Source organism: Gigantopelta aegis, chromosome 1 (assembly GCF_016097555.1).
Source record: "Gigantopelta aegis isolate Gae_Host chromosome 1, Gae_host_genome, whole genome shotgun sequence".
NCBI lineage: Eukaryota > Metazoa > Mollusca > Gastropoda > Neomphalida > Peltospiridae > Gigantopelta > Gigantopelta aegis.
In genome coordinates this window covers 46,993,745-47,065,833 of record NC_054699.1, presented here as the reverse complement: position 1 = coordinate 47,065,833, position 72,089 = coordinate 46,993,745, and the positions used below count along the sequence as shown (strand labels likewise).

The following is a 72,089-nucleotide window of genomic DNA, read 5'->3' as shown; positions in this document are numbered from 1 at the left end:
ATAATTTTAACATATTAAACATTTAAACTTACAAGATTTTAACTTTTAATTTCACAAGTTTTAACAGTACGTTAAAAACTTATCATTTTTAAACTTCATAAGGTACATTTCATCACATTAATACGTTTAAACGTCACAAGATACATTTTAACTTATCAGTACATTTAATCTTCATAAGGTACATTTCATCACATTAATACGTTTAAACTTCACAAGATACATTTTAACTTATCAGTACATTTAATCTTCATAAGGTACATTTTAACATTAATACATTTAAACTTCACAAAATACATTTTAACTTATCAGTACATTTAATCTTCATAAGGTACATTTAATCTTCATAAGGTACATTTCATCACATTAAACTACGTTATAAACGTCACAAGGTACATTTTAACTTATCAGTACATTTAATCTTCATAAGGTACATTTATCACATTAATACATTTAAACTTCACAAAATACATTTTAACTTATCAGTACATTTAATCTTCATAAGGTACATTTTATCACATTAATACATTTAAACTTCACAAGATACATACAGATTATTCAGTAAAAAGCCTCGGACGTACGAACTATCACATTGTGATGTTCACTATAATTGAAAGGTCAACTGCAATAGATCAACAGCATTGGGAGATATGTTAATTACTAAGCGTAGGTTGATTTAAGATAGTGTTGCATTTATTATATTAATGAAACAAATATTCATGCTCATCGGTTTTGATATTGTAAAGGAGTCTTGATAAATTAAACAAATACATGTGTTCTTGTTGAGGAGACATCAGTTTAATGAGAATAATTGTTAAAGTTAGATCAATATTTGCAGTTAGTAAATGTAAAATGTACATATAACTCAAATCACTTATATTCTTTATACACAGACATAATATATGTAGTTGGTATTAAACAAATGACTGTTAGTATTGTGAAAAAGAAGTACGTAATAGTATATCGTACCGTTGCTGTTTCATTAGTCAAGTGTCTAGAGCTATACCAGAACTGTTACATCTAAATTTTGATAATGCTTTTCAAAATCTCAAAGGAACATTACAACGCTAGTAACTCTCAATAGTAAGTTGGGAAGTATACTGGTTATATTAATAAAAACAAATCTGAACTTTCGATAGAGGAAGTACATTCTGGTACATATAATATTTGTTTAAATAAACAAATAAAACCATTGGCATCACCCACTATCTACGGAGGAAAATCGACCCTCCATGCTCCCTCACCTCACTTGAAGCGAGGTCTGTGTCATACAAAGAGACAAAACACGAGGCTAGTGTGTTAAAATATACCCCATCTCAGTTTACCACGTCTACTATATCACACAAAGAGACAAAACACGAGAGGCTAGTGTGTTAAAATATACCCCATCTCAGTTTACCACGTCTGTTTGGTTTCACTTGAAGAAAGAACTATATCACACAAAGAGACAAAACACGAGAGGCTAGTGTGTTAAAATATACCCCATCTCAGTTTACCACGTCTGTTTGGTTTCACTTGAAGAAAGAACTATATCACACAAAGACAAAACACGAGAGAAAATATACCCCATCTCCATCTATATTTAAAACACGAGAGGCTAGTGTGTTAAAACCAACACACGAGACAACACGAGAGGCTAGTGTGTTAAAATATACCCCATCTCAGTTTACCACGTCTGTTTGGTTTCACTTGAAGAAAGAACTATATCACACAAAGAGACAAAACACGAGAGGCTAGTGTGTTAAAATATACCCCATCTCAGTTTACCACGTCTGTTTGGTTTCACTTGAAGAAAGAACTATATCACACAAAGAGACAAAACACGAGAGGCTAGTGTGTTAAAATATACCCCATCTCAGTTTACCACGTCTGTTTGGTTTCACTTGAAGAAAGAACTATATCACACAAAGAGACAAAAAAACACGAGAGGCTAGTGTGATGAAAGGTACCCCATCTCAGTTTACCACGTCTGTTTAGCTTCTAACATTATTGTGAAACGTTGAGTTAGTATGAATGAAAACAAGCTTCTGCCAAATAAATAATCACGACATTCAACATATAACTGACAAAATTAAGACGGATTTTGTTTCAACGAAATCTGAACATTAGAATAATTCTCTGCTTGATGGGTTCCATTCGTACTGCGCATGTGACGGGATCAATGATGAAGTTGAAGGTAAAGATGATGAACAAGACAAGAGACGTGTCAGTGGTCTCTTCCTCCCAGCAGCCGTTGCTACTGTAGTGGCAGAAAATGAAGTAAGCAAGTGTCGGGATCCACAGCAAGACGTAGCTGGCACTCAAGAACAAAAAACTCATCACCAGTCTCCGGTTTTCAATACTTTCAACAGGATTGTCAGAATGAACGGAACTTTGCCCAGATATCTTCCACAAGACAACAGCATAGATCACAGGAGTAGAGACTGCTAACGGAACAGCAATAACAAACTGATATGACAACAACTCTGAAACTGCTTTCGTGAAACTTTCACAGTAACTTTCTGTGTAATATGACGATTTCGTGATCTCCAAAGAAAAGTAAATTAACATGATCGAAGCTAGAGGTACTGGAATACATGTTATAGCACCATATATGATCCTGCGTCGGGTACCTTCGCTTGTTCTGAAATACAGCGGTTTGAACACTGCAATAACCTGGTCCAGGGCCAAACACATCAAAGAGAGGACCAAGGGCATTATGAAAAGACTAGTCCCTGTCGAACTAACATTGTCAAGGGGACACTTTAAATGGTCGAAGCGTTTCTGGTCTATGAGAGTGAGCTCATAGATGCTTATAGGCAGATCGCACAAAGCAAGGATGACGTCACAAATGAGAATACTTAACAACGAGAATCTCGATCTGAGATCGTTGTCGTCCAACTTTCTGACGATGTTAGCGACGAAACAACAAAGGGTCACACCAACCAGTGCGGTGATGACATTTATGCAGTTTAAGATATTATAAGTGTTAGAATACGTAAACGTCTGGGTTTCCAATACACTGGAGTTCACTGTTATAGTACTCACACTCACAGGCACTGTGGTGTTTATAGACATGGTTACCAGGATACGACACTTACATATACCACGATCGTCTTTTACAACTGACCGGCCTCAGTGGCGTCGTGGTTAGGCCATAGGTCTACAGGCTTGTAGGTACTGGCTGGAACCGACCGGTGATCCATAACTGGTTCAACAAAGGCCATGGTTTGTTCTATCCTGCCTGTGGGAAACGCAAAGAAAAGATCCCTTTCTGCCTGTCGTAAACGAGTAGCCTATGTGGCGACAGCGGGTTGACTCTAAAAAACAGTGTCAGAATGACCATATGTTTGACGTCCAATAGCCGATGTAAGATAAAAAAAATGGCTATATGCTCTAGTGGCGTCGTTAAATAAATAAACTTATTTACTCGGATTACAGCTTGAATTTTTTTGTTAATATTCAAGATAATGTCTAGCAGAGAAACTACACGAAAATATGCCCATTTTCATTTGAGTATTGTTGTTTTTATCTAGATGCTGAAGATTATATATATTATATTTATCACCTTTGATGTGTGTAACTTCTACCCATCGATATCTTAAGATCTCCTAAGAAAAGCACTCGACAAAATCAAACACAGAATCATACGTAGGGCTAGCAACCAATTTCAAAGAACGATACAGAAACCACACGGCATCCTTCCAACATAAAAACAAAAGAAATGAAACAGAGCTGTCAAAACACATATGGAACCTGAAGGACAATAACAAATCCTTCCGCATAAAGTGGAAGGTACTTCGCCCACCCTACAGTAACATAAATATGTCGGTGACCTATGCCTTTACGAAAAGTTTATCATAATATGTCGGAAACACCTGTGCAGCCTGAACAAACGCAATGAATTAGCAAGTCCATGCCACCACCGAAATAAATTCGTTCTCAAAAACATCAGTAACACCGATTTAATTACCTAACTGTACCAAACGCCAGCATCCTGAATTCTCAAAACTTTCTTGACTTCGCGATTAGTTGTCGTGAATTACGTCATACATCAACTGATGTTGTGACGTCATCAGTCGCAAACGTTTTTTCTTGTATTCGTTAATATTGCCTGAAGAGTGTTCTTTTACAAAACAGAGCTGTCTAAAACGACGAAGAACTACTGAAGTAATTTTTATTTTTTATTATATATATATATCTATATATATATATATATATTTTTTCTTTCTCTCTTTCTCTCTCTTCTCTAATCTCTCTCTCTCTATCTCTCTTGTCTCTCTCTCTCTCTGTCTCTCTCTCTCTCTCTCTCTCTCTCTCCGTTCTCTTAGTTATTGCAGACTATTATAGCTAGGCGATGTATTGTAACGACAATGGCTATCTGTGTATTGTATTCTCCAAGCTATACGTATGTCGGATATCAGCTTGGAGGTTTTTCCTATTATGAAATCTTCACGCACGGCTAGATTGAAAACTGAAATACCCAATGTCGACGTTGTTGCTATATTTCGTTTTAGTTAATTATTTCTCCTTTCTTTGTCTTCTTTTCTCCTCCTACCACCCGACTTCTCGTTTTGTTCCCTTTTCTTTCTCTGTGTTCCTCTGGTACTTTTGTTTTATTTTCTTGTTTCTTATTTCGTTGTTCTTCCTTTCTTTTTTGTGTCTTTTATCTTCCTTTCTTTTTTTTCTTTTTTTTTTTTTTTTGTTTTTGTTCTCTCTTTTATATTTTTCTTTTGTTGTCTGTGGATCAAATTAGAAAACAATCAATATAGATCGGTAACAAATTGCTCCAAAAATATGTACATCATATTAGAGTTACTTATATTTACACAACATCGCAACTACATGTATTTGTTAATTCATATTCGAGTGCAGTATTCATAAGTAGTACTAGATTGTAAACGTAATTCAATAATATACCACTTTTGAAAAAAGTACGTTGTAGTTTTAAGACGATGGAAAAAATACAATATAATCTGCAGTAAATTCCACATATTATTAAACAGGTTTCATTGTTTCATAAACCGTTTTTATAAGATATATACAGTTGTGATGTGTTGTGATAAAATATCCAAGTCACGTGATGATCATGTGTTTATTACTAGTTAATCCGATTCAACAAATTTTAGTTTCCTTAGCTATTTTTTGTTTTTTGTTTAACACATCACCAGAAAACAGCAATTGTTTGTTGTTGTTTTGTTTTGTTTTGTTTCTGTTTGTTTGTTTGTTTTTTTTACATACAGTCTGGCCAGGATAATTAGTTCAGTTCAGGTTTGTCCAGCGCCACATACAGTCCGAACGTCAGGATAATTAGTTCAGTCCATGTAAAGGTTGTCCAGCGCCACGTAAGTAGTGCAACGTCACGTAAAGGTGCGCCAGCACCACATAAGTTTTCTCAGCGCCACGTAAGGTTTTACGTTTTTTCAGCGCCATGTAAGGTTGTCTAGCGCCATGTAAGGTTGTTTAGCGGCACATAAGGTTGTCTAGCGCCACATAAGGTTTCTAGCGCCACGTAAGGTTGTCTAGCGCCACGTAAGGTTGTGCAGCGCCACATACGTTTTCTCAGCGCCACGTAAGGTTGTCTAACGCCACGTAAATTTGTCCAGCGCCACGTTTTGTTGATCACGCAAACTTGTGTCTGGTTGATTGACAGAGAAGACAGACACGTGCGTCCTGTGTTCTGAAATGAAACGAAAGACATATAGGTATTATTGGTGAATATTCCCGAGTCGTCCTCAACACAGTTACAGCACATTAATTGAAAATAAGCTATTGCATGACTGTAACAATTCAAATGGGGTATTCTGTAATGTTTATTATTTTATGATTGTTGTATTGAGCTACATGATCATTGTACACTTTGATTGGTATAGTATATGAAGTTAGGAAAGTGTAATATAGCAAGCCAGGGATAGCTGGAATCACAATTAAGATTGGTTTTATATAAAAAGAGGTATTGCGTGGCTAGTGAGGACGAAAGAAAGAACTGTTTTATTTAATGACGCACTCAACACATTTTATTTACGGTTATATGGCGTCAGACATATCGGTAAGAACCACACAGATATTGAGAGAGGAAAACAGCTGTCGCCACTTCATGGGCTACTCTTTTTCGGTAAGCAGCACGGGATCTTTTATATGCACCATCCCACAGACAGAGTAGTACATACCACGGCCTTTGATATACCAGTTGTGGTGCACTGGCTGGAACGAGAAACAGCCCAATGGGCCCACCGACGCGGGTCGATCCCAGACCGACCGCGCATCGAGCGAACGCTTTACCACTGGGATGCGTCCTGCCCCCTAGTGAGGACGAGTGCAGAGTATGGGCATGGGCTGATGTGTGGTGCATGCATGGTAAGCTTGGGTATGAGTAGTTTTGATGAATACAAGCAGGGTGCTTGGATGCATTGGTCACTCTGGTATAAGGGCGCGAGTCCAGACATTTATTGTACTTTATGTTTGAAATATTAACATTGAATGTTAAATAATTTAACATGTATGAATGGAATGAATGAATGTTTAACGACACCCCAGCACGATATTGAGAGAGGAAAACAGCTGTCGCCGCTTCATGGGCTACACTTTTTCGATTAGCAGCAAGGGTTCTTTTATATTCACCATCCCACAGACAGAGTAGTACATCGTAGACAGAAAAATACATCGGCTATTGGGTGTCAAACTATGGTAATGGAAACAAATAAAGTGATGATCAACATCAATATAAAAATTCAAGATTCAAATAAAAACAGTGTAAAGAACTGCAAAAATACAAATATCACAGATAGATACTGACTTTTACTCAAAATGTCAATTGTATCTCGAAGAAAACAAGGGGATTTGGGCTGTATTGGCCATTCTCAAAGAGAATGTTACACCCTTGCACCACGATGAGGTTACAGCACGCGCAGGGGTAATATGTATGAAGTCATGATATGATAAGTTGCAGTTTATCGAAGGTTATATATTTTGTGCATTGTGTGCGATAGGAATTTTTCACATAGATTAAAGGAATGTATTATTGTTTTGTTTTGTTTTGTTGTTGTTTTTTCGGGGGTGGGGGGGGGCGGGGGTGGGGGGGGGGGGAACATCGGTCGGGGCGGGGGGGGGGGGGGTTGGGGGTTAAAGTGTGGGTTTTTTAACGATAGTGAAAAATAAAATAATAATTGTATCAAAACCCGCTAATTAAAAGTGTATCCAAATCGCTGTCTACATCTGGCATTAACTCTCATTAACAATAACAAAGATCAGTGAGAAATGTTCTCCCTGTTACGGAACCCCAGAGATGATAGACGTGACATGATTATTGTTACATTCCCTCACAATACTATCATGTTCAATACACGGTTTGCTATTGTTATATTTTAATGTTATACGGTTTGCTATTGTTATATTTTAATGTTATTTTTGTGCTATAAACACAGGTTATGTTTACAATAAGTAATGCACCACATCTATATAATTCTAGAAATTGTGAAAAGATGACATAAAAAATCACCATGAAGTTCACTTTGGATGCACACTTACATAGTATATATTCGTTCTTACCTAACTGTTAATAGTTAGTGGTCGAATCATAGATATTAGGCTCATGATAAACAGTGGCAATGCCAGGATTTTGAATTGGGGACAACTTATATTAGGGGCGACCACACTGTCTGAGTCATGTTATGGGGCAACATGGTTTATAAAAGATGGTGAGGGGACAAATATGCGATTGTGAGCCCCATGCGCCCCTCTGGCTACGTCAGTGATGACAAATCAACGACTGGTAGAACATCGCAGTCGGTATTTAGAACAGGGTTTCCCAAATGATGGAGCGGCGACATCAGGAGGGTTAAATGTTTTCGCACATTCCTTGTTTGGAAGTACACTAGCACTGTGAGGGAACTTAATAATATTGTACCACGCTTTGGTGTCGGTCCCTTTGATTTTACCCGTGGTGTATACCATAGTTAGACCACGGGCGTGTCTCACCTAAATTTTAGCGATTGCTGAATGGCTGAAGAAAGTTACGCCTACAGGTCACATATAGTTCAGCAGGAAGTAAATTAGAACATTGTTTTAAAAAGTAACACTTTCACATTAGTAATAAAGTTACAATATAAATCTGTAAATATAAAATAATTATTTTCTTTAAAAAACCACAACCCAAAAACCACAAACAAAGTTTCGATTCATTTTCCATTACATTACTTTGTTAGTTGCAACATTTAAAAAGAGTTAGCAGCGCTAAAAAGAACGCCTATAGCAAGAGGTCATAGCACACCACCCACTTTTCCATGTTACACTGTTCAGAAGGCTTTAAATGTATTTTAACACCTAAAATTAAAAATGTTCTCGGGGAAGCATGCCCGGGTCCACAAATACATGTATTGTGATCCACAGACATTCGCCCCACCCCTCCTCCATTTTCAAATACACTCCGCGGGCCCCGTGTAAGTTTCGAAAAGCACACACACACACACACACACACACACACACACACACACACACACACACACTATTGAATATATATTCGTCTATTATAATTATATACATGACTCAAAGATGGTGGGTGCCCTCCCAACGTATGGGTATCACTCATGGGCGTCGATCGGTCGGGGACGGGGGACGCGTCCCCCTCACTTTTCAACGCAGGGGACAATCTATATAAATGTCCCCCCACGATTTTGTTTATCAAAAGCAACAACAACAACAACACCAACACCACCAACAACAGCAACAACAAAAAACAACACAAAAATTAAAAGTTTAACCACTAATGTACACACACACACACACACACACACACACACACACACACACACACACACACACACACACACGCACTAACACGTCCCTCCCCCCACTTTTAAAGCCGGATTGACGCCCATGGTATCACTCAATATAAAACCATGGCATGGCGTTTCAAAATTCTATATATATTATCTACATGGTAATTATCAAACTGAGCAAGATATTACGTTCTCCACTAAAAAAAAAAAAAAAAAAATAAATGCAATGTATTCACCTGCTAAACATTTCATTTGTTTTTCCCCCGGGCACTTCAAATTTTTAGGAGGGGTTAGCCTACGCAGCGCTCTCTCCTTGTATGCCTATCCGCGCCTGTAATGTCAGATGAATTAGTATTCCCGACATGTTTCCCCGTATAGGCTAATCGAAGCAAGTAGTCCAAAGGTGGTCCCAATAAATTGCAAAAACCCACACATTTGTTACGTCCCGATTCGGACTACGAAGCAAGGTGAAATGTACCCGCTAAAATTAAATTATAAAACTTCTTTGAGACCATGGTGACGTCATGAAGGCGTCGTAATGGAGACGTGGTACAAGCTAGTTACCTCATCCATCACTCGAGATTCGTCTAGTTAGACTACGGTTATTGCGGCCGTCGAGTGACGGGTGAAATAAATCTCGGGCTACGCCCTCGATCATTACACCCGTCACTCAACGGCTGCAATAACCGTGGTCTAACTAGACGAATCTCTCGGAAAAGGATGATGTAACTATAACTTGTAAGTGCATACAACAATAACAATTGCACGTCTGTCATCTAACGCCTATTCCACTTTTTTATTTGTAGCTTTCATAATTGAAACTATGATTACACTTTAATCGCTTAAGCACCTTATGGTTGTTGGGTTTTTTTTTTTTTTTTTTTTACATTTCTTTCAAACAGAATTATTGTATGTCGTACAATGAACCAGTTTTCATTAGAACCCTGTCTGTTCTATCATTTATAATTAAACTAAATGTCTTTCTCAAGCAACAAATAAAGTTATTAGTGTACATGATTGTGCCGTTACAGCGTCGCCCTATTATATGCATTACCTAATAAACATATGTCATGAGCATCAAACATAATATTAAATTGTGATAAACTTTGTACAATATCAATGGTTTTAATTATATACTCATTATGTATGCCGTCGGCTTAAGGAGATTTGTTACGTTCCAGATTATTAACTACAACATTAATTTCTAAAAAAAAAAAAAAATAAAAAAAAAATAAAATTCTGTTAGCAAAACATGTAAATATCTGTCAAATTAATTAGTTCCAGATCCAATCTTGCACAACAAAGAAAACATATAGGGTTGCTTATTGGAAGCCATGGCTGTCCAGATTGCATTATTGTTATTACTATGGCTATTGTTGTTATTGCTATGGCTATTCCAAATTGCCTTATTATAACTTTGACCGGCCTCGGTGGCGTCGTGGTTAGGCCATCGGTCTACAGGCTGGTAGGTACTGGGTTCGGATCCCAGTCGAGGCATGGGAATTTTTAATCCAGATACCGACTCCAAACCCTGAGTGAGTGCTCCGCAAGGCTCAATGGGTAGGTGTAAACCACTTGCACCGACCAGTGATCCATAACTGGTTCAACAAAAGCCATGGTTTGTGCTATCCTGCCTGTGGGAAGCGCAAATAAAAGATCCCTTGCTGCTAATCGGAAAGAGTAGCCCATGTAGTGGCGACAGCGGGTTTCCTCTCAAAATCTGTGTGGTCCTTAACCATATGTCTGACGGCATATAACCGTAAATAAAATGTGTTGAGTGCGTCTTTAAATAAAACATTTTTTTTAATTATAAGTTTTTACATATGCTTCATTATATTGATTCAAACGTTTATACCTTTTGTATTGATGTTTCAAAAACACGACGGCATTAATTATTTAAGTGTGCAATGTTTAGTTTAAAAACACGACGGCATTAATTATTTAATTGTGTGCAATGTTCGTAGTTTATGAAAACCAATTAATTGTTAGTGTTTCACCTCATTGATATTACATTAGTTTTTAAACACTAAGATATATGTTTGACTTGTGAAAGATTTACTTAACTATATTCATTTCCGTACATGTACGTTAAATGTTTTCATTCAAAATGCATTTCTCATATTGTTAAAAACGCATGTGCGTCTGAGAAGTAACAGTTATGGAGTCTACTTTTAGTCCGTTTTCAGAAGGTATTTCACATTTCCAAAGTCACAGACTCATGTTTCACTCAGTTGTAACTTTATCCAAATGTGTTTCACGTTTGTAGATTAAATAAACTTAGTGTTAATGTTCACGGGTTGAAACTAGGGTATGTCCCTTTAAAACTAAATCACAGCAATCAAGACACTGTGGATTTTTAATTGATGCCCCCAGCTGATACCCGGCCTGCCAACAACTAACTTTTAATTATTATATCAGCAGTTAACTGTTACAGTTTATCATGTTACACAATTCGCAAAGAGGTCTTACACTGGGTATGTGCCTAGAGAAATGCTATTGACGGGAAATAAATTCCCAAGGAACATTAAAACGTAACCATTTTAGCCGAGTCTTATAAAAGAAAACGGAAAAAGACAGACGAAAAGAGAGACCCAGATAGAGAAAAATACTCTGTGTTACTATTTTTAATCAGGAAAAGACCCTAGTAACTGTGTAAACTGGTTAGCTATTGACACCATATATATATATATATATATATATATATATATATATATATATATATATATATATATGTATGTGTGTGTGTGTGTGTGTGTGTGTGTGTGTGTGTGTGTGTGTATATTTATATGTATACGTATATACATATATGCACCTTGGCGCATGTTCGCGACATTTAAATTTCGCGAATGACCGTTAGCATCTGTAAACAAAAACTAAATGGCCAATATTGCCTATATCGGTCTGGGAAAACACACCTCATTTTCGGTAAAGCTTTGTTGCCTGTTACTCGATATCGAACAATTGTCTCTGGTACCGAGTAAACAGGATTGCCCACGTTGCATGTAACAGAAACACAACTCATGGCTATAGTTTTTAACAATTAATATACCGGTAACTTTAGCAGCCGAAACAACATTCCGAGTTCTGAGCGAGACGAAGCTAGACGTGTCTCCTTGCTCTCTCAACTTACCCTCCCACGTGGGTGGGTGGGTGAGTGGGTGGGTTTATCTCGAGTTACGGAATGCTGCTAGAGTATCGCATCGCGTACACCGGGTCACGGGCAACTGAAACTTTGGTGTATGGCAACGCGGTACTTCAGAAGAAAGGAAGAGGACCACGGAAGAGGAAACGTGCTCCAGGATCGGCACGGGGTGGGGTGGGGTTGGGGGTGGAGGGTGTCAAAACTGCCGGCAGTGGCTCCGTCTGCGTCGCCGCCCCAAGCCCAACCTGACAAGACTGCTCAGCTTGACGAGTCATCGACACTAGAGAGGAACTCAACACAGCCGTGTGCGAGACTCCACGTCCGGCGTCTCCCGTTCCTGCTTCTCTCTGTTCGTCTCCGTCGAGGCCCTCACCCCCGAGGGACTCCGTTGAGACGAACAAGACTGGTGTGGTTGTGAAACGGAAGGCCGCACTACCCCCGACTGACCAGCCAGCAGAACAGAACAGAACAGAACTTTATTTCACTCAAAGCCACCATCCGGTGGCATCAGAGGAGTACATTATATACATTATATATACATATACTTCGCCTCCTGGAGATTACATGTCAGCAAGATCAACAACCAGTTCTCCAAGTACTTGGTCGGAGATACCACCAACGTTGACTCACTGCCGGGCGGCATCCAAGAAGGAACCTTCAAGCGCTTCCAGGGCGGCACTGAGGTGGCGATTGTCGACACGGACCTATGTGATGGAACTATCTGCCTTTTGGTGACGTCGCACCAAGATGGTATTTATAGACAAGGGATCCTCTTCAGGGATATGGACAACACCGTCCACATAGTGTTGAAGATCATCGCTGGCGCCCATTATGTCGAACTAGCTAAAACCTGCTAAATCGCAGGTGGAGGAGACTTGTAGCACAATTCCACGGCAGACAGTTCATCTCATCACCTTAGGCGCCAACCTCAACGAACTTCGCCTCCAGGAAAGGGCTTAGTTGGACTTTTAAAGATTTTCGGCTCCCGTTCCAAAACTTATGTTTATTTTTTTTCATAAATAGTCCAACGCATTATATTTTTGACAGCCCGTCTAAATTGTTCAAATCACCAGAAACTTTGTAAGTTTATTTTTGGACTCAACGTTTTTCCAGACATGCAGATTTATTCTACATTTTTGGTTTAGGTCTCTGACCTTCAGCCAGCGTCGTTAAATAAAACATTTCTTTCTGACCTTCAGCCGAAACAATTGACGTTTATTCTCCAATGATATGAGAGAGAGAGAGAGAGAGAGAGAGAGAGAGAGAGAGAGAGAGAGAGAGAGAGAGCAACAAAACAAACAACCACAACTTAAGTAAGCGTGTTGTGTTCAGTAGCCTGCTATTTTTGCATTATTTTGAGTTTCATTCCGCAAACGTAAAGTTTTCCTTCATTGTTTACTAGTATATGGAAAATCAGACACCACCTGACCTGGAAAATGCGTGCGTATAAATTTCGCGACTTGGGCGAAGTATTTATCAATCCCCTTCTACTGCAGTAACGTCATAATATGTATGACGTCATATTTAGCAGTTACTTAGCAGTTCCTTTCTGAAGATGAGATGAAACATGTAAAAGGAGATTATTTCTTATAATTATTTTATGTCGAAAAAGTCCAAGCTAGGACCATGTTAAAACTTATAAAACGTAACTGAAAAGAGACGACGAAACGACGTCATTTTGATGCGCATTTACACAAAGCTAAGAATGGGGTAGCAGCATTAAATTATGACGTCGTTTTTCAAAATTGCGTCTTTCGTTGTACACGTGAACTCGTTATGATATACGTGAGTCATACCCGTTATATTTCCCTGCATATCTTGAACTATGTGAATATATGTATATATAGATAGATATATACAGTCGAGACAGGTCTAACGGTCACCTGTATATAACGGTCCCCTTTCCATAACGGCGACCATAAATCCCGCCCAATGCATTTCCTTCTTTATTTTACCTGTATATAACAGACACCTGTTCATTGCGGCCACTATTTTCTGACCAAATGAATGGTTCACCAAATATGTAAAAAAAAAGGGGGAGGGGGGTTACAATATGTATATATCAGGGCCGTAGCTAGCGTACATATTCAAAAATATAATGCTTAGGTGTACGTCTGTGTCAGATGTGAACAATGTACGCCTCGGCATTAACATACGGGTTCTATTTTGGTCTTCGGGTTACTTTCGGACTTCTTTTGGTGAGGAACGTTTTCGTTTACATATTTAAATACATCGTATTGAGATGTATCCTCGTGCCATCAGAGTATATGCCATATTTAAGGACTTAATTGACGTTTCCTTCTTCGGACAGTGAATATAGATTTCGTTATGTACAGCCCGAATATGAAAAATTAGATATTTTTTTCTAAAAAAAATATTTTTCCTACGTTTATTGTTTTATAATATACTCTTCAAAAAAAGAAACGCAAAAGGGTACAAATGGGTTATAACTCCGATTTTATGTTTCCTACCTGTTCATAATAAAGGTCCATGTCCTTTTACATTCGATAAAACGGCTACTGTACAATAAAGTTCCAAAATGTGAATATTCGCAAAAACGCTTTACGTTTCACCACTGCACGTGCGTTGTCTGCACGTGCAACATGAACACCTGTATAAAAGTGCAGGGTTTCGCTTGCCTGGCCACTATTCTGGCCGACAGTTGACAAAAGGACATGCCACGTTCAGTGAACCGCAAGAAACAATGCCATCGTAAAAAAGAACGGCCGTTGCCAGGGGTGTTAAGCACCATCTCCAGACTGTGGGACCGTTACCATAACATGGATCAACACGTGACCTCCCTAGATCCGGTCGACCACGGGTCACTATATACATCCGGGTATTCGGGAACGATTGATATGCCACCTACAGCCGCAGCAATACCAGGTATGCGCAGGAACCGCCTACGTGAGGTAGGAATTCGTGCCAGACGTCCAGTTCGAGGTGTCATCTTAACACCACAAACACCGTCGGCTCCGACTGCAGTGGTGCCAGATTCATCGACAATGGCCTCAACTGCGATGGAGACAGGTGTGGTTCAGTGACGAGTCCCGATTTCTGTACGTCATGATGGAAGATGTCGATAGGCGTGGTGGTGAACGTTATGCGCAAACTGCGAGCAGGAAGTGGACAGATTCGGCGGGGGTAGTGTCATGGTGTGGGCAGCCATTCGGCAGAACTGACCTTCCACGTGCAGGGCAACCTGAATGCACAGGGCTACATTGACCAGATCCTCCGGTGTTCCAGTTATGGCCAACGTGTTCCAACATGACGTTTCACATCTCATTTCCTACAGAACAACATTAATGTCCTTCCTTGGCCATCGATATCACCGGATTTGAACCCAATTGAGCATCTATGGGACGAGTTGGACCGACGCCTCCGAAAGCGACAACCACAGCCCCAGACCCTGCCCGAGCTGGCAGCAGCCTTGCAGGCCGAGTGGGCCACCATCCCCCGGGACGTCATCCGTACTCTGGTTGCTTCAATGGGCAGGCGGTGCCAGGCAGTTGTCAACACACGCGGAGGCCACACCCGGTATTGACTCCAGATGACCTTGACCTTGGTGGTGTGTCCTATCACTTACAATGGACTAGAGTGAATTGTGAACAATCCTGCAACATTTGGTAATTATCGGACTCCCCATTCAATAATTAAATCAATTCTCCAAATGTTACGACAATATGGTTTTGCGTTTCTTCTTTTGAAGAGTATATATAAATACATAATGCTGAGGTGTATCTTTATGCCAAATATGAACAATTTACACATCGGCATTAACGTCCGGGTTCTGTAAATAGGCTGACCCCAAAGTACTATGCGGCGTTGGTGTCTAATCTTTTCTTTTCCAATAAAATACCCTTGTATATTATGTTTATATCATTTTGCTTTTAAATTGGGCTACAATATGGTCTCGTGACATGTTTCCTTTAAGTTGAAACAAAAGAGGTACATGTTCCAGTGGATCATTATTCGTATTTGCATATTTTATCTGAATGATATTGTCGGTCATTTAATTTGAAAGGCGACTTGTTATTGGTTGAAGTAAGTCTGGCATTGAACATATATATTCGACCGATCATCTCGTCTGACCATGAGCAATCACACATATTGGAATACACTACCTGTCAGTGTTGATCGGTCGAATATATATATAAGTCCCACCATGTTTGTTTAGCCATTACCCATTGGCAAACTGACCTTTTACTACTGTATACTGATTTCTTACCTGCATTCATTTCAACTTTATTTTTGTGCTTATATCCAATTAAGGTTCAAACACGCTGTCAATGACACACGCCTCAGCTATCTGAGCTGTCTGTCCAGGACAGTGGGTTAGTTGTTAGTTGGTTAGTGAGAGAGAGAGAGAGAGAGAGAGAGAGAGAGAGAGAGAGAGAGAGAGAGAGAGAGAGAGAGAGAGAGAGAGAGAGAGAGAGAGAGAGAGAGAGAGAGAGAGAGAGGTGTGTGTAGTGGCCTTACACCTACCCATTGAGCCCTTAGAAACTCGCTCTGGGTTGGAGTCGGTACCGGGCTGCGAACCCTGTACCTACCAGCCTTTAGTCCGATGGCTTAACCACTGCGCCACCGATTCTCTTACCTGCAACCTTTTGCGTGCCGTGCATTAATTTAATAGGTAACAGAATGCAGTGGAAAGCAATCAAAGATAAATAACTTTTTTAAAAGGTGTATATTACAATGAGTTTCAACCAAATGTAGGCTATTAAATTTATGCTTTGAATAACATTTTTATACAGTATTAAAAATATGTTTTTCTCTCTTTTATTTTATGATTGTGACGACTGTTGATACTTTATGCATTCCAGTTTAGTAGTGATTTTGTATAGTAAATTATTTTATATGAGTATTCCTTTACCTGTATATAACAGCCACCTGTATATAACGGCCACTTTTGCCAGGACACTTTAGTGGCCGTTATATACAGGTTCGAATATATATAGAGGATTCGTCACAAGTGTTTTTTAATATGCAAAATATCAACCGAGTCTATGTTAATTGGTATTTGTCGAGGCTCTGTCGAGACAAATACCAATAATTAGACGAGGTTGATATTTTACATATTAAATAAACACTCGTGACGAATTTTATTTATCCTATAACACTTTTAAAATAACATTTTAATTCAATTTTTAGTAAATCACAGTACTAAAGTCGCCGCCATCGTTGATATGACGTCATCACGATTAGCACAAATTATTTTGACGTCATGCATTTTAACTAAAGCTTTGAAAACGTTAAGCTCAGGTACACAAGTCTTGTTGGCTTGTAAGCAAATGACCCATCCACAGCAACACATTACAACATTGCAACACATTTGCATACCATTATTAAACGGGGTAATACACTTAAAATTATCATATGGATTTATGATATGGATATCATGGGTAAGTTATAGGATATATATACATAGTTTTCGATAGGAAAAACGAAAAATATTGTCAAAAATTAGGAAAGATGTATATAATAATAAAGCCTCCTGAAATAGCGCGCGCGCGCACACACACACACACACACACACACACACACACACACACACATATATATATATATATATATATATATATATATATATATATATATATACATACATACAGTCGAGCACCGTTGTGTCGATCTTGCTTGAGTCGATATATTGTTTGTGTCGATATGACTGGCCGGTCCCGGCCGAAACGTGTATTAAATATCATGTTTTTTACTCTGTTGAGTCGATACGATTGAGTCGATATTACGTTTGTGTCGATATATTTTTTGGGGTCCCTAATTAAACTTTTATGTACAAAAGTGCATCGATGTATCGATTGCAGAGATTCCAATGGAAATCCCGTCCGTGCTATTGGGGACTTAACAAACTTTCTAAGCTCAGTAGCTTTCATGCCTTGTTCTAATGCGCGACAGACATTATTAACAGACTTTGTGAATTAAGTGTTGTGATAGTTGTGATTGTTATTTTTTCTTCCAGTTTGTATAATTGCATTTTGTTCTTAATCTTTTATTATAATATGTTAAAATTTATTTAGTAATTTTTTGTTTAATTGTCTCCATATCCACAGTCATTTTAATTCCACAATTTATAAAAACTTTTAACAGATTCAGTAAGCTTGCGCACATCGGTATTATTGATTGGTTTATTGATTGTTATTATTAATTTCAGAACATTTTTTCTTTGTGTTACATTATGTTATTGTGAAATTAAATGAAATTCTTGATTTGATTTAAACAAATAAATTATATTTCATTTTTAAATTTGACATCTTTTGTTTGTAATTTTTTATTTACATACTTGACTGAACGTTTGAGTTGATATTTGGTTAAATCGATAGTTATGTGCGGTCCCCGCAATATCGACACAACGGTGCTCGACTGTATATATATATATATATATATATATATATATATATATATATATATATATATATATATATATATATATATATATATATATATATATATATATATAATATGGCATAATATGGCAGATCTGAGCGACAGAATCTGAACGAGAAATTAAAACCCTGACAGGCAAATAGGCACTTGATAAAATAGTAGTTGATTCTATGAATATCTATCTATCTGTCTTGACAGGAAATCCCAATAAACCGCCCCAAAGATATTGTCTGAAAGTATATCTTTAATTTGTCCTGGACAATACTTTAGTCGCCCAGCTTCTTCGTCGTTGTAGATCCGACTTTTATCACGGCCATTATCTGAATTTAAAAAGAAATAAATTCCACAACGCTAGTTGTTTATACTATTTGCAGAATGTTTATGGTATTCAGCGTTCATGAAAAGGAACGTACGTACAGTGATTCGGCCTTTAAAATATATTGACAGACCAGCTGCATTGCCATCCTACATTCTAGAAAACTGCTAGAAAGATATGTCGTACCTGTGTATAAGAAGTGCACACAAAGACCGCTTACTGCTAGTCTGATATCTGAACAAATCGTTGATAAAGATCTTAAGAATTGAATATCAACAACAACATGAACTGAGACATATTGGAGAGAGGGTCGGAAATACATACCTTCAGTACTATTTCTTGGCTAAAACAGAAAACACAACGGAGACAGAGCCAAAGTATTTCCTCAGTGATGATTTCAGTGTATCGAGGTCTTCACATCTATAGCAGCAACAAAACGGCGCACTGCGGAGGTTTCACGTCCTTTAATACGCACACTGCATGTCTGTCATTGGTCCGAGTTTTACAGTTACAATTTGGGCGTGGTCGTTAAAACTGTTGCGGCATTAGCTTCAACAAACCAATCGTTATAAATGATCATCATTCCACGCGTTGTGGGAATGGTTTCCGTTTCTAAAACCATATTTTAAGATAATGAACAGAAACGTGTTTAAAGAAACACAGTTTAATGGTACGTTTGTGTTGGTCTCTCTATGTACCCGACTACAACCTAGTGTGTGTGCGCGCGCGTGTGTGTGTGAGAGAGAGAGAGAGAGAGAGAGAGAGAGAGAGAGAGAGAGAGAGAGAGAGAGAGAGAGAGAGAGAGAGAGAGAGAGAGAACCTTATTATACAGAGCATATTATATTATCTGTAACAGACAAGTGCCAACAATTACCGGCGATTAAGTCCGGTTTCCATGGAAATTGTAATACGATGTTGGCTGAAACAGACGGAACCTGTTCAAATTTCCAGATCTCTCGTAGTGCGTCTGCGATCGTTTTAACCGATTTTTCGTCCAAAAACATTTGCTGGAAACCACAGTAAAAAAATACGGAGTGTCACACTTATAGTTAGTCCACTGTTCCCCCAAGTTATTATTTATATTTATTGTCACAGTATTGGGTTCCATTGTTACCGCCCCCACCCACAGGGTTAACGACTCGATGGTTAGATGTCAGACTTATATTCCACGGTTCCCCCAAGTTATAACGATTTATGGTTATTCATAACCTTATATTCCATTGCTGAGGTGTGTGCCCCACAGCTTTATTTATGTTTAGTTCACATAGATATTCACGGAATTGTATATATAATATATTATTTATGGTTATTGTCATATATTATATTCCATTGTTTTTATATTTATTATTATTTATATATATTTAGTGTCACACTAATATCCAACCAGAGGCCCCCAACCATTATTATTTATGTTTAGTGTCACAAAAGATATTTTCCATTGTTGCCAAGTTTTTGTTTTGGTTATATGTCACACTTATTTCCAAAGTTCCACCACGTTATTAAATAGTGTTTAGTGGTGTCACACTTATATTCCATTGTTGGCCCAAGTTGTTATTTATGAATATCTTGAAAACATTTCCAGTATACTTGTATGTTGTTATTGTTGCTAAATATCGCGTTTTAAGCAAGAGTAAAACAAAAACATTTTCTATAAAAATTAGTGTCACACTTATATTCCATTTTTCCCCCAAGTTATTATTTATGTTTATTTATTTATATTTATTTATCTGCAATTCAAAATACTCAGTTAACTTGCAGTTTTAAATTAAAAGTTTGTTTAAGGATAAATGAAACTGACACATGTCGATCAAAATGTGTTATAGTCTGTTCCAATAAAGAGAACAAATCACCTGTTTACTGACATATTTCTTTTAATTTCAAGAGTAAACACCACCGTGTACATCATTGAGAGCCCAAACACGTAAATGCTAAATTAGGTAGAGCATCATTAAATAGATATTTACAAAACATTTACTTGTCAGTTTAATATGAAATAAATAATCGACGAAAATCAGTTTTATTCTATGTCTGACACTACTTTAGTATTACACAGCATTTACCCACAGCCATTATCAAAGTGTGATTAGGCAAACAACATGCAGCTCTCTCGACACTGGCTGGAACGGGAAAACAAAAGAGGAACTCGATCCTCCAATCCATCGTACATGAAGCGAGTGCAAAGAGACACAACACGAAATGCTAGTTTCTTTAACGATATCCCACATTCAGTTATTTTATTTCATGTAAGTCCATAAGCCCATATATACAAGAACTCGTATACAGAGCTCTCAAGGTGGAACTTTCGCAAGGAGTGAGATTTTGTCTGGTCTGAGTCCGACATCGTGAATCCGAATAAACCGGCGCTGAAAATAAACGCGCTGACAATTGGTCAAGGTTCGAGATTCTGACCAATAAACAACGTGGACACCTATTGTATGATTTTTAGACCGGCTTCGGTGGCGTCGTGGTCTACGTGCTGGTAGGTACTGGGTTCGGATCCCAGTCGACGCATGGGATTTTTTATCCAGATACCGACTCCAAACCCTGAGTGAGTGCTCCGCAAGGCTCAATGGGTAGGTGTAAACCACTTGCACCGACCAGTGATCCATAACTGGTTCAACAAAGGCCATGGTTTGTGCTATCCTGCCTGTGGGAAGCGCAAATAAAAGATCCCTTGCTTCCTGTCGTACAAGAGTAGCCTATGTGGCGACAGCGGGTTTCCTCTAAAAAAAAAAAACAGTGTCAGAAAGACCATATGTTTGACGTCCAATAGCCGATGATAAGATAAAAAATCAATGTGCTCTAGTGGTGTCATTAAATAAAACACACTTTACTTTTTACTATTGTATGATTTTAATGCGTTACGATGCTTAACCGGAACGGCCGGCAGTCGCAGGCTTGTTTATCTGTCGTCGAGATCGAATGAACAACCAAAAATATACATGTATATATATTTATTTTTTGCTATAATGTTTAAAATGCGTTTGAAAATCATGTACTGGCGTGAGAGCGTGACACGACGTTCAAATGCGCCGAATGCGTGAGACTTGACAGCACTGCGTAAATTGATATTTTGGGATCAGTTGTTCAAACGATTAGCCAGCTGGTTTGGAAACACAAAATTGAAGAATTTATTATTACACATATGGTTAAAAATGTCTTGGTACATATGATCGGTTATCGTCCTATAACCTTCCATGAACCCCAACCAAACAAGTTGAGTGACATAAAATAGGATCGATTGTGGGTAATAAATAGAATATTAAACTCGCCACCAGCCAGAACCATCTCTATGTCCCTCGTGAAACAATTCTCATTAGCACTCAATAAAGCTCGTAACAACTGAAAACTATACCACTCGGGACACAAACGCCATACAAAGTGGAAGCTCGTCCAACATTCCATAATTATTACATATTACATTTCTAAAAATATATAGAAATATATATTAACAAAAGTCCGTGGTCAGATGTTTCCGAAAAATAAAATATTTCTATGATTAAACTTACATCTTAAGTATATTTTTTTGTTTACAATATCAGTGTCTGTATATTCAATGTGTTTCTGACTGTCTTAATATTTGTAAGAAGCCCAAATTGGATATTGTCTTCAAATAATTTTGTATATTTTAAGAAATAAAATTAAATTTAACCTAATACAAATAGTAGAACGACCAGAAACACGTTTAATATACAGCCACTAATATTTTATGCAGAAAAATATATTTGATATGTTATTACAATCGTTAAAAAGTCTCTGTTAGTCGATAACATCTTAAAAATTGCAGCAAACTCAGGAATGGCTCTTTAACAAAAGCCCGTGGTCAGCTTAATCATTCTATCAGGTCTATTTGATGTCAAACATTATTGTCAAGATAGCACAGATGGAAATACGCTTCTACCGAATAAATAAGCATGCCCATTAAGATAAGGCTAACAAAACAAAGAAGCGTGGATTTTTTTTCGTTTTGTTTTTTTAACGAGATGTGAACATTCGGAGAATTCTTTGCTTGATGGGTTCCATTCGTACTGCGCATGTGACCGGATCGACGATGTAGTTGAGGGTGAAGATGATGTGCACGATCACAGACACGTCAATAGAGTCTCCATCCCAGCAGCCGCTGCCGCTGTAGTAGCAGACGCTGAAGTAAGCAAGTGTCGGGATCCAGAGCAAGACGTAGCTGGCACTCAAGAACAAGAAGCTCATCACCAGTCTCCGGTTTTCGATACTTTCAAGAGGGTTGTCAGAATGAACGCAGCGCTGCCGGGATATCTTCCACAAGACACCAGCGTGGATCACAGGAGTAGAGACTGCGAAAGGAACAGCAATAACAACCTGATATGGTAACAACTCTGAAATTGCTTCCGTCAAACGTGCACAGTCCACTGCGTCATCTGTCGATGATGTCGTGAATTCCAAAGTCCAGTAAATTAACATGGCCAAAGTCAGAGGTATTGGAATAAAGGTTATAACACCATATACGACTTTCCGTCGGGTGCCTTCACTCGTTCTGAAATACAGCGGTTTGAACACTGCGATAACCTGGTCCAGAGCCAAACACAACAAGGAGAGGACCAAGGGCATTATGAAAAGACTGCTCACTGTCAAATTAACACTGTCAAAGGAACACGTTAAATACTCGAATTGTTTGCGATCTATCAGAGTGAACACGTATATGATCATAGTCAAATTGGAAAGGGCTAGGATGACGTCACATATCAGTATACTTAACAGCGAGAATCTTGATCTGAGTTCGGCGTCGTCCAACTTTCTGACGATGTTGGCGACGAAACAGCCGCAGACCACAGCGACCACTGCGATGAAGATGCTGCAGCAGTTCAAAATGTCTGAAGTAATGGAATACACAGGAGTCTGTATTCCGAATACACTCGAGTTGACTGTTGTGTTGTTGACATGCACAGACACTGTGGTGTTTATAGCCATTGCTTCAGATGTACGGGGTTAATGCGTCACGTAAGGTTGTACAGCACCACGTAAGGTTGACCAGCGTCACCTAAAGTTGCACCACACCACGTGAGGTTGTCTAGCAACGGGTAAGATTGTCTAGCGCCACGTAAGGTTGTACAGCACCACGTAAAGTTGTCTAGCGCCACGTGAGGGTGTCTAATACCACATAAAGTTATCTAGCGCTACATGAGGTTGTCTACCACCACGTACGTTTGTCTAGCACCACACAGAGTTGTCTAGCAACATGTGAAGTTTTTCAGCACCGCGTAAGGTTTTCGATGATCGTCGAATGACTATCAGAGACGACAATCACCAGTCACAGTGATCTGAAAAGAATCAAAACAAATTTAGGCACATGTATATCATATAATATATATATATATATATATATATATATATATATATATATATATATATATATATATATATATATATATATATATACATACATACATACATATGTATATAAGATGAGAATATTAAATAGCGAATATTTGTTTAATTAATAAAATAAATGCAACGTATCTCTTAAATCAGCCTACTAGTAGTATTTAACAATTATAGTCAGCATGGCATGTCTGGGACTAGTTACTGAACAAAATGTATCTATCGGTCTATATCGACAAGTTGACTGTAAATATACCATGTTGTGACGGAACATGCTCTTAATTTTGTTTTCGCCTGTGGCGATATTAATTGTTTTAGAGGGCCGTGTGCATTTCCAATATGCACTTAAGCCCAGGTGGGCACTTTGTTACGTAATACCTCTGCGCGACGGTGGTCGAGCTCTCTCTAATACACACCCAATCCAGGTGTGGAGGCCATGTGGCCAGTAGTTACGTAATACCTCCGCTAGTTCGGTACGGTCGGGGTATTGCTGGCGGACTATGCGTCAGCAAGTCTGGCGATCTAAGAAAAATATGCCGGCTTGGTCGCTGTGGAAATATCACTTGATATGGGGAGGACCGCGTTGTACCCCCAGGCAATATTTAGATTTATGATATATATCTAGTGTTTTAGAGATATCAGGGAGAAAAATATTGGAAGGCTTCCAAGGAGCGCGTCCGTTTGGACTTGGTAATTATATATTTTCTGCTCTGTTGTATAACCTTGATGTGATTGATGTGACTTTAAATATTTTAATACTGTATTATATCAATATTATTTAGACGGTGTTGCCGGTAATCTGACGCAGTAAACTGTAGGCTCACTGTTCTAACTTATATAAGGCTTAACCAGTCATCCTAGAGGACCTAGGTAAACTGTAGGTTATTGTCTTTATTGTGATAGGTACCAGTATTAAGTCTGTATTACAAGGTTATTGAATGAGTAGTTAAGGGTTAATTAAAAATTAACCAGTTAGGAATAGAGTTGTAATTCCTTTATTACCTAAGTTCCCCTGGAAGCGTTTCTCAAATTATCACACGTGTGGGTTGTTATTATTTGTTTGTTGTTAATTAACTACTGCGGCAGTACATTTGTCAGCGTAGGTTAATACAGATTCCAAAGTGTATTGTGTTTTTGTTGTGTTTTCTAGTGAACTAAACGTGCTATAATAATATATACTTTATATAAGATCTTATCTCTGATCATACCTAGACGAGCCACGCGGGTATAACTGCCTGTTACAGAGAGATCTATTAGATATACAGTTAGGAGAGATATTTGGATAATCGTGTGTTTCATTCAGTTACGGGTATTATAGGATCCCCGTGACACATGTAAAGCTGAGGCGGATGTCGTAAGATTTTCAGGTATCCATGTCGAATGCCCCGGAGACACAATGGATTTTCATATCTTTGTTGAAACTATCGCACATTTAGTTTTGTCATCATTTTAGATGAAGAGACAGATGAAGAGACAGACTTGAGAGCTGTGGTGGCAGTACTCATGGCGGGTGCCACCAGTGGGCCAGGATGTGTTCACCTTTCCAGAACACCTGATATCATGACTGTTATGACGGTGATTCATGAGTGCATGTCACCAAAGCTGTATTTATTCCAATGATCTTTGTCCTCTGCTAGTTTCGATTTGGTAAACTAGCCTGGCAGTCCTCTTTATGTAAAGGATCTCCCGGAAGTGGCTGTCCTCCTATACACAACGTACTAGACAGTGTTATCAAAAGGTTAACTTTAAAAAATAATAAAATATGCAAACACATTTGGGTATAGTGCAATACCCGTTTTACCCTCTGGCAGAATGAATGAATGAATGTTTAACGACAACCCAGCACGAAAAATACATCGGCTATTGGGTGTCAAACTATGGTAATGCAAACAAATAAGGTGATGATCAGCATCACGAATTAAATAAAAACAGTGTAAAGAACTGTGCAAAAATACAAATATCACAAATAGATACTGACTTTTACTCAAAATTTTAATTTGTGCTGCATTGGCCATTCTCAAAGAGAATGTTACACCCCTGCACCACGGTGAGGTTACAGCACGCGCCGGGGCTTTAGCAGAAACTCTGCACTTATGATTCGAACACGTTATGCTGGGATGACACATCTCTCCAGGCTGTCCATCTAGGATAAGAGTTAAATGCGGTTGTTAGAAGCGGGATCCTTGAGCTTAGACCTGTGGTGTACGTGGTGAGGTGAGGATCACATCATGGTGGGTTCGACGACACAGTGGGTCAATGTGATGGATCTTGGTTACTGCGTGAGTTTTCGTCAGGCTCTTGGGCTACATGAAATCGTGAAATGAATTTTGTTCTAAATTTTAATTTTACATATCTGTGATGTTCTTTACACTGTGTTTTAATTTAATTGTTAAGTTTTATATCGATATTGATTAAGAATTCATTTATATAACCCCCGGTATTGGGCCGGGGGGGGGGAGGGGGGTTGTTTGTTTTGTATAATAAGTTTTGATTATTAAAATTAATATTATATTTTATTCGCTTATATACCTTAAACATTTTGTAAATTAACTGGAAAATAGGTTCGGTTATATTTCTTACAAATAGATTTTGCCATAATCATAATATAATGCAATAAGACGCATTTGAAAAGTCTTTGAAGGCAGAATGAAGTTTGTTCGCCGTGACTTCGAATATTTATGCATTTAGAATAACTTTAATATTTACTATTGTTATCTATTGTTGAATGTCGACATGGAATGACTGTGTTTTGGACAATAGATCATTTCCCTTTAGAATATCGTCAGTTCTGTAATATAGAATTAAATGAAATGTCTTCGTGTCAAACACCAAGGCCAGTGATTGGTATACACGATTCGTACGCTACAGCGTCGCTCGATTGTAGACTGTCTTTATCTCACGTAATACCCATATGTCGTCAATATTAAAATGTAAAAAAAAAAAAAGAGGAAAATATCAAAGTGTTTAATTATATACGCATTACGTATACCGTCGTCTTCAAGAGATTGTGCGTTTTTTAAAATTGTTAATAACACGTTAAATTTCTTAAAAAAATAATAACAATATTTTTTTCAGTTAAAAATATATGTAAATATCTTGAGTTAAATTAATTAGTCCCTGGTTCCACGCTTATCTTGCACAGTAAAAAGACACAAACAGGGTTGATTCTAATTAGGAAGTATGCGAATTTCAATTACAAATACGAACACTTATTGTGTGCTAACTTTAAACTCATGTTCTACTTCTTACACATCGTCAAAAACAAGGTTTAAAATGAATGTACACGTCTGTTCCTATTAAAAGTTATTTAGGCACTTGCAGTTAATGTGTCTCATCCCCTGCGCGTGCTGTAACCTCACCGTGGTGCAGGGGTGTAACATTATCTTTGAGAATGGCCAATACAGCACAAATTGAAATTTTAAGTAAAAGTCAATATCTATCTGTGATATTTGTGTTTTTGCACGGTTCTTTACACTGTTTTTAGTTAAATCGTGAATTTTTATATTGATGTTGATCATCACCTTATTTGTTTGTATTACCATAGTTTGACACCCAAAAGCTGATGTATTTTTCGTGCTGGGGTGTCGTTAAACATTCATTCATTAATGTGTCTCACAGAACAGTTTTAGGTTAACTAACACGTCACTGAGCAATTGCATTGGATACTATGGCTGTGGCGACTGGGTTATCACCTCGCAGAAGCCAATCGTATGTCTCTAGTTCAATATGACACATATATTTAGTATTAGTGTTGTTTATAATGATGTTCTCATCTTATTGTTATACACAAAAATTACTGCCAACGTTGTCTTTTGTATCATTTATCTTACAGCAATTTGTTTCGAAACGTATCTAAAGAAAGGGTCGGGACGTAGCCCAGTGGTAAAGCGCTTGCTTGATACGCGGTAGGTTTGGGATCGATCCCCGTCGGTGGGCCCATTCGGCTATTTCTCCTCACAACCAGTACACCACGACTGGTATATCAATTGCCGTGGTATGTGCTATCCTGTATGTGGGATGGTGCATATAAAAAGATCCTTTACAACTAATGGTATCATTTATCTTACAGCAACCGGCCTCGGTGGCGTCGTGGTTAGACCATCGATCTACAGGCTGGTAGGTACTGGGTTCGGATACCAGTCGAGGCATGGGATTTTTAATCCAGTTACCGACTCCAAACCCTGAGTGAGTGCTCCGCAAGGCTCAATGGGTAGGTGTAAACCACTTGCACCGACCAGTGATCCATAACTGGTTCAACAAAGGCCATGGTTTGTGCTATCCTGCCTGTGGGAAGCGCAAATAAAAGATTTCTTGCTGCCTGTCGTAAAAGAGTAGCCTATGTGGCGACAGCGGGTTCCCTCTAAAAACAGTGTCAGAATGATAATAAGATAAAAAAAAACACGATGTGCTCTAGTGGCGTCGTTAAACAAAACAAACTTTACTTTTATCTTACAGCAATTTGTTTCGAAAAGTATCTACAGAGAGGGGCGGGACGCAGCCCAGTGGTAAAGCGCTTGCTTGATACGCGGTAGGTTTGGGATCGATCCCCGTCGGTGGGTCCATTGGGCTATTTCTCCTCACAACCAGTACACCACGACTGGTATATTAATTGCCGTGGTATGTGCTATCCTGTCTGTGGGATGGTGCATATAAAACGATCCTTTACAACTAATGGAAAAAATGTAGCGGGTTTCCTCTCTATGATTCCAACATTGATTTAACAGACATTTTGGAAACGCCTTTATATTTTTTTTTGCCACCTTGATGTATCAAACCACCAAAAAAAAAAAAATGTATTCGATCTTGTGTATCTAAAGAAAGATCGCACAGATGAAGTTATTTATAAACAATATTTCATGGAAATCCAAGAGAGGTACTGTGATTACAAGAAGTGGCAGTCATCCTATAGGCGGTGAAGGAAGGATGAAGTAGTCTTGTGCCGTGCCCGCATCGGCCATACATACGCCATACGCCACAGTGTGAACATTGTCAGTGTACTGTGCGCCACATTTTGGTGGAGTGTGATCATCTCAAGCCGACGAGAAATGATATATTTGCCAACAGAAATGTTTTGGAATCTTCTAAATTCCAGTCAGAATTAATTATAAAGTTTTAGAAACACTTTGACTTCTATACAAAGTTTTGAAATATACTTGCCTTGATTTTGTGTATTGTATTGTACTCCCCCCCCCCCCCCCCCAGCTCCTTTGACTGTGGTTTTACAAAGATTTATATAAATGATATTTTCATATACTTACCATTTGTGACACCCAATAGCCAATGTGTATTTTTGTGCTGGGGTGTCGTTAAACATTCATTCATGTATTCATTCATTTATTTCTCTCTATGACTGTCAAAAATGTCAATATGTTTGACATCCAATACCCGATGATTAATAAATCAGTGTGCTCTAGTGGTGTCGTTAAACAAAACAAACTTTATTTATCTAAAGAGAAAAACAGTGATGGGTACATTTCTTAACAACGAGTGGTAGGACAGTTGGTATCTAATGGATAGGCATGCTGTATTAGATTTCTTATGTATCATCATAACCATGTTACACATTTTAAACGCATTTGTCTGTAAGTAAAACATTTAGAGCACTTCCGCTTAAGCATTATAAAACGATCACTTTCAGTTTAACTCACACGACACATAGCTATCAATTTCAACTGTGCGTGTTTGGTTGGATGGTATGGACAACACCTAGGAGCAGCCAATCGTGCGTCTTTAAATCGATATCACACATGTATTAGTTATTGGTGTTTGTTATCACATTTAACGAATGATGTTCTAACCAACGGGTGTGTAAGAAAGCCTGATTGTTTGTATGTCTTCCCTTCGATGTCATTCGAGTTATGTCAGTCAGGATATTATGGTAGATATCAGTGTAGCATTAATAGGCCTAAAGAAGCTAATTAAAGTTGAGTATCTCATATAATTTTTGGTTAGTAAATAAAGTGACATTGTAGGTGCGTACGGGGGGTGGGGGTGGGAGGGGGGTGGGGTATGTTTATAGCCACAACGTGATATGTAGGAAACAAGAATAAATACATAAATAAATAAATAAATAAATAAATAATAAATTTTAAAAAACCTTTCATACAAAAGTAATTGGTAAACAATTCGTGGTTTTGATGATACTAAATGAGACGGCACCAGTAGTTTTGGGTAAATGATTCACCATCAATAGATTGTTGGCAAACAATGGACATTCAACGTCTTAGAGCCTGATCTTGTCTATTCTTTGGTGTGTATTTATTGGATCTATGAGAACGAAGTTCATCTAGAATTCGCGAAATAATTATTCAATATGAAAAATTATGCCTGCCGTATGTAGTAGTAACAAAGTTGGAAAAATTAATCAAATAACGTTTTCATGTACTTAATAGTTTGTATGTTCCTCAGTGTTGAAAATGTTAAAAATCCCATACTCATTTACAAATTTCTCTCTCTCTCTCGCTCGCTCTCTCTCTTTCTCTTGTTCTCTCTCTCTCTCTCTCTCTCTCTCTCTCTCTCTCTCTCTCTCTCTCTCTCTCTCTCTCTCTCTCTCTCTCTCTCTCTCTCTCTCTGTATAAAGCCGATATCTTAAGACAGTAACCAGTTATTTCTTTTATCCTGCAATGCTACAGGAATTTTCGGAAAATCATTATTTAATCCATTTTTGTGTACGCAAATCGAGTATCGTCAACCTAGCATGGCTTTTGCAGAATGACGTCATACAAGATACATGACGTCATTCTTTGTAAGACACTGGCTACATTCGTCACATTGAAAACGCGTTTCTAAACTCTAATTTATAAATACATATACAAGTTTGGTATTGTTATCTCAAAACTTAAAGTTATTTGTATTTACTGTACAAAAACAAATGATTTAAATAGTATGTTTATTGAAAATCTAGTCTAGAATACTCGAGTCGAGTCCGGGTTATGTCACGTGACCTATATTTTTGGTCAGTGACCAAAAATATAGAGATTTTATCTAGTCATCATATCTTACCAATGAATACAGTGATTGCGGGATAAATAAATAAATAAATAAATAAATAAATATATATATATATATATATATATATATATATATATATATATATATATATATATATATATATATATATATATATATATATATATATATATATATATATATATATATATATGTGTGTATGTATGTATATATATATGTGTGTGTGTGTGTGTGTGTGTGTGTGTGTGTGTGTGTGTGTGTGTGTACAGTCACACTTCGATAACCTCGATCTCTCGAACTAATTCTGTAGTTCTGCCATAAAGATTTAATATATGATGCATCTCCAAACCTCGACGCGTGTGGATTGATCAAACTGTCGTTGCCGATAGTATTTTAAAGACGAATGAATTGTCGATCAGATCAGACAAGAGGATTACATGTCCACGTGTATCACCATTGTTTGGTATCTACGTATACATTTTACAATATATATGAAGTACCGTATCAGTAAAATATATATATTTTAAATTTACCCGTTTTTAATATATTCGCAATAAAAAGTCGCGTTTTTCCCATCGCTTACCAAAAACGCCTGTCAACTCCAAGAGCTAAGTCACGTGACCCCGTGACGCGCTAACCGGCATAACATGAAAGCGTGATTCGCAGCCTTTCAGACATTTTACTGGGAAGGTGGAAACGCGAACATTTTATTCTATTGAACTGAATTGTATGGATGGAATATTCTTTTGGAGATAGTTTTCAAATGTAAACTGTGGTGAACCATTGTTTGGTGTTTGGATATATCAAAGCAGCAGTTTTTCCTAACTTTAAACAAACCGACAATCACAGGGTGTGCACGGAAATGGTTCTTAAACAGAACCCGTGCGTAAAGGAAAGGACCATCACAATGGGATAGGATCTGCAGTGACCACCTCATCCCTGTGGATTACGACAATTATTTAAGGTGTTCGATAAATAAATAAATAAATAAATATATATATATATATATATATATATATATATATATATATATATATATATATATATATATATACACACGCACACACTTTGTATACACACACACACACACACACACACACACACACACACACACACACACACACACACACACACAGTGAGAGAGTGGACTCTGTCCAAACCGGCATCTATCTAAACCGGCATTATGTGTAAACCGGCACAGTTGTAAAGTCCCGTTCAGCTACTGTTAATTTATTGGGAAAAAACCCTCTGTCGACACCGGATGCCTTCTATTCCGGACTTCGGATACAAATTCAAGAACAAAATAACGGTTCATGTAGTAATTAGCTCTGTCTACACCGGCGCGCGATCTTGCCCCTACTGTCCACGCCGGCATGCGATCATACCTCTACTGTCTGCCAGTGGTCACCCTTAAAAAAATTTCGACAGTTCCCCAGTAATTAGGACACCACAGAAAGTGTTATGAAATAATCGCGCCTCTTTGAAAGCTTAATAAACAATGCACAACACCTGTGGTAACGTGTGTAGGTAGCAAGATAAATCGTATTATTTTTTGTATGTGTTCATGCCTGTATTGCATCATACCGATATGTCTAAAACAACAAATTCAGATCCCTATTTTATGTGATATTAATCAATAAAATAATGTTATTTATTCTGCTTGTTGTTTTAAATGCGTTCTGATCTGAACACATATTTTATTACAGTCAAATGTTAATATCCCACGTTCAAAAGTCGGGACTGAACTTGTGTCCTGCTTCTCACACGTAGGTAGGTAGGTAACTAGGTTAACGTGCTTATATACCTATTCCTCTCTAATCGAGGTACCATTAGTAAAGTTTGTTTTATTTAACGACGCCTGTAAAGCACTTTGATTTTTTACCTTATCATCGGCTATTGGACATCAAACTTATGGTCATTCTGACACTGTTTTTGTTAGAGGAAACCCGCTGTCGCCACATAGGCTACTCTTTTACGACAGGCAGCAAGGGATCTTTTATTTGCGCTTCCCACAGGCAGGATAGCACAAGCCATGGCCTTTGTTGAACTAGTTATGGATCACTGGACGGTGCAAGTAGTTTAAACCTACCCATTGAGCCTTGCGGAGAACTCACTCAGGGTTTGGAGTCGGCATCAGGATTAAAAATCCCATGCTTCGACTGGGATTCAAACCTAGTACCTACCAGCCTGTAGACCGATGACCTAACCACGACGCCACCGAGGCCGGTTCTAGGTACTATTAGAGTAGATGTACAAATGTGATAAGACAACAATGTTCAAACTAGCGTCCGTTAAGAATCAGCTGTTTTTCGGAAAATCATTATCTGCTGTCGGCATGTAGACCTACTAACAGAACGCCGGATGCTACGTCACAGGTCTGAGGCGGATCAAATCGACTGAGCAGTGGGTTTTTCCCCAAGCGTTTTACAAAAAAGTCACTTTATTAACAACTGGAATTATATTATTATGATTTTTTTTGTTTTGTTAATACTATAATGTTTGTGTATTTGTCTTATATACTGTGTATTAATAATGTGCCATAAACGTGGACATTTAAGGTGATAATTACAGAATAGTTGATCGCCGACTGGTTTGGTTAGCGGTGTTCGTACATGGCGGAAAACCTCGCTACGTAATACATAATTACAGACACAGTCTGGTTAACTTCAAAGAGCACTTGTAATAATTAATGCATTTTAATGTTTTTTTGTTATTTAAAATAATTAAAACATACTGACACACAATGAAAACGCAAAAACAACTTTTCATTGCAAATAACGACAAACTATTAATGAATTGATGGATAATGTAATATGACATTAATGACTGGTATTCATGAGATACATTCACATGGAATCATGGCCAGTTATCATCAGTAATCGAGTTGCATTCGTAATCGAAAAGTTCAACCCCCCCCCCCCCCCCCCCCATCAAGGTCAGTATTTGGTGTGTCCACCATTGGCCCGTGAGCATGCATGAAGACGACGGGGAAAGGATTGGCACAAACATCTCAAATAAGCCACAGGAATGTTCTTCCACTCCTCCTGCAACGCCTGTGCAAGCTCAGCCTCGTTACGAGGTGGTGGCTGGCGGTGACGTACACGACGTCCTAACTCATCCCACGTGTTCAATTGGGTTCAAATCCGGTGAAACGGCGGACCAGTTCATAACGGTGATACCGGCTTGTTGCTGGAATACCTGTGTAATTATTGCAGTATGTGGACGGGCATTGTCTTGTTGAAACAGAAGGGGACCTCCTGGTGTTCGGTGACGGCGCAAAAGTGGTTGGAGAACTGGTCTTAGAATAACGTCAACATAACGCTGGGCTGTAAGGGCATCGTGGACAATGATGAGATCACTCCTGAAATCACAGTTGATTGCCCCCCCCCCCCCCCCCATACCATCAGACAACCGCCGCCAAACCGATCACGTTCCCTCACACATCCGTCAGCGTACCGTTCATGGAGTCTCCTGTACACACGTGCTCTTCCATCGGCAAAGGAGACAGGGAAACTGGACTCGTCTGAGAAAACAATGCACCGGTAAAAGACTGGTGGATGATTACCATTCTAGAGAGCAAACTGTAGTCTCGCAGCACGATGTCGCGGTGTCATGATGCTACCGTAGTACGGGCGTCTGCATCTGAGTCCAGCCGTTCTGAGTCATCGGATGGATAGGCCTTCCATGACGTCCTATCGTGTTGCTTGCTGTCATCGTCGCAGTTCTGAACCGGTCACGGAGGTGGTGTCGTCGAATCTGCCGATCTTGGCGTGGGGTCTTCACGGGACGTTGACCAGATCGAGGTCGATCACGGACACTCCCGGTCTGTTGATGACGTTCAAGAAGTCGTCCAATAGTTGATGGATGGACTCTGAAGGTCCTAGCAACTTGGCTTTGCGAAGTCCCCCCTTGAACCATGCCCAACGCTCGCTCCCTTTGTTCTTCTCTGAGTCGTGGCATTCTTAATGTGACGAGGAATATGACACCGTTACGTGACTTTTATGTGTCCACATACTGGCATTTCACGTGCATTGCATGCAGCATGATTGAGCATGTAGTGAACGCATTTCACACCATTTTGTGTGTTTCTGCTATTGTATGTGTAACGAGAACAAAACCAGGATTAAAACCCAGACAAAAGTACCAATCAATGGCTTCCTCTCATAAATTTTTATTTTAAGTCCAATAAATATATTTTTCATTAATCACAACAAACTATTGAAAAATATCTGTTTTGCGTTTTAATTGTGTGAATTTTGTGAAAAACAAATGCATCGAGTATTATTCGGCATTCAGTGTTTTATTTGTTATGTTCCATCATGTTTTGACATCTGCAAAATACATCAACGTTCATTTTACCATTTACTTCCATCATCTGGGTTATCTTTTTTGTTTGGGTTATCTTTTTTGTTTTGTTATTTACTTACTTTTATAATATACGCAAAATAAATGTATCACATACGTCGGAAGATGTCAACAAAAGTGGGGTGGGGTGACAGTTATATATTAATTCGCCTTTCCACTGGGGATGCATAGTTTTCAGTTTAGAGATAGGCAGCGAAACACACGCTTCTTACAATATTAAGTGAAATCAACCAGATGAACTCTTATATAATAATTTCTAAAACTCGAACTCCCAGAAAATCGAACTATTTCCTCGTCCCCTTCAAGATTGAGTTATCGAAGTTTGACTGTGTATGCATATACATATACATACATACATACATACACACACATATATATATATATATATATATATATATATATATATATATATATATATATATATATATATAGTTAGTTGGTTAGCAGTAGTTGAACAGGAACGCACCCAGATTGACTCGGCCGTTAAAAGATAATTGCCTGGAGCTCCTACCTTCAACTGTTAGTGGGCCTGCTAGTTAGATATTATGGTAAAGTGTAAACAAAGACATCTTATTGCACGTTGGATATCTAAAACAAAAACCTTGAAAAATATCGCAGAAATTGTATATCAACAAAATCACGAAAAGGAAATAGGTGCAGACATACATACCTTCAATATTAATAAATATTTCTTGGCTGCAAACAAAAATCACAAAACCAACTTTTCCTCAGTGATGATTTCAGCGAGCCGAGAGTCTTCTCATCTATAGTAGCAGAAAATGGCGCACTGCGGAGGTTTCGCGTCCTTTAATACGCACACTGCATGTCTGTCATTGGTCCAAGTTTTACTGTTACAATTTGGGTGTGGTCGTTAAAACTGTTGCGTCATTTTCTGCAGTAAACCAATCATTATAAATGTTATCATTAATTGGATGGTGGGAAGGGTTTTGTAGCAATATTTAGCGATGTAAATATTTGTCATGTTGTTTTCGCAAAATTTAACACAAACATATTTGTATGTGCGTGTGCGTGTCTCTCTCTCTCTCTCTCTCTCTCTCTCTCTCTCTCTCTCTCTCTCTCTCTCTCTCTCTCTCTCTCTCTCTCTCTCTCTCTCTCTCTCTCTCTCGCGGGTGTGTGTAAAATAGATAAGAATGTGGTACTGGGTATGATCATGCCACGCCCTGTACCACCATCGCCCACTGCACTTCACCTCTGGATTATGATACAGACAATTTGGATGGTATGTGTGTGATGGAGTTTCGTAAGATTTAAAAACAGAGAGACAGACAGACAGATATACGGACAGACACAAACGCAACAGACCTACACGGATACAGAGAGACAGACAGACAGATAGACGAACAGACACAAAGGCAACAGACAGACACGGATACAGACAGACAGACATATTCATACAAAATAAAACAAACACATACATAAGCCATTCGTTACGGAATTGTGACAGACAAGCCTGCAATTAAAATAATACATGAACCCATACAGAATACATGATCTACAAGAAAAAACCCACCCCACATTGTTATTGTAAGCTGCTTTTTCCTGAACATGGTATGTGGAATGCTGTATACGGAATGTGATAAGCATACCACTTGCATTACTTACTGCATACAGTTTCACTGCGGTATTTTTTTCAATTGATAAAGAAGGAAGCAAGGAAATGTTTTATTTAAACGACGCACTCAACACATTTTATTTACGATTATATGGCGTCAGACATATTGTTAAGTACCACACAGATATATAGAGAGAGGAAACCCGCTGTTGCCACTTCATGGGCTACTTTTTTCGATTAGCTGCAAGGGGTATTTTATATGCATCATCCCACAGACAGGATAATACATAACACGGCGTTTGTTACGCCAGTCGTGGTGCACTGGCTGGATCGAGAAATACTCCAATGGAGCCACCGACGGGGATCGACCCTAAAACGACATCACATCAAGCGAGCGCTTTACGACTGGGCTAGAGAGATATGGCACAGTTTAGGTCTGTTCTGGTCGATGATACTGAATGGAGTAGGATGTAACAATGCGAGAGATATGGCACAGTTTAGGTCTGGTCTGGTCGATGATACTGAATGGAGTAGGATGTAATCATTTGAGAGATATGGCACAGTTTAGGTCTGTTCTGGTCGATGATACTGAATGGAGTAGGATGTAATCATTGCGAGAGATATGGCACAGTTTAGGTCTGGTCTGGTCGATGATACTGAATGGAGTAGGATGTAATCATTGCGAGCGATATGGCACAGTTTAGGTCTGGTCTGGTCGATGATACTGAATGGAGTAGGATGTAACAATGCGAGAGATATGGCACAGTTTAGGTCAGTTCTGGTCGATGATACTGAATGGAGTAGGATGTAATCATTGCGAGAGATATGGCACAGTTTAGGTCTGTTCTGGTCAATGATACTGAATGGAGTAGGATGTAATCATTGCGAGAGATATGGCACAGTTTAGATCTGTTCTGGTCGATGATTCTGAATGGAGTAGGATGTAATCATTGCGAGAGATATGGCACAGTTTAGGTCTGTTCTGGTCGATGATACTGAATGGAGTAGGATGTAATCATTGCGAGAGATATGGCACAGTTTAGGTCAGTTCTGGTCGATGATACTGAATGGAGTAGGATGTAATCATTGCGAGAGATATGGCACAGTTTAGGTCTGTTCTGGTCGATGATTCTGAATGGAGTAGGATGTAATCATTGCGAGAGATATGGCACAGTTTAGGTCTGTTATCTGGTCGATGATACTGAATGGAGTGGGATGGTGCATGATCCCTTGCTACTATGGCAAAAATGTAACGGGTTGTTCTGGTCTCGTAGACGATACTGAATGTTTCACATCCAATAGCCAATTATTAACAGTTTAGGTCTGTTCTGGTCGATCATAAATAAAATGAGTTATCTTTTTCTATCACTTCATCATCAAACGTAATCATTGCGTGAGATATGGCTACGTATAAGAACGTGTATAGGTCGATGATACGAATGGAGCGGCGTTTTCCCTCGTGACATGTAAACACGTTTAGGTCTGAATCTGGTCGATGATACTGAATGGAGTAGGATGTAATGTAAACTGCGAGAGATATGGCACAGTTTACGTCGAACTGAGCGATGATTTGAATGGAGTGGATGTAAACTACGATAATATGGCTATAGGTTACGTCGAACTGGCGGCGTTTTCCCTCGTGACGATGTAAACTACGTATAAGAATGTAATCATTGCGAGAGATATGGCACAGTTTAGGTCTGTAAACTGGTCGATGATACTGAATGGAGTAGGATGTAACAATGCGAGAGATATGGACGTCGAACTGAGCGGCGTTTTCCCTGAATGACATGTAAACTACGTATAAGAACGTGGCACAGTATAGGTGGACGTCGATGATTTTCTGAATGGAAACTAGGATGTAAGGTGGACGTCGAACTGAGCGGCGTTTTCGTCACTGGACATAAACTGGTATAAGAACGTGGTATGGTGGACGTGCTGTCTGTGGGATGCTGCATGGGAAAGATCCCTCGTGACATGTAAACTACGTATAAGAACGTGGCGTATAGGTGGACGTCTAACTGAGCAAATGTTTTCCCTCGTGACATGTAAACACGTATAAGAACGTGGCTATAGGGTGGACGTCGAACTGAGCGGCGTTTTCCCTCGTGACATGTAAACTACGTATAAGAACGTGGCTATAGGTGGACTCGAACTGAGCGGCGTTTTCCCTCGTGACATGTATACGTATAAGAACTGAATATAGGTGGACTTCGAACTGAGCGGCGTTTTCCCTCGTGACATGTAAACTACGTATAAGAACGTGGCTATAGATGGACGTTGAACTGAGCGGCGTTTTCCCTCGTGACATGTAAACTACGTATAAGAACGTGGCTATAGGTGGACGTCGAACTGAGCGGCGTTTTCCCTCGTGACATGTAAACTACGTATAAGAACGTGGCTATAGGTGGATGTCGAACTGAGCGGCGTTTTCCCTCGTGACATGTAAACTACGTATAAGAACGTGGATATAGGTGGACGTCGAACTGAGCGGCGTTTTCCCTCATGACATGTAAACTACGTATAAGAACGTGGCTATAGGTGGACGTCGAACTGAGCGCGGCGTTTTCCCTAGTGACATGTAAACTACGTATAAGAACGTGGCTATAGGTGGACGTCGAACTCAGCGGCGTTTTCCCTCGTGACATGTAAACTACGTATAAGAACGTGGCTGTAGGTGGACGTCGAACTGAGCGCGGCGTTTTCCCTCGTGACATGTAAACTACGTATAAGAACGTGGCTATAGGTGGACGTAGAACTGAGCGGCGTTTTCCCTCGTGACATGTAAACTATGTATAAGAACGTGGCTATAGGTGGACGTCGAACTGAGCGGCGTTTTCCCTCGTGACATGTAAACTACGAATAAGAACGTGGCTCTAGGTGGACGTCGAACTGAGCGGCGTTTTCCCTCGTGACATGTAAACTACGTATAAGAACGTGGCTATAGGTGGACGTCGAACTGAGCGGCGTTTTCCCTCGTGACATGTAAACTACGTATAAGAACGTGGCTATAGGTGGACGTGGAACTGAGCGGCGTTTTCCCTCGTGACATGTAAACTACGTATAAGAACGTGGCTATAGGTGAACGTCGAACTGAGCGGCGTTTTCCCTCGTGACATGTAAACTACGTATAAGAACGTGGCTATAGGTGGACGTCGAACTGAGCGGCGTTTTCCCTCGTGACATGTAAACTACGTATAAGAACGTGGCTATAGGTGGACGTCGAACTGAGCGGCGTTTTCCCTCGTGACATGTAAACTACGTATAAGAACGTGGCTATAGGTGGATGTCGAACTCAGCGGCGTTTTCCCTCGTGACATGTAAACTACGTATAAGAACGTGGCTATAGGTGGACGTCGAACTGAGCGGCGTTTTCCCTCGTGACATGTAAACTACGTATAAGAACGTGGCTATAGGTGGACGTCGAACTGAGCGGCGTTTTCCCTCGTGACATGTAAACTACGTATAAGAACGTGGCTATAGGTGGACGTCGAACTGAGCGGCGTTTTCCCTCGTGACATGTAAACTACGTATAAGAACGTGGCTATAGGTGGACGTCGAACTGAGCGGCGTTTTCCCTCGTGACATGTAAACTACGTATAAGAACGTGGCTATAGGTGGACGTCGAACTGAGCGGCGTTTTCCCTCGTGACATGTAAACTACGTATAAGAACGTGGCTATAGGTGGACGTCGAACTGAGCGGCGTTTTCCCTCGTGACATGTAAACTACGTATAAGAACGTGGCTCTAGGTGGACGTCGAACTGAGCGGCGTTTTCCCTCGTGACATGTAAACTACGTATAAGAACGTGGCTATAGGTGAACGTCGAAGTGAGCGGCGGTTTCTCTCGTGACATGTAAACTACGTATAAGAACGTGGCTATAGGTGGACATAGAACTGAGCGGCGTTTTCCCTCGTGACATGTAAACTACGTATAAGAACGTGGCTATCGGTGGACGTCGAACTGAGCGCGACGTTTTCCCTCGTGACATGTAAACTAGGTATAAGAACGTGGCTATAGGTGTACGTCGAACTGAGTGGCGTTTTCCCTCGTAACATGTAAACTACGTATAAGAACGTGGCTCTAGGTGAACGTCGAATTGAGCGGCGTTTTCCCTCGTGACATGTAAACTACGTATAAGAACGTGGCTATAGGTGAACGTCGAATTGAGCGGCGTTTTCCCTCGTGACATGTAAACTACGTATAAAAACGTGGGTATAGGTGGACATCGAACTGAATGGCGTTTTCTCTCGAGACTTTACCGTATTTCCACGTTATACAGTCTCTATACCACAGCGGTATTTGTTCCGTCAGGTATGGACCGCTAGTTGGAGTGATGAGCTATACCGCATACAATGTGTATATAGACAGATACATGGAAATAACCTGAACCGGCGTCGGTGGCGTCGTGGTTAAGCCATCGAACATAAGGCTGGTAGGTACATGGTTCGCGGCCCGGTACCTGCTCCCACCGAGAGCGAGTTTTAACAACTCAAAAGGTAGGTGAAAGGCCACTACACCCTGTTGTTAATCACTAACAACTAACCCACTGGCCTGAATAGACAACACAGATAGCTGAGATATGTGCCCACGTTAGCGTGCTTGAAACTTAAAGGGACATTCCTGAGTTTGCTCTATTGTAAGATGTTTCCGACTAATAACATATTTCTACGATTAAACTTAAATATGAAATATATTTTCTGGTTTAGAATATCAGTGTCTGTATATTCAGTGTGTTTCTGGTCGTCTAAATATTTGTAAGAAGCCCAAACTGGATTTTGTCTTCAAAGATTTCGTACGTATGAAAAAACATTTTTTTTTTTTGAAATAAAGTGAAATTTAACCTAGTACAAATATTAGAACGATCAGAATCACGTTTAATATATAGCCACTAATACTTTATGCAGAAAAATATATTTAATATGTAATTACAATCGTTAAAAAGTCTTTGTTAGTGGATAAAATCTTAAAACGTGCAGCAAACTCAGGAATGTCCCTTTAATTGGATATAAGTGAGAAAATAAGTGGAAATGTTGTTCAGTCTTGTTGTTTTTTGTTTGGTTTGGTTTTGTACTTGAGTATCGTTAAACTTTCGTTTATTTATACATGAATCTCATTGTAGCAGAATACGCAAAACTTATTCTATTTTGTTGTGTTTCTTTTGTTTTTATTGGGGGTGGCGATGTCTGGGAACATAGACAACGGTTTGTCAAATAACTAGCTTAAGGTAAGCAAAGAGAAGTTGTAAATTTTCACTAAATTGTCAGCGTAAATAATATTAAATGTTTGTTTGTGTGTGTGTGTGTGTGTGTGTGTGTGTGTGTGTGTGTGTGTGTGTGTGAAACCATGTGTGTGCATATAAATAGCGGAAATAGTGTGAGAGAGAGAGAGAGAGACAGACAGAGAGAGACAGACAGACAGACAAGAACTTCTAGAAAATGTATTGTAAATAGTTTACAGGATAAAATTTGGGTCCATTTCGGTGTTTCTTCTGGAAAATGTTCTGTAAATAGTTTACAGGATACAAATTTGGTCCATTTCGGTGTTTCCTCTGGAAAATGTTCTGTAAATAGTTCACAGGATAAAATGTTGGTCCATTTCGGTGTTTCTTCGATCCATTTCAGTCCTTTTCGGTCTTTCGTCGGACCGGTCTTCCTTTTGGTTCAATATACGAAATGGAGTGAACATTTATGAAAATAAACACCCAGAGAAACACACATGGGGTTTTGTTAAAATGAATTATGACACACATTCGTAGTCTAAAATATGTAGGCAGAACCCCGAAAAGAGAAAGGGAAACTCTTTTAATATAGGGGCAATTTTCCGTTATCATTATTCTTTAATAGTCATACAAAAGTAATATTATTAAAAAAATTTAATAATATTTTTTAAAAATCCAAATCCAAATATACAATTTTTATTACCCATATGGGCAGTCAGATGCGGGTGAATATATTTTCTGTCTTTCTCTAGGGAAAGATAGAAGCTATCTTTCCCCGCTGACATCATGACGTTAGTTTGGTGACGTCATCTGTTTCCTCGATTGTCAAGTCTCTCGTTGATGAGATTTTACAAACGACAGTAAATGTTTAACAAATAAATTTATTAAAACGAATCAATGGCATACACCAATATTTATTTATTTTTAGATGTCCGGTTCCACGATATAGCCTAAGAGTACTTGTTGAAACTGTGTCGTGCACAGAAACGCCCACTTCTCAAAACAGTGAACACCTACCACAGCATGTTGCAGATGATTTATTACATGAATGGAATGAATGAATGTTTAACGACACCCCAGCATCAAAAATACTATTGGGTGTCAAACTATGGTAAATATAAAACATCAAATGATGAACCACATCAATATACAAATTCAATAGTCAAATAAAAACACAGTGTAAAGAACTGTGCAAACTTACAAATATCAGAGATAGATGATATTAAAATGTAGAATAAATGTCATTATCACGTAAAAATTGTAAAACAAATTCTGGATGGAATCGAAATGATTCCATCACATTTCTCTGACCAAAGATATTTGTTCTTCTTTCTTTCAGATGCTTACACTCCAACAAAATGTGGCGCACTGCCAGAGTACACTGACAATGCACACACTGAAATGGAGGATCCACATTTGAAAATAAAAATGGGTCAATAGTATGAATGCGAGCACGACACAAGACTAAAGAACCATGTTGTAGACTTTTATTATATCAATGGATGAATGAATGTTTAAAACACCCCAGCATGAAAAAATGTCTATTATCACGTAAAAATATGTAAATAAAACATCTAATGATGAACCACATCAATATAAAAATTAGAATAAATGTCATTATCACGTAAAAATTGTAAAACAAATTCTGGATGGAATCGAAATGATTCCATCACATTTCTCTGACCAAAGTTATTTGTTCTTCTTTCTTTCAGATGCTTACACTCCAACAAAATGTGGCGCACCGCCAGAGTACACTGACAATGCACTCACTGAGGTGCAGGATCTGTTTTGAAAATAAATGAATGGGTCAAGTATGTATGACCGATGCGAGCACGACACAAGACTATTTCATCTTTCCTGCACTGTCTATAGATGGACTGCCACTCTCCCAAGACTGGCTTAATACCATGAAGCTTGTTCGCAACCGCATCGTCCCAATCATGTTGCCAAGTCGAAAAGCTAAATTGGTTGATACTATGTTTAAAATCGGTATAAGGTGCACCTACCCTGCCATGAGATAAATCCAAAACAGACTTGGCAGCAGAATCTGACTTTTCATTACCCCATGATGTCAACATGGCTTGGCACCCAACACAATACAATATGTTTATTGGCAATGGATAAAAAGACACACTTTCGGATCGCCATCCCAGTTAGGTTGCATAGTACCAAAGAAGAGAGTTCCGTGTCAAAGTTCGATGTGCACCGTCACGGAGTAAAAGCAGCTGTGGGTGTGATTGGTAGTAATATGTGACATTGATTATTTGTGCAAATACTATTATCCATTGACAATAAATAAATACACTTTTATTTGTTATACAGTTGTTATGCAGTATATGCCAGAGGTTGAAACGAATGCGGGGTACCCTAAAAATGGAACTGCAATTTTCAGCAAAAAATACGGTTGCTATTGAAAACATAAATTAAATCTCTTAAATGATACGTGACCCCTTATTTTCTTGCAGGTAGATTAGTTGTGAGGTGCCACACTTTCTATTGCTGTACTTCCTGGGTGTGTTGAAACGCTGCTTATGTCAGTTTTATTAGTAAACGTTAACATTATCGGCAATAGGAATTGATTTGGTCTATTAGAACCTTTAAGAAATGGTCCAGCTTCATATTGCGTAAAGCTCGGAGACACGAAAGTAAAAATAATAAATTTGGATGCAATCGAATCCTTGATTTCTTCTAAGGCGTCAATGACTGCCCAAACTTCAGCACTAAAGATCGATGCCGAGTCAGGCAGTCTCATGGAAAGTATTGTGTCTGATGGAAAAACTGTAGCACAAACCACAGAAGTCCCATGCCGTGATCCGTCTATATACACAGGAATGTAATCACGGTACCTGTCCTGAATTTCATGAAATATTGTTTGTACACGATCTTTCTTGAGATGCGCAAGATCAAACATAATTTTATGTGGTGTAATACACCAAGGTGGTAAAACAAAATATGAAGGAGTTTCCAAAGTGTCAGTTAATTCAATGTTAGAAAGCGACAAAAAAAACAACAACCCACCACTCAATGCGAAGACCAAATATACGGATAGCATTTGACCTTACATCAAACAACTTCATATATTTGTTATCAAACACCGCTTGATGTGTTAGCTGTTTCGGTTATGATTTAATCTTGGTAGCGTACTGTAGAGAAGGCTTTGCAAGGTTCATGTGCATCAACATACAAGTTCTCAACAGGAGATGTTTGAAATGCACCAAGACAGAGTCTAAGTCCCTGGCTGTGTATAGGATCTAGCATCTGGAAGTAAGACTTGCGTGCCGACCCATACACAATGCATCCATAGTGGTCTTGTGGTCTTCTCCCCATTCCATATTACAATAACTTTTAAAATATTGAGAGCTTTTAAACCCTTCTTTTTAACATTTTTAAGATGGGGCACAAATAAATAAATAATAATAATAATTAAAAAAAAAATGTAGTCTCCTCCACAACTGGAATTGGATATTTGTCCAAAAACAACTGTGGATCTAAGTGGAGACTTCTTTTCTGGCAGATAAGCCATTATCAGTTGCCCATTTATTACACGATGATTTCTTTGATGCTACTGTAGATGATCCCAGTGAAGACTCTAAAGGTAGTGCCCGAGTTTTAGATGTAACGACGATGATAACATAGAAAATATCTTGACAGAAAATGAGAACGAAAATACCACAAAAAGACTAAACAAAACAAAACATAAAGATTGTCACAACCTTTTGATCCTATTTGTCTCGTCACCGAGTAGGCCTATAAGCGGTTGTGCAACTTGCGACCAACTAACTTTTCTTGAAAGGACGACTCTTTCTATCTGGCTACAAATACAAGAGTTTCCCAACCCTGGTGAACAATGGTTCAAGAGGCAGCCCATTGGAAAAAATAAATTGGGGTCAATTATGAAAACCATTTTAGCAAAGTCTAATCTGTCTTCAGACAAACGCTTGACCAGCCATAGTGCTAGGCAGTACATGATCCAATCCCTTGCCAACAAAGGTGTACCTGCACACCAAATTATGCAATTGTCTTGACACAAAAACATCCAGTCCATAAACAGATATCCCAGCATTACAGAAGAACAACATGAAGAGATACTCAATGCATTGTCCCACTCAAGAAATACACCATACAACAATACGTTGCTTACTGCACCACTGTTATAACAGCCCAATACCGCAATGTCACAAATGGTCACACATACGCTACCCTTTCCTCTTGGTGTAAAAATTACATCAACTGGCGTCTCCGCGAGTTGTTGTAGAGCGGGACGCGAAGAAGAGGAAAGTGTCGGTTCAGGACCCGTCCGACACCCAACCCAATACTTGGCAGATCGCCTGCGACAAGTTTCCTGGACGGTACCGCGAGTGTGTCAAGGGGAGTTCACTGCTACCTCCCAACTGCCAGGCCCCTTCATCCCCAAGAGATGGAGACCGACACCATCTGATCAGGAGCGGTACCAGTTCCAGTACGTCGAGGAGAGTCGCACCTTTTACTTGACGTCTGAGCAGAACTGGGTGTATCGGCAAGGACTGCTGAAAGCAAACATGGATAATCCAATCGTCTATCGGATTATCAGGATGATACTTCCGGAAGATTACCCAGCTTTACTTCGCGGAGAGTGCTACACTGAACTGCCTTACTTCTTCCCGAGGTCCCAGGCCGATCACCCCATCATCTCGCCATGAGTTCCGCCACCAACCAAACTAGGACGGGTACCTCCTTTCTGGGGCTTAGTTGAACTTTAAATCTTTTGGCCGTGGTTCAAAATTGTATGTTTATTATTTTTGTTAAACAGTCCGACGCACTGTACTTTGGCAGGCCGTCTAAATTGCTCAAATCACCTTAACAACGTTTTGGCCAAGCACTCTAATATTATTTTTGGATTTTAAATTTGATCCAGACATGAGTCGAATGTAGCAGCTCCTTTTGGCTTTAGGTCCCTTGACCTAACTTGTAAATTTTATTCCAAATTCCGCCCACCTCAAACTTACCCCCGCCCCATCCTTGCGAAAGTCAGAGATTAAGCCCGTGACAGGCGTGCATGAAACCTTAATGCTATATACGCACGTAAAAAAATTACCTGACCTGATCAATTGAAAAACAGGTGATATGGAGATCAGATATGGTCCTTTGTTCTCGGGTCCAATTTATTGCGGTGTTTTTAATATTAACATCAACATTGGTGGAATCGGGACTCCAGCTGTAAACAGAAGTGTCAGTCGACGTCGAATAATGAAAATAAATGTTTCGTCAGATTCTGATTAGAACATTTGCCCTAGTGCTGATTTTACACTTTTATATTCTGATGTCTCTGTTTGGACTCCCATTACAACACTGTTGTATTTATGGTACTTTCAAAAACAGCAGTTGTGAATACACTTGTTTTGTAAACAGCTCGGTACGTGGTATAGGACAGGCACGCCCGGTCACACTTTTCCTGTTTGTAAATGTTGACTTAAAAGATTCAATTATTATTTTTCACAAAACAATTAGCTCCACCGGTGTTCAGTTTTTGTTGGAATCATTCACTTCCCACAAGAAACATCAGTTGATTACGAATGTTACCTCTTTTGCTTACATTTGATTTGTTTACCTAAAGATAGCTTTTGACGCCATTGCTTTTGTTTGTGACGTCATCAGTTTCCTCAGACTTTTACGTCTTGTATATTATATAGTTTGTGTCATGTAAGAAGTTTAAAGTTTAAGTTTCTAAACTATTTACACTATGGGTAATAAATACAATAACCTACTCGTCACTCGGAATTACGGATTATCTGTCCCTCATGAAATTAATGTTGTCAGTCACGGGCTTTAGCGAATGACTAACAACATTAATTTCACTCGGGACAGAAAATCCGTAATTCCTCGTAACTCGTAAGTTATTGCCTATATAATCTGGAATAAAAGTTAAATTTTAGAATGTCATCAGTATTATTTAACACGCATAAACAACCTTATGGGGCATATCCAATACACAGAGAGGAATGGAATGATCAATTATGGACACCACAAGAATGGAACTTTTAATTTCATTTTTCATTAATTTGTCTACAAAGATTTGATTTCCATTACTATACCGAATGTAGTCCGTCAAACCAACCGTATCGTAAATAACTAGTGATGTTAACTACTACTATTTACACTTTTAATACATAGGGACTTAATTCCATGTTACACGTATTATATATATATATATATATATATATATATATATATATATATATATATATATATATATATATATATATATATATATATATATATACTCTATTCCATGAAAATACCATAAAAATAAATGACGTGTTGTACATGATATACAAAATATACAGAGAACGAAATAAGGGAGCACTTAGTATGATGTAATGTGGGATTCACTGAATGACAGTAATGTTAGACTGGATGGCAATAACACAGTTAACTTCCTTACACAATATATGAGAGTTTTTGTTGCAGTCACCATTTCCTGTAAGTGTTGGTGTGATCCCTTATTTCTTTCAATCAATACATTTTGCCAAACAGAGGATACACTGAAATACACAACAAACAACAACACTTCAAAGTAATATTTATTTCACATTACAAATTGTGAAGAATGAAGCAAGTATAATGTAGAAGTAAATAAACCAAGTGTAGATTAAATTACGATAAACCCATCTTAAATTGGGAAGGAAGGAAATGCTTTATTTAATGGCCCACTCAACACATGTTATGTACGGTTATGTGGCGTCGGACATATGGTTAAGGACCACACAGATACTGAGAGAGGAAAACGAAAGAAAGACATGTTTTATTTAACGACGCACTCAACACATTTTATTTACGGTTATATGGCATCAGACATATGGTTAAGGACCACACAGATTTTGAGAGGAAACCCGCTGTCGCCACTACATAGGCTACTCTTTCCGATTAGCAGCAAGGGATATTTTATTTTCGCTTCCCACAGGCAGGATAGCACAAACCATGGCCTTTGTTGAACCAGTTATGGATCATTGGTCGGTGCAAGTGGTATACACCTCCCCATTGAGCCTTGCGGAACACTCACTCAGGGTTTGGAGTCGGTATCTGGATTAAAAATCCCATGCCTCGACTGGGATCCGAACCCAGTACCTACCAGCCTGTAGACCGAGAGCGTCATGTGACTACTAATTTTCGGTAGTGCTCTCAACTGACAAGTACCGTGTAAAAATCAACATAGGTTGGCCACGAAATGTTTCAATTAACGGCCCCTATGCCTGACCGCCACCTCGTGTTGCTGTGATACAAGAGGCACCATACCACTTGCACAGCTGTTACCAGTCAGTATTACATATAACTAGTAACTTCAAACCAGTGGATTATGTAATAGTTATACCTACACTTTACGAGGTGTATCGGTGAATATCCTTACAGTTTTGGTTCTGGGGCTCAAGACCAAAACTGTTGGGATATTCACCGATACGCCGAGTAAGTGTGGGTATAACTGATTTATACCCGACTTAAGGTCGAGTTATTTATTATATTAGTTCTATGGCAAATAAAATCAATAACTAGAAAGTAGTAAATAATGAAACGAAAATAACGTGGACCAGACGTCGTAAGCCTCAAATTTTGTTCTGGAGCAGTGAAACTATCTATTTCAGTTCTTCGTGTCGCACGTGCAGATGCATTTTGAGGCAGTTTTATCAGTGTGTGTTAAGGGCCCATACAAGATCAATTTTATTGACAATGATAAAAATTGACAATATTATTAATCATTAGTGTGTGATATTGAAGCAATTTTTTGATTGACACAATATATTGACATAATCAAACATCGGTAGATATTTATTGAAGGTTTCTCAATAATATTGTGCCGTTGGTGGCTCTTTGTCAAATTATTGCACAATATTTCATTTTGAAACCAGTCATCCAAGGATCAACATGTCAAAGCAGGAAAAAGAAGAGGAGAGAACATTTCTCCTTGAATGCATTGAAACGTATAAAGAGCTCTGAAAAGTGAAGAGCAAAGATTACGGAAATAAAGCAAAGAAAGATCTGGCATATGAGAAGCTGCTGGCCAAGTATAGAGAGCGATATGAGAATGCAACGAAGGAGGACTTGAACAAGAAATTCAATGCTCTTCGGACAAACTTCCGAAAGGAACTGAAGAAAATGAACGATTCAAAAAAATCTGGAGCAGGCACAGAAGAATTATACTAGCCGAGCCTATGGTATTTCGATGCAATGTTGTTTTTGCAAGATCAAGAAACACCAGCCACGTCGAGAAACACCATCAGACACGAATAGCCTACTATGAAAGATGACGACAATCAAAGAGTTAGTAAACATTGCTTTATTTTAAAATCACTGAATCCAGCATGTTGATTGCAGCAGTAAATTACAAATGATGTGTTTTTCACAGTTAAAAAGAATGCACATAATTCACTGTTGTATATTGTTAGACTTAACAGATTTGATCAGTCTCATAAGCATGCCGTCGGTTCATTGACTCCAACATCAATTCTCAGAAATCTATACCTAGCACTGACAACTGCCATCAGAACAATACTGAATAACGTCTTGTAGTTATAATACAATGACCCCGATCCTGTTGGCTTCTTTATTGCAACATGTTTTCCATCAATAGAACTTAGGCAGTGGAGGAAGTTCCACTGTTCTTAAAAATTTTGACTCACTAGTTTCCATTCTTCTTGCGTCTTTAATATCTGCAAAATTTAAAATATTTGAATTTTATTTTCAGTCAGAAAAAGACGCTGATGCTCAGTCAAAGCCTACAGCTCCGACTCCAGTTACCTCATCTTTTGAAGCTGACACAGACGGAAGTGGTAAAAGGAAGAAAGTGGGCAATGATAGCCGACGAGATGAATTGATATCCCTAGCGTTTAAACGGCTGCGAGAACCAGATAATGAACATCTCAATTTGGCAAAAGCTTGGGCCCATGAAATCTCCCAGATGGAACAGCAGCAACAATTATTTGCAAGGAAAGCCGTTAATGACATTCTATTTGAGGGGCGGATGGGCACTCTACACAGATTCTCTGTGCATATCAATGCAAGTACACCACAACCAAGTAGGTCAAGCACCCCACTCACTTACATAAGCCATAAGCTCGTGTGAAGACAGTGCTACGTCTTATGATCAGTTTTATCCCAGGGAAGGTGGAAATCATAGCCAGTTGGCAACCTACTTTTCTAATTTCCAGCCTTAAAATAATATTCGGGTAGGAGGTATAATTACATTCTGGTGAATGAATAGTGTATCCCGTTATGATCAGCAATAAGTTACTTTGGAAGAAACGTATATCAGTCATTCTATAATTTTGGTATTGTTTTGGTCTTTAGCATCTCAGTAATCAAAATATTAATTTTAATATTTACTTTGTTTATAATACATGTGTAGAGTAATAAAATTACTATAGCATTTTTAATTTTATTTTCGGTTTTGTATATGTGTGCAACATTGTAAAACCGTTTTACAATGATACACACATATACACAAACCCGATAAAACTGTCGGTTTCAGTTGGATATGTTTATAAATATAACATTAATAAAATTATAAATCCACTATTTGCTTTGTTTGTTTTATTTTTATTAATATATATATATATATATATATATATATATATATATACTTTGAAATGTGTTTTATTGCAATATTTACTAGCATTTTTGTTTCAGAAGCATTTTCTCATATTTACCTAATGATGTCATCATTAATGCAAAATTGGACACATTGGTATTATGAATAAAACGTTAATTATTTAATAATGATTTGTTTCACTTTTCTGCAAACTAATAAAACATTTACAAAGGCAATCTTCCTAAAACAATTTTACATGCATGTGTTTCAGATCCTGCTTCAGTCTTTTGTAGGTCTACATCTACAAAACTCATGAGTTTAATCCAGTAACATCAATTACATTTCATGTGTATACCTTCAAATAAAATACAGTAAAATATATTTCTTCTCCATCTGTAATATTTAAATTTTATTTGAAATAGATTACTTACTTTATTTCACAATGAATATGTATTTACCAACATCGTCTCATCTTGAATTTATCATTTGAAGAGATATTCGAATCAAAGAATGACCCATATGGCAAGCCCTATTACTGTTTATTCCCTATATAATATATACATTATATTACATATCTGATATGGGGAATACATTGTAATATGACTTGCCATAGGCTTACCTTACACATTGATTTCTTTATTTGATTTATAACATTGTACTTTGATTGTTGTTGTTGTTTTTAAATCATAGTTAACACGTCTCATGACAAATCATCATCAATATTCGATTCATTGTTATGTCAATTTAACATATGTATGTAATAAATAAAGTATTCTTACCTGTATGTATGACTTGAGGCAGCATATGATTGCCTTACAGGTTTCTATTACTTTACGTCCAACTGACTGAGGTTGAAATAGCGCTTATGAACTTCAGATCTTCGAAAGAATTCCCCGTTGCAAGATAACGTTGCCGTTGCAAGATAACGTAGCAAGATAACGTAATGTAATAGATAGGCGTTCCATTATTGTATCCTTCTTTTGTATTAAAGGAGTATCTAAAGTCAATAGTTCGTCAAATGCTATTTCATCCATACGAAGAAAATTTCGATAATCTGCCGGCTCATTTGTTCTAAGTTCCTTTAACAGATCAACATGGCCAAACCTTTTTTTCTGCAGAAACCATTGTTTGGACCATGATTTTCGTTTTTTTTAATATTTTCGCTTATCAAAAGCAAAGGCAATAGCTAGTGCCACCAGTGGATCCATCTGTTTAGAGCAATGGTTAGAAGACAAATGACTTAAAATATTGTGTAAATAATTGTGTCGTTGGTGGCCAATAAATATTTATCAATAATATTGTATCAATACTATTGTCAATAATACTGATCGTGTATGGGCCGCTTTAGGGCTGTACTGGTATTGGAATATATTATTACTCAGGGACGTAGTTTATATTTCTCGGGATGGGAATAGTATGGAGAATTAAGTACTAAAATGCTACTTCCGAGAACATTTTTATATTTAGATCGTCTAAAAAAACAAACATTTATGATAAGTTGAAATAATATTTAATGACTTTTTTAAGTTTGGGGAATTTACTGGATAGGGGGTAGTTGACACCCCTACCGCACTAACTACAGCTCCGCACATTGCATGATTTTTAGCAGACATATCGTGCTGTAAATATCTCAAGGGAACTATTGTGAATAAATGTGCATGTGTAATTAGATGGCTCTTTCTATTGGTTGAACTATTACGAAAATTTAAACTTTGTAATATGCAAATGATGTCACCCAGCAAGCTAATTTCTGTAGATGGCTTGTTCTATTTGGTGAAATATTACTAAAACATAGCTTGAACTTTGTTATATGCAAATAATTAAATTATCTTTGCGTCTATACACTTTACGGCAATCTGATTGGTCCAGAGGTGCTTACTTTTTTTCGTTCATATCTCGATGAATTCAAAAACATTAAGCCACGCCTACGATGTAGTAAGCGATGTTCAACAGCTGTTGGCGAAAATTAAACGGTTCCACCGACAGCATAAATGTTACACACGTTCTCTTCGTTCACTTTCATAAAATATAAACTAAACACGAATACGACAATTCCTTCCAATATAACTAAATGATCCGTAAAAATGCACAGCAGCTAGAGGAAATGACGCCATTTACAAAAAATCACCTGATTCAAATAATAGTGAATGAACTAAGTTTCAATTATTTTTTGGTTCATTACACGGCAGGTTTACACAAACAATACTACATGCGTATTTAAAGCTAAACAAAGTGAATAAATTCAGTTATGTATTGTTAAAGTATAGTGTATGCCACACCTGGATAGGCCAGTAGTATAATAGGTGTGAGGCAACTCGGATTAAAAGTATTCAAAAAATAAATGTTGGCTTAGTGATATTAATTATAAATATAAATAATATAACTAATGCATAGTAAATTTGAAAATATAAGCCAAGCAGTTAAGTAGTATAGTGCATGCCACACCTGGATAGGCCAGTAGTATATCCATGTTAACAAAAAAGAAATGTTGGTTATGTAATTAAAATAACTTCATTAAATTCCAACAGTTAAACCTCCTATATCCGGTTTCCATGTTTTAATGTCGAATACTAATTCAAAATAAAAGCACAACTGCACCTTTATTAAACCGTCCGTCTTCGATATCAACGGATATTGTCAAAAACCTACTTACTACTCAATTAGCAAGACGTAAAAGTGCAGTTATGCCTGCATTTTGATTTAGTAATCGATGTTATAACATGGTAAACGGATATAGCAGCTTTAACAAGGACTACAACACTGTTCAACAGTTAATAATGTTTTTTGCCCAAAGAGACTTCACCACAAGCTTCAAACATATCCTCGAACAACATAGGTAACTGCTATCCAATAGTCTTCCAACATACGCCGCTCATTATTGTAAGACTGTTTGAGGCACCACATTTTCCTTTGAGGGTTTGGAGAATTTCCTCTGCGTGCTTCCGCTGCTGAAACCTCCAAACGTTGCTGCTCCCCACACAATACTGTATCCAAATAATCCAATGTACTACCATTTTATAAGTGTCTTTGTTGCAAAAACCAATACGGGTGGCCCACGTGTCCAATGTATTTTCATTAATAAGTCTTGTAATAAGTATACGGACGTCCAAAAGAAACTATACCAACACTGAGAGACAACTGAAGAAAAACCAAAATATGATGCATGTTCCAAAGCTATATACTAGTAGTCATGTGCGGTGTTTTGGCATGATGCGAACAAAAAAGCAAAAACGTATTTAACTATCATTTCCTTTCCATTATCCAAATTATGAAGAGATATATATATATATATATATATATATATATATATATATATATATATATATATATAACACCATATTTATACAATACACGAATACACATATGACGTAGTAAAACATTAGCATATATTCACGGAGTGTACAGTATTTTGGACTATTGAACCTTCAGACTATAGGGTTTCCGATGTCGACACTTTATGGGCTACTCTTTTTGACTAACAGCAAGAGATCTTTTATATGAACAACACCTAGATTTTTATTGCTGACGCTTGCAGTGGCATAGGAACAGGAGTCGGCACGGGGGTCATGCTCCCCACCCACCCACAACCCAATCAAACTTTTAAAAAAAAGAAAAAAGTATTAAATTTTTATAAAATCATACATACATAGCGTGGACGCTTGCTAGACAGAATTTTACACAACACATTAAAACCAGTAACAATAGTTGGCAAACGTTTATCAATATGCTGATTGAACGTAGACCAGGTAAACCATTACGAGTAACCATGATCATATTTATGATCCAGGGGAGGAAACTCCATTAATATTATATAATATATTTGTAAACATAAGTTATCCCTCTAGCCATGTCATGACTAACAATAAATAAATAAAAAAAAATAATAATAATAATAATAAAATAATAAATACTAATAATAACAACCAAAGGCAATGGATGGATACTGACCAACCAAGCATTTTGTGTTTTTAGTTTTGTGTTGTTTTCTTCGGTGTGAATATGACACTAAATAGCATTGGCTTAAAATGTGCCGAGGTGTCGTTAAGGAAGGAAGGCAGGAGGAAGGAAATGTTTTATTTAACGACGCACTCAACACACTTTATTTACGGTTATATGACGTCGGGCATATGGTGATGGACCACACAGATATTGAAAAAGAAAACCTGCTATCGACACTTCATGGGCTACCCTTTTAGATAGGGATCTTTTATATGCACCATCCCATAGAGACAATAGCACATACCACGGCCTTTGGTGTACCATTCGTGGTGCACTGGCTGGAGCGAGAAATAGCCCAATAGGCCCACTGACGGGGATCGATCCCAAACCGACCGCGCATGAAACGAGCGCTTTACCACTGGGCTACGTGTCGCCCCTCGTTAAAGAAGTACGCCAAAATGTTGATGTCATTGCATTGAGACAGTGATATGGATCATGTCTGGGTCACTGTGCACGTCACAGATACACCTTACTTCAGTTACTAGTATCAGAATTTTGACAAAGGCAGCGTGTTTCATTTGGTCACGGTGTTCAATGTAGCTCAAACAGTTTGTTAAAGTTTAACTTAAGGGGGTAGGCATAAGCTTATGGGCTGCATACTGGTTTTTGCCCGAATCAAACGAAAATGACAGAATCTATTTATTTATCTTAGCAGCTATACGAGTATGAGGTTGCAAACGAATCACTACGCATTTTTACATTTTAAGGGTATATGATGGAAATACATGGTGAAATTTCTCTATATATCTGTATAATGTTTGCAGGAATTTGAGGTTTTGTTCCAGCACTATGGGCAGGGGCAGTTGCCCCCCTCCCCCCCCCCCCCCCCCGTCCCTGTCTCGTACGCTTATGGGGATAAATAGTTAGTGGACACATTTGAGAAAAGTTTGTTTTTGACCATCAATGTGTGTGAAATGATCACCACTGAAATGAGGAATGTTTATGACCTTGCTGTAACAAGCCTGATCCAGAATATCGTGTTCCACATACAAGATAAACGTCAAGTAATTTTTATCGCAATAAATAGATGGGGACACAACTATCCCATAGTTTCACCTTTTCTGTGGAATGAAAAAGTTTAAATGTCTTTTGTTTAACGACACCACTAGAGCACATTGATTTATTATGTATCGGCTATTGGATGTCAACCATTTGGTAATTTTGACATACGGTCTTAGAGAGAAAACCCGCTACATGTTTTCGAGAGTAGCTAGGGATCTTTTATATGCACCATCCCACAGAGAGGATAACACATACCACGTCCTTTGATATACTAGTCGTGGTGCACTGTCCAGAAAGTGAAATAGCCCACAGGGCTCGCCGACGGATGTCCACACAGATAACGATCGTGTATGTCAAGGTCACAATGACAATGCGTTTAAAAACCTATATAGTGTTATTTTTGTCAGCAATATGGAATTTCCTATTAAGACGTAAAGTAAAGTTTGTTTTATTTAACGACGCCACTAGAGCACATTATTTTTTTTATCTCATCATCGGCTATTGGACGTTAAACATATGGCATTCTGTTTTTTAGAGGAAACCCGCTGCCGCCACATAGGCTACTCTTTTACGACAGGCAGCAAGGGATCTTTTATTTGCGCTTCCCACAGGCAGGCTAGCACAAACCATGGCCTTTGTTGAACCAGTTATGGATCACTGGTTGGTGCAAGTGGTTTACACCTACACATTGAGCCTTGCGGAGCACTCATTCAGGGTTTGGAGTCTGTATCTGGATTAAAAATCCCATGCCTCGACTGGGATCCGAACCCAGTACCTACCAGCCTGTAGACTGATGGCCTAACCACGATGCCACCGAAGCCGGTCGACTGGGACGTATGCGTATGCGGCCACTGGAACTGACTGAACGCTGGGACGCCTCTCGTTTCGACAGCCTGCGCCGGTAGGTTGGATTCTCTTTTTAGCGAGATTCCTTGCCTCCACGTAATTTTTCCGGCTGACCTATGTCGACAGGTTTACCGTTACTCTAATGGCGGCCTTAGTCTCTACATGTTCGAGCCTGCCCTAGCAGCACTGGAGGATTGACCGCCCCACTCGAAGAATAAATAGGAAGAGCGGTCGGTCCGTACTACTCTTCTCTAGACTTTAGTTTGTTTTATATTGGTATTATATCGTATCCTCCGGAGCCAGGCCCGTCCGCACCACTATACCAACTAAGACGATTGGACTACACCCTAATCTGATACTCTTCCAGACGGATCCGGCTTCTCAAGATCTGTATTTCAGCACAGCACCACACGTTCAACGTGTAACGACTGTCACTCTAGGGGTTTTCTTGACGATTTGCAACCCATCTCGTCCCTACAAGCTGTGCACCTCAACGGCCTTGACGAGGCCACACACGTGCACATATAGATCGGAATTTAAACGTTTAGACCTTCGTTCAAAATTGTATTTCAAATTACCTCATTTTTTTTCTATCTTATCAAATAGTCGAACAGTCAATTCCTTTTTATTTTTGGCCAGTTAACTCTTTACTTTGATTTTTTTTTTACTAATTGCTGTTCCAAAATTCTGCCCAGTTCCAATTCACCCCCATCCCCATCTGTCTCGAACACAGTCACTGGTGAAGTCAGATATTGTTCCCAGGAGAGACGTGCTTGAATCTTAATTGGATATAGGCACGTTATTATGTTATCCAATCCAAAAACCTATACATATGGCAGGCCATTAAAAGTAGTTGGCACATTATGCTTTCTTAGGCAGATTGCAGAGTTGTAAACGTTAAAACTACAAAATATCCATGTCTGTCTGTCTGTCTCTCTCTCTCTCTCTCTCTCTCTCTCTCTCTCTCTCTCTCTCTCTCTCTCTCTCTCTCTCTCTCTCTCTCTCTCCGTGTGTGTGTCTGTATCTCTCTCTCTCTCTCTCTCTCTCTCTCTCTCTCTCTCTCTCTCTCTCTCTCTCTCTCTCTCTCTCTCTCTCCGTGTGTGTGTGTGTATCTGTGTCTCTCTCTCTGTGTGTGTGTGTGTGTGTGTGTGTGTGTGTGTATTTCCTTGTGATGACGTAGAAGAAGGCGTGTGACCAAGTCACTCGATAATCGGTGTTATCTGTAGGGGTCGTATCATACGGTCACACGGCGGGCGAACTCAGCTGCTTGTCGCGCCAGTGTTATGGATTGCTGTTACTATTAAATTGTAAAGCGCGGATCCCTTTAATTTTTAATGTGTTACATACACTTCTGGGGTTGAGTTCGCCCGCAGTGTGACCGTATGATACGACCCCTACTAATAACACCGTTGATATAGTCACTGTTCATACGCTTTCTTCTACGTCACCACAAGAAAATACAGTTTGGCTTCGAGTAGAGTGGGTACTGGTCAACAACATGTAAGTTTAATGTCATGACTCGTATTGAGAATATTCAGCCTAAAGCTCTGTGGCATCAGATTTAGGAAACACTTTATTTTAGACACAGTACCATTTGGTCGTTGTCAATTACGGATTCGTTTCATACGCCCATCTCTAGCTCTCCCTGACAACATATAAACAGGGGAGGGCTGGAGGACACTCGAGCTAACTACAGCAGACAGCACCATGCGCACGGATCTGGTTTCAGTATGAACCCACAACATCAAAGACAAAGTCAGAAGAGATTTGCTGAATAGCGTTTATTCTGATAGTCTATTGGGCTGCACGTTTTAAAACGGAAGAGTCGCTGATTGTAGATTAAAGAGAGACGTGTGTACAGACAGACGTGTTTACAAATAAATAGATTGGTCAAACGAGAATGAAATTATTTGGTGTAGTATCTTGCAATAGTACCAAAACCAGAAAACAATGTACTGTTATGTCTATAAGACATTTGTGAAGAAATTTAAAATAACTTTATTTTATTTATAAAAAATTATTAAGAACGAGAAATGTCTGTACTGTAGTGACTATAAGACATTAGTGAAGATACTTAAAAGGACTTTGATTTATGAAAGTTTATCAGCTTGGCAAAACGATAAATATCTGTACTGTAGTGACTACGGAGCAATTTCACAGACGTAGAGACCCTCAAATCCGGAACATGGAAGATGTTGCCATCTGAAAAACGGATTGTATTGGTAAGCCACATACAAGCTGCTGCCGCTTGCTACACTGATCAGATCGTTGTACTGGAACGGGGAATCGGAATCGACCCATGATCCATTTCCTGTGGTTCCGTCGAACTGCGTGCCAATAAAGACATTGCGCTGTACTGAAACGAAGAATAGAAAGCTGACGGTGCAAATAAGGCCGATTTTTTTGTGTACTATATATATATATGTGTGTGTGTGTGTGTGTGTGTGTGTGTGTGTGTGTGTGTGCATACATACATACATATATACATACATATATATATATTTGCTTGGATTTGTTTTTCTTGTTTTCTTTTTTCCTTTTAAAAAATAATATTTGTGTTATTTTGCTTACAGCTTCGACAACATGCTTATACATTTCATTTGGGGCAAGGCAATTCTCGGGCACAGCACCGTATTCCGTAGAAAGCTACACGACCAAAGAAGAATGCCAGTCTAGTTGTGACAACAATATGCCGTGCACAGTTTACGAGTACAGCGCTGCAGGTGGCATCTGTCACCTGTATAACCACCAAGGACTGTCTATTTTCACGACGCTTCACAGTTCTCCCATTTTATCAAGCTTTCATCGACGTGTGGAGCCGGTAAGTATTTCTTTACACTGACTATTAGTTAGTCCGGGTACTCTGCCGTTGGCGGCCACTGTAACCTGTTTGGAGCTGGACGCAGTCCAGTGGTAAAGTGTTCGCCTGATGCGCTGTCGATTTGGGATCGAACCCCATCAGTGGGCCCAATGAGTTATTTCTCATTCCAACCAGTGCACCACGGCAGGTATATCAAGGGCCGTGGTATGTGCTACCCTATCTGTGAGATGGTGCATATAAAATATCCCTTGCTACTAATGAAAAAATGTAGCGGGTTTCCTCTGTGGTCTAGTGGTGTCGTTATACTACAGAATTCACCACACACACACACACACACACACACACACATACACACACACACACATCTATGTATGTATGTATGAATGTACAGTGGCCGCCAACGGCAGAGTACCCGGACTAACTAATAGTCAGTGTAAAGAAATACTTACCGGCTACACACGTCGATGAAAGCTTGATAAAAAGGGAGAACTGTGAAGACGTCGTGAAAATAGACAGTCCTTGGTGGTTATACAGGTGACAGATGCCACCTGCAGCGCTGTACTCGTAAATTGTGCACGGCATATTGTTGTCACAACTAGGCTGGCACTCTTCTTTAGCATGTTGTCGAAGCTGTAAGCAAAATAACAAAAATATTTTTAAAAAAAGAAAAAAGAAAACAAGAAAAACAAATCCAAGCAAATATATACTGTAAACCTACTATGTATTGCGTCATGAAAGTATTGCGAGTAGTCAACAATGGCCAAAACTGCGTGTAGAAAGTACTGCGACCTCAGCTGATAGAACTGTATTTAAAACTTAAAACAATAACGTTGTTTTATCATTAGCCGCAAGGAGTGAAAACTTGATGTTTTTGTCACCCACAGATGCAAATCTTTTCTTGACTTGTTACGCAAACGGTCATTCGAAATAAGATTTGTTCCGGCTGGCTGCACTGGTAAGCTGCAGCCAATGGATCTGTCCGTGAACGGAGATTTTTAATCTGCCATGAAGGAAAGGTTTACTCAGTGGTATGCTGATACTGTAGCTAAGAACTTGAAAGAAAAGAATGACAAAGGTGTTGACTTAAGAATAAGAGTGATCAAGCCTATTCATGCTCGGTGGGTTGTGGCCTGCATGGATCATTTGTCGAAAGACAAATAAATGATTCCCAGGGGATGGCGTTTGGCAGGATTACTAGGCCAAAGTGAGTAATTGTGCAATTTACAAAGACTGAACATGTTTGCTTATGACTGGTTGATTATTAAATTACTAAATAAAACTGATTTTTAATTAGTTTGATACTTTGTTTTTCTTTCTTTTTTTCTTTTTTTGAAATAGAAAAAAATCACCAACGACATAATACTGCGTGGAGAAAGTATTGCGAACTTTAGTTCATCGCAGTTTTCGCAGGACTTTGTTGTTCGCAGAACTTTCTGTATTTACAGTATATATGTATGTATATATATATACACACACACACACACACATACAAACACACACACACACACACACACACACACACACACACACACAAGTGTATATTATAGTCTTCAAAAAAAGTAGGGGAACTAATACGAATTTACAATTGCCAAAATACAATCTAATTAAAATTAGCTCCATTGGTTAATGGCTATTTCCTGTGGATCTAACAGCACCCCTTTGGAGGTAATGTCCAGTTGACCTTTCATTCGACCCATCAAAACCTTACATGCAAAATCATGCCAGTGATTTGAAAAGAATTTGAAAACATTCGGGATTATGCCGAGGGTATACGAAATCATTCGGGTGAATTACGAAGTATGCCGGAAAACTAATTTCAATATAAAATGTTATATAAAATTCGATTAAAAAACAGTCATGGTATAGCCATAAAATCTGTTTATACTAATATACAATCCAGAGTTTATTACTGTACTTTTCCCACTGGGTTTTTATGTTGAAATAGACCAACAAGTTTGCCTATTGAATACATAGTATCGCCCAATATTTTTAGAATTTGTATGCTCCCGAATAACGATATAAAAAGCGAAGTGTAATTGGTCGATATTTAAATTGTTATATATATATATGAAATGTCACCTGGACATGGGAGTCCACGCAATGCTGTTAGATCTACTGGCAGAGCAGTAGAGCTAATTGTAATCAAATTGGCCAAAATTGTATGGTATATTAGCTGTGGGGAATGGTTATATGGTAATAGTGAATTAACTGGGCAAACATTACAACCGGTAGTTCAGTATTACAGTAGGTTTTATGACCAACAAAGATCTTGAAGGACGATTGGGGTCAGAAGTGAAAGTTGACGTTTTTTTATCCGTAAATTGCAAATTCAAACAATACAAATTACTAAAACCAAAACAATGACAACTGTATGATCATCAGAATGAAAACGATTGACAGAAATAATGTTCCACAGTGATCAAAGGACCTTCATGGAGATTGTCAAAACGTTCTTTACTAAATTAGTGTCAGAAATAGAATAAAAATGATTTTCGTCAATTATTTCTTTCATATTAAACTGAAAAGTAAATATGTTTTAAATACCTATGTAATGATACTCTACCTAATTTAGCATTTACTTGTTTGAGCTCTCATTGATGTACACAGTGGTGTTTACTCTTGAAATTGAAATAAAGATGTCAGTAAACAGGAGATTTGTGACCTTTATTGGAACAGACTATAACACATTGTGACGATATGTGTCAATTTCATTTACCCTTAAACAAACTTTTAATTTAAAATTGCAAGTTAACTGATTATTTTGAAATGCAGCATAAATGATTAATTATGACCAGCATATTTAGTGAATATAAATTCAATATAAGTACAGTAGAAATTTATCTGTTTGAGATAAGGGGCGGGACGTAGCCCAGTGGTAAAGCGTTCCCTTGATGCGCGGTCGGTCTGGTATCGATCCCCATCGGTGGGCCCATTGGGTTAGTTCTCGTTCCAGCCAGTGCACCACGACTGGTATATCAAAGGCCGTGGTGTGTACTACCCTGTCTGTGGGATGGTGCATATAAAATAACCCTTGCTGCTAATCGATAAGAGTAGCCCATGATGTTGCTACAGGGGGTTTCCTCTCTCTCTATCTGCGTGGTCCTTAATCATATGTCTGACGCCATATAACCGTAAATAAAATGTTTGAGTGCGTCGTTAAATAAAACATTTCTTTCCTTCTGTTTGTGATAAAGATTCTCCAATAAAAATGTCTTTTTCTACTAGTAGATAAAAATATTTCCTATACTCATTTATGGGCATATAGTTAAAGGTGTAGTCTTTAAATGTTAAAAAAAAACAATTTAATAAAAACATAATTTGCAATAGCTATCATTATGCAACTTTGAGATACCACCTTAAATACCGGTATAATAGATCTACAAACTCAGAATGATTCTTGACAGTTTTGCTCAAAAGTTACTTATAAATGTCTACAAATATTTTGTTCTAGAGAAGGATAGGGGTAAACAGTCATCAGAAACGATCCCTCACATATTGTAACAGCAATGAAATTGACGCATGTTGACCAACATTTTTTATAGTCTGTTCCAATAAAGTGCACAAATCACCTGTTTACTGACATCTTTCTTTTAATTTCAAGAGTAAACACCACCTTATACATCAATGAAAGCGAAAACAAGTAAATACTAAATTAGGTAGACTATCATTAAATAGATATTTACAAAATATTTACTTGTCTGTTTAATATGTAAGAAATAATCGACGAAAATAGTTTTTATTCTGTTTCCGACAGTACTAGTACTTTAGGATATCTGTGGTCAAAACGTATGTTTTAACATTTCAGGTCCCCCAACTTTTTTGAAGAGTTCATACATGCTCTGGCGAGCATAATACATTATTTTTATTCCTAATATATGATATTGACGATACCGAAATACACGAGGGTAATAATCTCTTTATCATATAAGCTCAAGCTTAATACAACGTATTTTTGTAAACTGTACACGCAACTTTAATTCCAGTCCGCCATTACTAGATATTCAAATGACGTAAGAATATGTGGCGCGGTGTATTTTTGAATGGAAATGACGTCAAACTCGAATGACGTCATTTTGGATGTCCTTACATTAAAATAAAGTTATGCCTAACGTTTTTTATTTTCGGAACGCTGGACAGCTTTCAGTGTCAAATTGCCATTGAAATGTTTTTATTTGATGGCTATGAATGCATACGTCAATCATGGAGTGTCACCCAAGTACGTTTGCTTAGATGTCAATAAACCTAGTGTCGAGACCTCTACTAATTTACATCTAATTTGCAAAGTTATCAAATTCTTAAGTACTAGTATGTGATCTGAAAAATATCACATAGGGCCTTCTGTGATTGCACTGAAATGTAAGATATTACATGATAAATATATATATATATATATATAGTATTAATATTGCGTTTATATAAATAGAACACTTCTACAACACACACATTTCAATGAAAAACTTTTAACACCCTGTGGAAGGTTTACAATGACTAATCTAAACAAGTGCGGCCATGAAATATTGACAAAATGAGCTAAAGAAAATGAATGCCGTTGGTACATAAGGGTGTAACCAGATGTACAGAAGGGTGTAAACCGATGTACAGAAGGGTGTAAACAGATGTACAGAAGAGTGTAAACCGGTTCTGTAGTTACACTTCCATTTGTTTTTCCACAGTTCATGTCTGGACGAATTTAAATGTGGGGAAGATCTAAACGTTATAAAAATGGGCGAGTTAACAATGTAGTTCGGACTTGACAGCCTAATACAATATACAATATATTTTATTAAACAATAAGTACCTATGTTAGGATTGACCACAAGTGATTCTCGCAAAAGAGCATTCTTCAAAAGCGAGTCGAGAACAACTTGTCTTCCTTCATTTGTCATACAGTCTGTTCTCATCTGGTGAAAGGTAAGTGGCGATTCCGCAACCATGACGGCAACACACATTCGGAGACAGTCTGTGGCTAGTATGGAATAGCCGTCATGCAAGATGCAGTTTGCTGAAACACACATTCGGAGACAGTCTGTGGCTAGTATGGAATAGCCGTCATGCAAGATGCAGTTTGCTGAAACACACATTCGGAGACAGTCTGTGGCTAGTATGGAATAGCCGTCATGCAAGATGCAGTTTGCTGAAACACACATTCGGAGACAGTCTGTGGCTAGTATGGAATAGCCGTCATGCAAGATGCAGTTTGCTGAAACACACATTCGGAGACAGTCTGTGGCTAGTATGGAATAGCCGTCATGCAAGATGCAGTTTGCTGAAACAAACGACAGATGACACATTACGACCAGCATTATTGATGAGAACACTTGGCTGTCTTATAAGATGATACAAACAGTATTGCTTTAAATAGTACCGTCTTGACGTCTCGTCATGCAGAGTTTATTTCTGAGTCTATAATCAATTATTTATAGGATATTACACGAGCTTCCATTCCCCATCACTTTTAAGTGAAATAATTTACAGTTGTCACCAGCTTTATTCGCAGTGAATGAATGAATGTTTAACCACACCAGCATGAAAAATACATCGCCTATTGCGTGTCAAACAATGATAAATCGACTAATAAATCTATTGTTAACATCAATATAAAAACTCAAAAGTTAAATGAAAGAAATGTTTTATTTAACGACGCACTCAACACATTTTATTTACGGTTATATGGCGTCAGACATATGGTTAAGGACCACACAGATTTTGAGAGGAAACCCGCTGTCGCCACTGCATGGGCTACTCTTCCGATTAGCAGCAAGGGATCTTTTATTTGCGCTTCCCATAGGCAGGATAGCACAAACCATGGCCTTTGTTGAACCAGTTATGGATCACTGGTCGGTGCAAGTGGTTTACACCTACCCATTGAGCCTTGCAGAGCACTCACTCAGGGTTTGGAGTCGGTATCTGGATTAAAAATTCCATGCCTCGACTGGGATCCGAACCCAGTACCTACCAGCCTGTAGACCGATGGCCTAACCACGACGCCACCGAGGCCGGTCAAAAGTTAAATGAAAACGCAGTCTAAAGAACTGTGCAAAACAAAAGAAAAATATCATAGTTAAGTAAAATTAAAATACAAAAAATATAGCACGTGTCGCAGTTGGAGACACAAGGACTGAGATGTGGAGGTGGACAGCTAAAGACGTTGACAGATAGAAGGGGATTCCAGGTCGGGAAGAAATGAGATGGGATTCAAAGGGGAGAAAGTAAAGTGGGAGGGGCAGATAAACTTCAAAATACGTTCAGAATGCAACCCAAATGGTTCCGTTAAATTTCTTCTTCGAAATATATCTCTTTTCGTTTGCTGAACATGACTACATTCCACAACAATGTTGCGAACCGTCAGAGTATATTTGTAGTCCTCAACATGTGGCGAACCGTCAGAGTACATTGGTAGTCCTCAACATGTGGTGACCGTCAGAGTACATTGGTAGTCCTCAACATGTGGTGACCGTCAGAGTATATTGCTAGTCCTCAACATATGGTGACCGTCAGAGTACATTGGTAGTCCTCAACGTGTCCTTCTTCCAATTAAATAACTGTGTCAAGAATGTATGACCGATGTGACTAAATTTAGAATGATGATGATGATGGTAATACTACTACTACTACTACTACTACTACTACTACTACTACTACTACTACTACTACTACTACTACTACTACTACTACTACTAATAATAATATAAAACAATAATTAAATTAAATAGAATTTTTTAAAATATGATATAATATAACATACATACATATTAATAATGATTACCGATTAAACAATGTGCTAGTCGATTTTGCTTATATGCACTGTTTATACGTATCTTGTTTATCACTTGGTCAATGGTAATAATATAAGCACTTTAAAACCGTGTTTCGTGCTGGGGTGTCGTTAACCATCTACTAGTATTATATTCTTAAAACCAAAAGGAAAGCTCACAGATAAACACACACACACACACAGACACACACAGGCAAACGCTCATATTAGCATAACAACCAAAGATGCTCCACGTATTCTAATGAGCTTTGTCCCGTGTAAACTAGTCTGGGAATGGCAGTCCTCTTTGTGGCGATACAAGAGAGATAAAATTTCCATTAAAGATCTCCTCGTAGTAATACAACTATTAAATTAGACAAACATACCTTCTAGTGATGTTTCAATGATCGATTATAATCGAAAAATGATCGGTTTAAGCCTGCCGGTCTCATGATTTTCTCATGGTTTGTTCTCGTGTGTACACAACACAAAACATTAAAAACTATACTAAATAGTTTTTGAAAGTAAAATTAGACATTTGTAGGATCTTGATCCTGGTGAACACGACAATAGATGCATGGCCCTTCTAATTCAGATCCTTCTTATGTTCATATAATTCTAACTGACTGTGTAATCAAAAGTTGATCGGTTGGCGCTATCCGATTATAACCGATGATCGATGATGAAATTCCAATCGATTCGCAACACGCATTCCTTCATTTCATTTCATTTCAACTTCTTTTCTTGCTTATAGCCAAATAAGGTTCAAGAACGCTGTCCTGGGCATATACCTCAGCTATCTGGGCTGTCTGTCCAGGACAGTGGGGTAGTTGTTAGTGATTAGTGAGAGAGAAGAAGGTGCAGTGGTCTTATACCTACCCATCGAGTCGTTAAAACTCGCTCTGAGAGGGAGCGGGTACCGGGTTACGAACCCTGTACCAACAAGCCTTATGTCCCCATGGCTTAACCACGACGGCACCGAGGCCGGTATTCTCATACCTTCATACTCTGTCCAATCTGTCGGGCACACTGTGCTGAGCGTTGCGAGAGCTTCGTTGGTGACCTCTAGATCTGCAGCCATGCTGGTGATGTTGTCCCGGGTTATCCTCGGGTCGTCATTCAAACCGGTGATCTGGTCATCAGCGTCGCTCAGCGCCGCTCTGACAATGCTGCCAGCTTTGTTTAGCTGATTACCTTCCCATCACAAGCCATAAGTCTGAAAGAACAACACATAAACCAGTATTAACATATATTTGTTAGTCATTAGTAGCATACGATTTTATTCTCTGAACATGGCAACCTCTTTGTGAGTCATCACTAGAATATCATCTGTATTCTCTGAACGTGGCAGTCTCTTTGTGAGTCACCAGCAGAATACCATCAGTATTGTCTGAATGTGGCAGTCTCTTTGTGAGTCATTGTTAGAATACCATCTGTATTCTCTGAACGTGACAGTGTCTTTGTGAATCATTGGTAGAATACCATCTGTATTCTCTGAACGTGGTAGTCTCTTTGTGAGTCACCAGCAGAATACCATCTGTATTCTCTGAACGTGGCAGTCTCTTTGTGAGTCTCCAGTAGAATACCATCTGTATTGTCTAAACGTGGCAGTCTCTTTTTGAGTAACCAGTAGAATATCATCTGTATTCTCTAAACGTGACAGTCTCTTTGTGAGTATCCAGTAGAATATCATCTTATTCTCTAAACATGGCAGTCTCTTTGTGAGTCATCAGTAGAATATCATCTTTATTCTCTGAACGTGACAGTCACTTTGTGAGTCTCCAGTAGAATATCATCTGTATTCTCTAAACGTTAAAGTATCTTTGTGAGTCACCAGTAGAATATCATCTGTATTCTCTGAACGTGACAGTCTCTTTGTGACTCACCAGTAGAATACCATCTGTATTCTCTGAACGTGGCAGCCTCTTTGTAAGTCTCCAGTAGAATATCATCTTTATTCTCTGATCGTGGCAGTATCTTTGTGAGTTACCAGTAGAATACCATCTGTATTCTCTGATAGTGACAGTCTCTTTGTGAGTTGCCAGTAGAATACCATCTGTATTCTCTGATCGTGAAAGTATCTTTATGAGTCACCAGTAGAACATCATCTGTATTCTCTAAACGTGACAGTCTCTTTGTGAGTTACCAGTAGAATACCATCTGTATTCTCTGAACGTGAAAGTATCTTTGTGAGTCACCAGTAGAATATAATCTGTATTCTCTATACGTGGCAGTCTCTGTGTGAGTCACCAGTAGAATACCACTTGTATTCTCTATACGTGGCAGTCTCTGTGTGAGACACCAGTAGAATACCACTTGTATTCTCTATACGTGGCAGTCTCTGTGTGAGTCACCAGTAGAATACCACTTGTATTCTCTATACGTGGCAGTCTCTGTGTGAGTTACCAGTAAAATACCACTTGTATTCTCTATACGTGGCAGTCTCTGTGTGAGTTACCAGTAGAATATCATCTGTATTCTCTATACGTGGCAGTCTCTTTGTGAGTTACCAGTAAAATACCACTTGTATTGTCTAGACGTGGCAGTCTCTGTGTGAGTTGCCAGTAGAATATAATCTGTATTCTCTAAACGTGGCAGTCTCTTTGTGAGTTACCAGTAGAATACCACTTGTATTCTCTAGACGTGGCAGTCTCTGTGTGAGTTACCAGTAAAATACCACTTGTATTCTCTAGACGTGGCAGTCTCTTTGTGAGTTACCAGTAAAATACCACTTGTATTCTCTAGACGTGGCAGTCTCTTTGTGAGTCACCAGTAGAATACCACTTGTATTCTCTAGACGTGGCAGTCTCTTTGTGAGTCACCAGTAGAATACCACTTGTATTCTCTAGACGTGGCAGTCTCTTTGTGAGTCACCAGTAGAATACCACTTGTATTCTCTAGACGTGGCAGTCTCTTTGTGAGTCACCAGTAGAATACCACTTGTATTGTCTAGACGTGGCAGTCTTTGTGTGAGATACCAGTAGAATATCATCTGTATTCTCTATACGTGGCAGTCTCTTTGTGAGTTACCAGTAAAATACCACTTGTATTCTCTAGACGTGGCAGTCTCTGTGTGAGTTACCAGTAGAATATAATCTGTATTCTCTAATCGTGGCAGGCTCTTTGTGAGTTACCAGTAGAATACCACTTGTATTCTCTAGACGTGGCAGTCTCTTTGTGAATCACCAGTAGGATACCACTTGTATTCTCTAGACGTGGCAGTCTCTTTGTGAGTTACCAGTAGAATACCACTTGTATTCTCTAGAAGTGGCAGTCTCTTTGTGAGTTACCAGTAAAATACCACTTGTATTCTCTAGACGTGGCAGTCTCTTTGTGAGTCACCAGTAGAATACCACTTGTATTCTCTAGACGTGGCAGTCTCTTTGTGAGTCACCAGTAGAATACCACTTGTATTCTCTAGACATGGCAGTCTCTTTGTGAGTCACCAGTAGAATACCACTTGTATTCTCTAGACGTGGCAGTCTCTTTGTGAGTCACCAGTAGAATACCACTTGTATTCTCTAGACATGGCAGTCTCTTTGTGAGTCACCAGTAGAATACCACTTGTATTCTCTAGACGTGGCAGTCACTTTGTGAGTTACCAGTAGAATACCACTTGTATTCTCTAGACGTGGCAGTCTCTGTGTGAGTTACCAGTAGAATACCACTTGTATTCTCTAGACGTGGCAGTCTCTGTGTGAGTTACCAGTATAATATCATCTGTATTCTCTATACGTGGCAGTCTCTTTGTGAGTTACCAGTAAAATACCACTTGTATTCTCTAGACGTGGCAGTCTCTGTGTGAGTTACCAGTAGAATATAATCTGTATTCTCTAAACGTTGCAGTCCCTTTGTGAGTTACCAGTAGAATACGACTTGTATTCTCTAAACGTGGCAGTCTCTTTGTGAGTCACCAGTAGAATACCACTTGCATTCTCTAGACGAGGCAGTCTCTTTATGAGTTACCAGTAAAATGTCACTTGTATTCTCTAGACGTGGCAGTCTCTTTGTGAGTTACCAGTAGAATACCACTTGTATTCTCTAGACGTGGCAGTCTCTTTGTGAGTCACCAGTAGAATACCACGTGTATTCTCTAGACGTGGCAGTCTCTTTGTGAGTCACCAGTAGAATACCACTTGTATTCTCTAGACGTGGCAGTCTCTGTGTGAGTCACCAGTAGAATACCACTTGTATTCTCTAGACGTGGCAGTCTCTGTGTGAGTCACCAGTAGAATACCACTTGTATTCTCTAAACGTGGCAGTCTCTCTGTGAGTCACCAGTAGAATACCACTTGTATTCTCTAGACGTGGCAGTCTCTTTGTGAGTCACCAGTAGAATACCACTTGTATTCACTAGACGTGGCAGTCTCTTTGTGAGTCACCAGTAGAATACCACTTTTATTCTCTAGACATGGCAGTCTCTTTGTGAGTCACCAGTAGAATACCACTTGTATTCTCTAGACGTGGCAGTCACTTTGTGAGTCACCAGTAGAATACCACTTGTATTCTCTAGACGTGGCAGTCTCTTTGTGAGTTACCAGTAGAATACCACTTGTATTCTCTAGACGTGGCAGTCTCTTTGTGAGTTACCAGTAAAATGCCACTTGTATTCTCTAGACGTGGCAGTCTCTGCGTGAGTTACCAGTAGAATATAATCTGTATTCTCTAAACGTGGCAGTCTCTTTGTGAGTTACCAGTAGAATACCACTTGTATTCTCTATACGTGGCAGTCTCTTTGTGAGTCACCAGTAGAATACCACTTGTATTCTCTAGACGAGGCAGTCTCTTTGTGAGTTACCAGTAAAATGCCACTTGTATTCTCTAGACGTGGCAGTCTCTTTGTGAGTTACCAGTAGAATACCACTTGTATTCTCTAGACGTGGCAGTCTCTTTGTGAGTTACCAGTAAAATACCACTTTTATTCTCTAGACGTGGCAGTCTCTGTGTGAGTTACCAGTAGAATATCATCTGTATTCTCTATACGTGGCAGTCTCTTTGTGAGTTACCAGTA

The 72,089-nt window shown here is 38.7% G+C and overlaps 1 protein-coding gene and 1 pseudogene across 1 annotated transcript; one reads left to right on the top strand and one right to left on the bottom strand.

Moving 5' to 3' along the window:
* Positions 1-2,085: 2,085 nt before the first annotated feature.
* On the bottom strand, positions 2,086-3,054 carry LOC121384404. Its single transcript, XM_041514829.1, has one exon. It carries the CDS (start codon positions 3,052-3,054, stop codon positions 2,086-2,088), a length of 969 nt encoding a protein of 322 aa, XP_041370763.1.
* Positions 3,055-47,816: 44,762 nt separating this feature from the next.
* On the top strand, positions 47,817-51,191 carry LOC121384326 (annotated as a pseudogene).
* The last annotated feature ends 20,898 nt before the right edge of the window (positions 51,192-72,089 follow it).

Coding starts and splice junctions, on each gene's coding strand:
- LOC121384404 (XM_041514829.1), bottom strand. CDS start 3,054: ATGTCTATAAACACCACAGTGCCTGTGAGTGTGAGTACTATAACAGTG.